This window comes from Filicampus tigris, chromosome 3 (genome assembly GCF_054856515.1).
Source record: "Filicampus tigris isolate MCC_2025a chromosome 3, RoL_Ftig_1.0, whole genome shotgun sequence".
Classification (NCBI taxonomy): Eukaryota; Metazoa; Chordata; class Actinopteri; order Syngnathiformes; family Syngnathidae; genus Filicampus; species Filicampus tigris.
The window spans coordinates 2,606,596-2,678,684 of NC_141219.1; the positions used below are offsets into that span (position 1 = coordinate 2,606,596).

Consider the following 72,089-nt stretch of genomic DNA (forward strand, 5'->3'; position numbering starts at 1 on the left):
ACTTCTGAGGTCCAAACAGTTGGTAAAGGAAAATGATGAAAACAATCGTGCCTCTGAGGCCAACCGTAATTGTCACGTCGCCCACTCTGATAATGAACTGGACACCCATGGAGCACATATTTCCACCAAGTGGTGCACTTCGGTTTGGTTCATCACGGCGCAATTCGGATGATCCAGTGATTCCAGAGCAAATCTGCAAAAGGCGGGATTGTAATAGCTGCAATCGGAGCGGACGACCTACGAGTTGCAAATGAATCAAGGACAATTAAAGCAATGCTAGATGCTGACATAATCCGTAAACATGCCACGTAATCTGCATGAACTCCTCTTCAAATCATAATCGGCAAAATTTGGCTTTCTTCGGACAGCAGCATTTTAGCTGTGTGAAAAGTACCATACTGCAAAAGTGTTGGATCGGATACTTTAGGAGGCTTAAAACAGTTAACCCAAGTTAACTCAAACATATTTTTTTCAAGAATATGTTCTTTGCAAGCCCACTAGTTGAAAGAAGGCATTCTGATAAATATTGCGTTTGTGGAATAAGAGTTAATCCACCCGTTTTTAGCCATTTTGTCACTTCTGTCGACTGAAAATGACATCACAACTGCTCTGGGCTCAGGTAACGACCAATCACGGCTGACCTGTTCTCTGAAGCTGAGCTGTCATTTTCCGTCAAAAGAAATGACAAAATGGCCAGAGATGGCTAAAAAGGGGTGGATTAACTCTTATTCCACAAATACAATATTTATCAGAATGCCGTGTCTCAAGGTAAAATACCAAGGTGTAATTACCTGACTCTTTAGCAACACGTCAACTCCATAGACAAACAAAGTGCAGTTCAGTTATTGGCTACTGGCTGAAAGAAAAAAAAAAAAGAAAAAAAAACGAGCATTGTGTAATTGCAACTTTCATCTGCATTTAAACTGCCTGTGCTGGGATTTTCAGAGGAAGCCCGAGCAATCACAAACGCCGTTGGTGTTTTTCAAGGAAGTACATCATTGGCGACCTAAACCCCACCTGGGGAAAAAGAGTCTTAGAAGGGGATTGCTGCTTTTAATAGCATAATAATTCCGGCTGATCAAACTGTTGAACGTGTGAATCCGTCATTTCCTAAATGTAAGTCAAAGTACTGATGTTGCACTTTCCTGCAAGGAAAGGAAAATGAGAAGCTACAAATAAACATTTATTTTGATATTTTATTGCATACATGAGTTTTTTTTTTTTTTCATTTGATAATATTTCATTTATTGGAGAATTTGACAGTTTGTAGTTATTTGTGATTGAATTTGTGTTCCTTTTGACACAACATTTTTTTACCGTTAAAAGCAGGGAAAGCCAAACTGGGATTTTTTTTGTTGTTGTTGATTTTTTTTTAGTAGTGTTTCACCCTGACAACAAAGTATATATTTCACAAGTTTGCCACAGACTGGTCAGTGGTCAGTCAGTTGCTGCCCTTGGTCCAAAAAACACCATCTGTAAGCCAACCAATCACACAATTGTGAACCACCCAAAGAACAGGGGGCAAGAAAATAAACCTGTTGTGCAGATAGCACTGACACACCACTGACGTTTCATGCGGACCTGCCCCGGCCGGGACTTTCACTGTTTGGACAAGCCATCACGCAGGAAACGGGGAACAATCACTTCGCTGAGAGAATAATGTAGGGAGAGAATCAACAAGGTGTCATCTGGTGCGATAAGGAAACCTAACAATGAGATCTGGAGGAACTCCCTGATGAGCCCAACCAGACAGTTTGCCAGAGACCAGGCCCTCAGGAGTCAGGGGGATTTTCATGAGGCCTGTGTTCCAAATCGGATGCAAAAAAATTAAAATCATAATAAAACACGGCACACTAACATCTGGCTTTTGTCTTTGCGGACCAAAACATTTAACTGGCATTAATTCCAGGGAGAGAAGATCCCTGGAAGTCGTGGAAATTTATTGACAAAGGGGACATGTCACAGCGTGGGATCGGTTCCCACTCAGTGGGACACGGTCTGTGTATGTGTGCCCTGCGACTGGCTGGCGACCGGTTCCGGGTGTGGTCTGCCTTTCGCCCATTGTCAGCTTGGATAGGCTCCAGCACCTACCCGCGACCCTGTACAGCGGTTTGGAAGACGATGATGATGATGATCATGATGATGATGATGTCTCCAAGCGACATAGGGCACAGTAAGCTAATGTTTCAGCCTGCTACATTAGCAACCAGTGAGGTAACAAGCTGCAAAGCCATTTTCAACACTTTAGATTGGTCAATCATGCGTAAAAATAACACCCATGCGTGTGGACTGACCAATAGTAGCCTATAGATTTTTGAAAAAATATGAAATTCACCAAAATGGGACTTTGGAGGTTTTGACCCAATGCCAGTAATAGGAAGGCCATGGGCTACTTTGCTATGACTAGATATGCTCAGTTAATGCACAGCTTTTTTACGGATTTACTCGTGTGTGTGGGCGTGCGTGCGCGTGTATACATGTGTGCACGTGCATGTTTGAGACTGCATCCTGTTGTCACAAACAGGAACGATCCATCCCAGGAAAAAAAAAGCACAAATAATAATAATAATAATTGTTCCTCTTGTTGAACATTCCAAGAAAATATCTACCCTGGTGGAATGCAATGTTTTCAGGATGATATCCTGATTTTGAATCGCAATACAGTTAAACCTCCCGACAGGAAAACTTCCAAGTTTTTGGGATTCCAACAGAAAATAATGCAAAGTGAATGAATTCCTTCTGTCACAATTATAAAACAGCTAATAGCTGAACAGGTGAGGTTTTAGTAACAATGTAACAAACAAGTTACACAATTGTAAAACAAACAAACAAATAAAGTCACCTAGTCTTCCCCATTTAAATTTTTTTTTTTATAGGGGAAGCCAACCCAAACATTTGTTTTTCAAGAATATGTTCTATGCAGGCCCACGAGTTGAAACCAGGCATTCTGCTTAACATTGTGTTAGTGGAATATGAGTCGAGTGGCAAAATGCACCCATTTTTAGCCATCCCCGGGGGTGGCCAATTTGTCACTTCTGTTGACTGAAAATGACATCACAGTGGCTCAGGGCTCAGATAACGACCAATCATGGCTCGGCTTCAGAAATCAGGTGAGCTGTGATTGATCGTATATAGAATACCGTATTTACACTAGTGTGACTAGCATCACTAAATTGAATCAAAGTACCCCTAAAATGTGATAATTTGTTCATATTTTCCCCGTATATGTCTCGAAAAATTAAGTGCAGTATAAAATATTTAATTAGAAGAACACAAAAAGGCCAACAACAAGGCACAGGAATAATTCCAAAGCAAAATGGATCAAAAGGAAACTAAACAAACACTACGACGGGACTTGAGTTGACTTCGACAACAGACTAATGACCATGGACAAATGACAATGAACCAACCGGAACTGAACGAAAGCGGGGAACTAAATACAAACAAGTCGTCGATACAATGAGGAACACCTGGACAAGACGCAGAGGGTAGGAGGGAGCTGATTGGCTAACAACACCAAGGTCCGGGATGACAAGCACAGGTGGACTCAATAAACTAACCAGAGGCAGACAAAGGAACGTAAGAAAAAACCTTAAACTAAAGTAAAAAAAAACAAAAACAAACCCAAAAGACAAACTATGGCATTGTATATTAGTATTCACTAGTGGGTTGGTTGACCCCAGAGAAAATGATGCTGTAATGCGTATGTCAAGATGTTGCTTTATCGGAATGAGTTGTCGTTGCCCCAGAAATGAGTAAGGTTACAATATGTTTGTTGTATAAATTCAATCAATTGCTCTTTTGCTGGGGCGCAACATTCATCGTCCATTACATAACCTTTATCAGCTTTGATGGTTTAGTCGCAGACGCTCCCAAAAAGTGTTCTGCTTCCCTTTCATAAACAAGGGACTGAAATTGCATTAAAATGCGTAAAGTACTGAAACTGATCTTGTCTGGCTGGGAACTCAGCTAAACCTCTAATCCTGGACTCACCGCTGCAAAAGGCAAAACAGAACACTGTGGCTAAAGTATAAACAGAAGCTAACCGGTGTATAATAATACTCAATAAAAGTAAACTATAATAGAGAAAAACTATTCACTGGATGAAGACACCCAACAGGCATGTTAAAGTGGAAGTCAACTCAAAAATATTTGTTTAAAAATATGTTCTGTGCAAGCCCACTAGTTGAGACAAGGTATTCTGATAAATATTGCGTTTGTGGAATTAGAGTTAATCCACCTGTTTTCAGCCAACTCTGGGGGCGGCCATTTTGTCACTTCTGTCGACTGAAAATGACATCACAGCTGCTCAGTGCTCAGGTAATGACCAATCGCGGCTGGCCTGTTTTCTGAAACTGAGCCGTGATTGGTTCTCTTTCTCCCCTGCAACATCCTGTCAGAGTGCCGCCACACCTGCTTGAGACGGCTCACTGAGCTGAGGTCTTACCGCGTGAGGTTTCCGCAACTTTCGAGGCCTATTTTTTTTTTTAGAACATTTGACTTAAATTCCAAATTGGACCACGCTTGAGATTCCACTCGATATTCAATGAATAAATGAATACTCCCTGAGGCAATGCGTTGGGCTACTGGTTAGCATGTCCGCCTCACATCGGCTTAATAACAAGCCCCATCCCTCCTGACCTTTCCTCCCCGGGCCGGCCCGCAGTCTTCGCCGTGCGTCCGATGTCCGTGCGCGGCTTGGCCTCCTAACCGGGGCTGCATGCTCGCTCGGCCAGGTCCTGCCACCAAATCACATTAGCGGGTGCGTATCTCCCACAATCTGCTGCGACAGGATCAGCCCCCGGGCGCTGCTGAAATGGATACAGCAATATACAATGTAAGAGGGAGGATGGGTGCGGGTGTGCGCGTGCACGTGTGTTATTGGGGGGGAAGGGGGGGGGGGGGGTATTGGTCGTGGGGGGCACGCAGGAAGAAGTCCCGGCGTCTTTAAAAGGGACAAGAGGCACGTGCCTCCGTTGATCTCATCAGCTTGGATCCAAATGAAATGAGACGCTTCGAAAAGGTTAAATCCAATTGAAAGGTGGAATTCGCAAGTTTGTTTTAGCGGCGGGGCTTTTAATAAAGCCGCCGGCCCCAAAATCATTTATCTCAACCTCATCATGATGCTTGGTTGCAATATAAATCCACTATATCAGGTGGAAGGGACGATCAAATTATGCATATTTATTTACTATTACGGATGAATAGTCGTAGAAATGAAATGAAATGAGTAACGCACACAACAATGTGAATGTGGAGCGAGCACCTGTCAGAATCGTCAGGAACGCAAATGGTCACAAGACGTGGCGTCGCATAACGTTAAGGTCAACTTTTACGATCGCAACATGCGGTAAAGGCTCCGCAGTTCAGCTTGGAGACTGTATGCAGCTGGTGCTGCTGCTTTGTTTACCAAAAGCACAAAGTCGACACACCCCTGTTCGAACGGCAGGTTTTGCCGATGTAAATAAATGAGACCAAGATCAAGCCTTTCAACACCTTCCACCATGAATGTGACCTAAAACCTGGACAACTCATTTAAACAAAATCTTCGAGATTGGAGGGGAAAATAAACAATGGCTGCTCTGTCTTGTAACTGGAGATGTGGCTGCGTTCAGAATTGTGAAATGGAAGTCAGCACAAACATGCCACCGGTTAAAGTTGCTCTGATTAACCCGAAACAAAGTTCAGATCTTCTAGTAGGCTTTTCCTGACCTTTGATTTATGATTATTATTATTATTGATTTCCTGCTTTCGAGCAGAAGCCTTAAGATTTTGTTCTAACACTAACAGCTATTTGGAAGTAAGACAACAGTAAAACTGTTTGCGCCGCATTTGCCGTAACTTTTGGAATTTTGGCCCAAAATCGGAACCGCGATTTCATCAGACCATAACACCTTTTCCCATATGCATTTGGGAGATTTCAAGAATGTTTTGGAAAAATAAAGCTGGGCTTGGATGTTTTTGTTTTTTGGGCTGAGATAAGGTATGAAGAGTCTGTTGCACAAACATATAAAGAAGATCAGACATTGCTGTCAGATCTACAAAACAGCCAGTACTTGCCAGAAATTCCTGCAATGCCTTCATTGTTGTTGTTACCATGGAAGCTCTCTGCAGAGCTTGGCTTGTGCTGTAAGATGTGACTACAAAAATGTCAGGGAACACATACTAGAACTGTTGAACTTTATTTGGGCTTAACCAAAGGCACCGTAAAGAAGAAGTCAACCCAAACATTTTCTTTACAAGAATATGTTCTATGCAGGCCCACTAGTCGAAACATGGCATTCTGATTTATATTGCGTTTGAGGATTTAAGCAGCGAAATCGATCCAGGGGGCGGCCATTTTGCCACTTGCTCTTGACTCATAGCTCAGCGTAAATGGCTTGGATAAAATAGTCAAGTTGACAAAATAGCATCAAGTGCGAATGCGGTTTAAACCAAACGAAAATGATTACTAAATAGCAAAAGACTGGGTGGAACTTAAGTCAAACATGGATGCGCACAACATTATGGAGAAACGGTCAAAAGTCTACCAGGATGTGAATTGTTGAAAAAGTCAACACCTCTCCATATCAAGATATCGTCAACATGCGGGAAAGCGCTACAGTCCATCTGCAACGTTGTTTACAGTGAGCTGCTGTCCTGCTTTGATATTTATTGATACAATTGTTTAACTGATGGGAGTTTATTTTTTGATTAGCTTTATAACTTGACGGGAAAAGGAAGGAGTCTTTCTGAGGGAGGAGTTTTTTTGTATATAGAATTGATGGGAAAGGGGAGGTGTCTATAAGAGGAATGCGTTTATCTTCCATCATCTTAAGTTGATGGGGAAAGGAGGAGCAAAAACAAAGTGTTTCTGCTCATTTTATCATTCTCAAGTCAAACAAGTCAAGTCAAACAAAAAGAAGTTAGACGAGAACACTAGAAAAACTAAAAACTAAGTAAAACTAATCAACCTTTAAAGACGCCTGCCACACACATACAGCAGAATAATGAAAAGTAAACATGTGGCAAATTTGTAGATTAGCTTCGATGTCTCAAGGTATGGGGAAAAAAATAAGGCGGCGATGTTGACGGGTGATGTCCGTAACGAAGCACAGCCTGATACTGTTCAAGCCATGCATTTAGAAGTGTTGTTAATTCTTTAGTTAATTGAATACAAACAAGGGAGGAATCACTCGTGACTCATGGTTGGCGTTTTTATTTCTAGTTCAATCACAATGACATGTCACGATTGCACATTTTCTTGTGTTCACTTTATAAACATTTGCAGTTACAATGGAATGAATTTCATGGAGTTCAGTAATAACATGCTTGAGGAGGTGGGGGACCACTTTAGAGGATAATAAACATTTTCAGATGACTGCTGCCACCAGGTGGTGGCCCAGTGAATGACACAGTGGTGGCCCATTAAGTAAAATAAACATGTTTTTTTTTTTCAGTGCAAAACAATATTAATTAAAGACATACTCTTGTTTTACTTTCAAAATTTGCAGAGTCGACAAGACAACAAACAAAACTGCTTGTTTGTGTGAACGCCCTCCGGAATACGCTGTTTGGCTTTTTGCTCACAAATTGCCCTATTTTATTTGCGCTGGAGTCGACTTAGTGCTGTCTCAGCATGTCGAACAGGGGATGCAAATAGATAGAACATGCAAAGCAAAAGCTCCGGCTAATTATACAGCTGTCTTACAAAGGTCCGTGTCCCTGAGTACACACATACGCCTACAACATCTGCTCGCTTGGAATCCTAATAAAGCTTACTGTACACTAATTACACTGGCACACTGAAACCCTTTGCCTCGATGCAAAACAAAAGGAAGAAGTTGGCGTGGTAAACTCAAAAGAAAGTCACATGAGGTGGAAAGCACACAAGGAATAATGCACACAGCAAGTCAAAGCACAATCATAGTATAGTTAAAAACACCAAACAAACACTGAATTCTTATTTGTCTTTTGGGGGTGAAACACAGCTAACTGGCATAAGAAATCGTTTGAATTTTTTTTTTTTTTAATTATCTGTGCTTGCTTATTGTAATACAGCCCATTCAATTATTTGCAAAAAGACCCCCCTTTATTGCAAAATGTTGTGAAAATGATTAAAATCACATTTTCCTCTATATATACATCATTTCCTCAATGATTCTAGTTGGATTAAAAAAAAAATTGGGAAACCAATAGACCTCATAAACCGCACAAAAACTCCCATTGTCAAGCGAGAGATGCCTGCTGAATTTCAAGTTGTGAGGCTCAATGGGGGGAAAAAAGAGCTCGTTTAAGGTAGCAATCTGGAAATATTAAAAAAAATGGTGGGATGAGATAATCTTTGAAAATGGCAACGATGACACTAAAATGGCCGCTACTAACTTTCACGTCGCCAAGTGGCTGTTGCCAGGCTTCAGTGGCTGAACCTCTCACCATAGTATCCCTCAAAACGGCCATTTGTGCTATAAGAAATTCACCAATGAACAAACAAAGCATGTAAAAAAAAAAAAAAAAAAAAAAAAAATAGGAAGTGGTGTGTGACCAATCTGTAGCTATGTCCGGTGCTCCACAACCAATGGAATTAGTGCCTGCCCCAAAAGGCACAACCAAGCCTGAAAAGAAAAACATTTTAAAAACGTCCATAAAAAAAGGCAAGCAACATGACTACGAAATGCTTCCTATGACCAAAGGGAGTGAGTGGGCCACGGATTGTGTTAGTCATCCTTCTTGTCCGAGGTGCTGTCTTCCTGATTCTGCCCCGAACCGCTCAGCTCCAGATCCCCGGGCGTCGCCTCCTGGATGGCCTGATACCTCTGCAGCTCCAGATAGGTGGTGAAGAGCTTGGCGTACTCCGGGTGGGTCGTGGCAAAGGCTTGAAACTCACCTAAGGGATCCCCAACACAAAATATTTTCAAAAGCGGACTTGTCAGGAAGGCTCCGCGCCAACTTGAAGGACAGTATTTAAAAATTGAAATTTTGACTTTGGTGGACATTGCTGCCATCTGGAGGACACAGGTGGTGTTGATAGATGGCTGGCATTTTTGTTTTGTTAACTTCAAATTCAAATGGTCCAACGGTGTAAATGCCTTTTCTCGTTTACACAATTACATTGAAAAATGTTTACATTTCTGAGTTCTTTTACTGTTTTTTCCCCCTGAAAAACAGTACAATGAACTCCACATAGTCATGGGTTCTGCATTAAAATTTTTTTGTCTAACCTGTCCTCTGTTATTCGCTGAAAAACTCATATTTTTGTGCTCAGCCCAAAGCTCAGCCCAAAGCAATAGCAGTCTTGCTTTAACAATATCTGGTGGCATCTTGTGATGCCACATTAATGAATTGACATTCATTAATTCAGACATTTGCACATAAGAGGGAGTCTGGAACGTATTAATGGCATTTGCATTGGTTACAATGGTGAACGGTGACTTGAGACAAGAGTGTTTTGAATCACGCGCATGGCCACAGAACGACTTAAACTCGTATCTCAATGCGCCACTCTACAGTCGAGAGGCAAGGAAAAGGCTGTCCAAGTGTCGATAAACATTGCATACTGACCGAAAGTGATAAAACCTGAGCCGTCGGCATCAATTTCCTTGAAAAGTTTGACCATGTTGAGGTCGGAGACGCCCAAAGCGGAGCGCAGCAGCGCCGTGAACTCCTCCCGGGTGATTCTCTCATCCTCGTCGGTGTCGAACAGCTAAAGTGAGAAGAAATATTTGGATGACACGCCTGCATTTGGTGCACGCAAACATACCGCAGAAAAGTACTGTGAGAGTTCATCCTGAAAGTGAAACTTTATAATAGGATTGTCTTTTCCTTTGTTTCTTTCAGTCCTCGTCCAAAACCACATTTGTTGTCCTGGTCGGGGGAAATTGACTGCGAGACTGTCTCCAGGGCTCCCACGGCGCTCGGCAGCAGACACAGATTATTACCGTGACATGATCCAAATGTCTCTGAATGTGGCTGTCTGCTTCCATTTCACAGCAGAGCCGCACGCCCGGCTTTCAGCCTTGTTCGGTCTTACTCAAACCCAAGAAACCACGTATTCAATAACGCTCCTCGCTGCTATTCGAATCCTTTACTCATGCTCCTCTAACGCCGGCGGAGTGGCGTTCATGAATCCTTTTAGATTGCAAAAATTAACATACCCGGAAAGCCATACGCAGCACTTCTTCGGTGTTAGCAGGTCGACACAAGATGGTCACGCCGATGACGTACTCTCTGAAATCTATGGTGCCGTCGCCATTCTGGGGAAAGAACCGAAACATTCAAGTCGGGATGAGGCAGTAACTTATTTGGACGCTTACAGGAGCACAGCTTGAATGTTACTTAAATGCGACATATTATGAAAGATTGCCTCAACTTGCTTGCGTACAAATCGTTGGCTCTCTGGAGTCAATCTGAGCTGCCCAATTCCTGTGAGCAAGCCGTTCTGAATTTCGATGTATTATTAGGTGACAATTTTTCAAATTTACACCATACCACTCCACACGGAGTTTCTTCGCCCATGACTTGGGGGGCTAGGCTGAGTGAAGATCTGCCATTTTTAAGCAGGGACGCACTATCATGTCAAAAGCCAAATGGTAAGCAGAGCTGCAGTATTGCCATTAGATTTGAAAAAGCGGCACATACTAGCGTTTGCCGAAGTTGTCAACGTCAAAGATAGGGGATATTTGTGTTTCGTTACGCCCCCGGCGCATGCCCCAGCAGTATGGATGTGCACACTGATTTACAAGTGTAATTCAACAACTTCCCTTGAACATATTGCAACTACTAAAATGTCACTCAAAGGTAATGTAAGCAGAGTTTGTGTAAGAAGTAAGCAGTGTTGGCAAAGCTTCGTATTAGCCAACGGTGTTCGCTGCTGATAAGCGTCCCATACTGGAATGTTTGGCCAAGTTGCCAACGCGGGTGAGGAGGCGCGCTAAAGACGCGTTATACCCGGTCAAAGAGCGCAAAGAGGTCCTCCAGGGCAGGGTTGACGGGGAGCTTGAGGAAGCTGGCAAATTCCTTGATGGTGATACGTCCGCCTTTACAGGATGTGGCCATGCCGGCAAAAGCGTCCAACTCCTTCCTCACGTTGTCCCATTTGATACTAAAGAAGAGACGGCACGTTCATATCGCGTCAGCTCAAAGCCAAGTTGTTATTGGTCCTACTTGAGTTTTCGACTGATTTTGGTGAATTCAACCAGTCCGGCCTCCATTGGCAGTGTCAACTCGCCGGCCGAAATCATCAGACGGCAGTCTTCGTACGTGTGGTCCGTCACGGGAACGCCCAAAGCCCTGCGGGAGCCGTTTAGCGCGTTATACACGGAAAAGGCGGGCTGGACTCTTTGCGTGTTTTTCTTTACTCACTTGGCCATGATGTCTCGCACTTTGCTGGCGAGCAAAGCGGGGCTTTTCTTCTCCTCCTCTGTGGGGACGTGAGGAGGCAAAAACTGAGGAACAGAATACGAGGAAGGTCACATGACGGACATTCAGCGGCCATTTTGACAGCGGTCAACGGAATATTGACACAAACATATTGTACAGTAATCCTCGTATTGTGGATTTTTCTATTCAACATAGTACGTGTATTTTTTTGTCTTGAAAGATGTTTGCAAACATGTCCAGATTCTATCGGAACCCTTGCATGACTTATTGACTTTTAGGCATTATCAAACACTTCAGGTACTTTTTCAAACGTTCAAAAGGCAGCATAAATTTTTTTTTAAAAGAGGGTTACCTCAATCTCCACTGTAGTGTACAGTTGACACAACGTTAGAAGTAGCAGGGTCCTCCTACACATGATTTAATCACAGCAGTTAGTCCCGTAAAACGTATTAAAATAGCAAGTTTTGCAGCAAAACAAGGGAGTCATTTCAAGTAGGTGTATGGTTGTTATTTCTGAAGGACAGACTAATTCTCATCATGAGCACACTTACGAAGTGAAACCCTGCCAAGTCCATGTCACTGTATCCTGGATGGAAGGAAATAGAGGAAAACAAATCTGATGCATATGGAATGGACGCACAGTAAACGGTATGTTCGGTGGCCACATCATTAGGCACACATGCAGACTCTAATGGGATCACATACAAGAGCTGTATTCAAGAAAGAGGTCTTCATCTTTGTTTATTGTAAACACTTACTATTTTATTTGGATATCTCAGAATCACAGGCTGCACAGGTACACCTGGAATAAAGGCACCTATAGGACAGAGTACAAACAAACAAACAAAAGTCATAATTCCTGGAGATATTGTTTCCCCCCCAGCTTTGACTTTGAACAAGTAGACGAGTGTTCCCTGCGTATTTAGAATTCTTTACTTCACCATCGTATGGCATCTTGGTGCCAAGGAACTATGTTGAAGTGAGCTGAGTAACTATCTAGTGCCTTGCTGCCATCTCGGGATACAATATAGGCAAGGAAAACCTTTTTTTTTGGGGGGGGGGGGTGTCAATTATCGACAGATTTTTACAAATTAGTCTAATCTTGGCCTTCCTGTATGGAGTTTGCGTGTTCTCTCCCTGCTTGCCTGGTTTTCGTCAAGTACTCCAGCTTCCTCCCAAATCCCAACAACATGCGTGTTAGGTTCATTGACGACTCTTTACCTTGTTTGAATGTGATGAGACACGAGCGATTTGTACACGTCCCCTCAGGAAATATCAACACCTGAAGAGCAAATCAGTAAGAAAAATAAAAATAAAAATAACATTAAAAAAAAAAAAAAAAACCTAAAAATGTAAGGAAGTGATGCAACCAGCTTCAAAATCATCTTTGAAACTTTTTTTTAGTAACAAGCTGTGGTTTATTTGTGTATTTTCCCCTTTTATACCTGTGGCCAGCGGCCTCCTGACTTGGCTCTGCCAACAATCTCTTGGATGGTGTTCTTCCTTGAGTCGGGGTCTTTTCTGGACACCAGCACTGGCTGGAGGCAGCGTACGAACCCTGCGAGAAAAGATTAAAGAATAAAAAAAGGTGAAGCACATGACAGGAATTGTCTATAAAATGAGATAAAATAATCTTGATCAGTCCCCACAATGGCGGAATTTGCAATTTATAGCATACGTACTGAAGCTAAACAGCCTAGAATTCCATCCTAATGGATAAATCAGCTGAAAGGTTTTTTTTGTTTGTTTAACTCTTAGACTTGCAGTAAAGTCAATCAGCGTTAAACGATTACCGCTTGAAAAAACACAACACATCAAAAGATGAGAGGTGTCCCGGCTCATCCGCCAACAGCATGAACACGTAATGTGAGTATTCTGTGGTTGTCACGACAACAGCAGACAACTCTCCTTTCAACCAACAATGTTATTCTCAAACGGCTGTTTGATGTGAAATCCACAACTTACGTTAATGTAGCAAACTTGTCAAAAGGGTGGACAAACACAGATGCCATGCATTTTTTCGAGTTTTTTTTTTTCTTATATGAACACAAAGACACAGCATCGCAACATGAATGTTGTCTTCATTCGCCTTCACGTCATCTTACAATGAATTTTCAAACTAACGATACATTACACGGGCTTCCATGACAACAAAGCCTACAAAACATTGGCGGGGCCCTCTACTGTTAATAATGTCATAAAATATTGACATACGGGCTTGCATATCATATTTGATAGGGCTACTTCACTCCATATGGAGGCTGTGAAATTGCGCAGCTAGATTAGGGTAAGAAGATTAAGGAGATGACGTGTGTGACATGCATACACACCTCTCCGACTTAACCTAAACGGCTTATGGGGTACTCAGTTCAAACAATGCCAAATGTCTATAGTAGAATGCAAGACTCCCCCCCCTCATCACCCCCAATTTCTAAACACAATTACGACATTGCATATAATTATATTTCCTTTCCCTCATAATGAGCTCCAGTGACCAAGTGAACAGAAAAGAAGAAGGATAAAAAGTGTCTCACTGCCAAATATGGGCGTGGCCAGGTTCTCCACACGGGACACGGTGGAGGGCAGGCCGGCCACGATGCACACGATGCCGTCGAAGAAGGTGGAGTGGGGGGCCACGGCCAGGATTGGGGCCTCGCCACTGCCCACCTGTTTGCCCTTGACCACCACCCGGAAGCCCATGCAGAAGTAGTAGGCTCTCCCCAGGGCAGCCATCACGCTCTGACACATGAGCCTGCGGATGGCATGACCTTTAGGTTTGAGATGACAACTTATTCAGCATGCAAAGGGTAATTAACACCGGCGGAGTAAGAGGAGGGGTGCAGGGGCACTGCCTGACCTCCCCGAGATATGCTTGGACCCCCCAGGTGCCAAGCCAGATAATTAACTTTGGGGTATTTTATGTTTTTTTTGTTTTTTTTACAGCAATTTCTTTCCACACATACCCTTGTCCTCCGTAGGGAACATATCATGAATGTTTATCAAAGTTTTCTGAAGAGTTTGTAAAAAAAAAAAAAATGTTTTTTTTTGTTTTGCGGAAACCCTTGAAATATGTTTGAACCCCCCCAGATGCCATGCCAGATAATTGACTTTTGGGTATTTTCACTTTTTAAAAAAAAATTTTTTTTTTAACAGAAATTTCTTCCCGCATTTCTCCCCGTCCGCCGTCGGGAACATATAATGAATGTTTATCAGCGTTTTCTGAAGAATTTTGGGGGTTTGTAAGAATGTTTTTTTTTGTTCTGTGAACCCCCTGAAATATGCTTGGACCCACCCGGTGCCAGACCAGATAACTGACTTAACTGAGTATTTTCAGATTTTTTACAGGAATTTTCTTTCCGCATTTCTCCCCGTCCCCCGTCGGGAACATATAATGAATACTTATCTGAGTTTTCTGATGAATTTTATAGGTTTGTAATTTGTTTTTGTTTTGCAGACCCCCTGAGATATCATTGGCCCCTCCATGCCCCCCCCCAACAAAAGAAATCCTAGACCCGCCACTGGTTATTAACTCCACAAGTGTATTTTGCTTGTTTTTTTTTTCATTTCTATCATTTCCGATGACGTAAAAAAGTATTGCAAACAGAACAACTTGGAAGTCAACCAGCATCACTGAACAAATTGTCAGTTGTTCTATTGCATAATATATTGTTCATATAATACCGCTCTCGCTGTCGATAAAAATGTATTAGCTAAATTGCGCAAGTGCACCTAAAGTAGTCGTGTATTTTAAATGCACTTCAACACCTTCATGGTGTCATTTGTACAGACCGTTATACTTTAAACCTTTGCAATGAGGATTGCAAAACATTCTACTTCAACTTGAGGCTGCAACCACTTTTGACTTCCGCCGTTTACTTCCTTAGTGGCGAAAGTTGTCCGCTTCTACAACTATTCTGACAGTAGGCATTCAATTTGAATATAGCAATCGGATCATCAGATAAATGAGGAATCAAAGCCAAACAGTGGAAGAACTGAAACAGTTTATTGTATTCACTGTCTGTGTTCTGGGAAGCGAGGCGAAGTAACGCTGCTGGTGCAGATACGGTCTCAAAAAAATCCACTTAATACAAACAATGTCAATATCTATTTGTTTTGACGATAAGCTGCTTTGGCTGACGGGCATTTTTGGTTCGGATCGCAAATCCGAGAACATGTTGCAACAGAGCCACGCTCACAGGACACTAAATTAAGTACATCATGAAATGATTACAGCAATGATTTTTTTTTTTTTTTCGCGACCAAAGTTTTACATTTTACGACCCTATGACTACTGCTTTTTAGATACTCCAAGGATTAACTCAACAACTGCTTCACTTTATCTTTTGCATATATTTACGTGAAGAAAAATGAAAACAAAAAACATGATAAAATACCATCAAACCGAAGACGGGGCTTATTGTCATGCGTGTCAGGAAGAGTTCAAAAATCTCTTAATCATTTGTGCTGTCACTGATGGCGTAACATTTCACTCCCCTGACTTCCCTGTAGAACACATGCATTCACTTCCCACTCAGCAACGGTGTGAATGTGAGAGCGAAAGGTTGTCTCTCTCTAGGGTACAGTCGAGTATGTCAAGTCAGCTGATAGGCTCCAGCTTCCCACAACTCTGAACAGGATGAAAAGTATAGAAAATGGATTTCTGTTTGTACTGCTTTCACCCACTACAGTGATGTCTGTTAAAAAGGGATTTCTATTATACTGAATGTAATCTGTCGACTGGCGCAATCTTCATTTTCCCCTGTGAAGTAATTGCCTTTATACAAGGATTAATGTACAGTAACCCCCAGTTTATCACGGGGGATATGTTCCAGACCCACAGGCAATAATTGGAAAATCAATCATATGGGGACCATACTTAAATAAATAACTTTTTTTGTTGTTGTAGTTTTAAACTTAAATTGAGCACCCTTAAACATCTTCATTCCTATACTGTTTAAAAGGTAAATAAAAACAGAATACAATGATTTGCAAATCCTTTTCAACTCATATTGAATTGAATACACAACGAAAAGATGACTTTAGTTGGGTTTTTTGGAAATATTTTCTCATTTAGAATTTGACGCCTGAAACACGTTCCAACAAAGCTGGGACAGGGGCATTACATCACCTTTTCTTTTGCATTTGGGAAACAAAGACAGCAATTGTTGGAGCTTTGTAGGTGGATTTCTTTCTCTGTCTTGTTTGGGGTCTCCATTGTTGTATTTTGTTCTTCATAATGTGCCACACACTTTTAAAGGAAGACAGGTCCGGACTGCAGGAAGACCAGTCTTGTATCTACATTCTTTTACTACGAAGCCACGCTGTTGTAACACGTGCCCAATGTGGCTTGGCATTGTCTAACTGAAATTCAGAAGGGATTTCCCTAAAAAAGAAATTGCTCCAAAACCTGAATGCATCTTCCAGAATTAGCGTGGAAATTTCATCCCAGTATGTCCCTGTTAACTTTTATTATGTTCTTCAAACTACACTTGTAATTTAAAATCTTCTTCTTTTTTCTTTTTCAGACAGGTTACCTTCTCCATCCTGTCATTGGTGCCACGGCTCCCTTGAGAGGATGCTTGAAGGTGATGATAACAGCCACTGGCCAGGTCACCATGAGGACCAATGAGATGAGGATGGCTCGAAGAGGAACCAGGATGATTCCCTGGAGGACACACTGCATACACGCGCAATTATAGTTTTGTCAGGCAACACACATTCCATGTTTACATTCCATGCGTCAAATCCAGATCAGTGGGCAGCAGCACATAAGGGCTCTTATTGTTCTTGCCGTACACATCAACGCTGCAAAGCAGATTACATTACAGAGAGGGTGAGGCGCGTGCACGTAATCGCACGCACGCATGTCGACGCGCATTTATTCCTTCTATGCACTGATATGAACGCGCCATTGTCACTCACTTTGATTATGGTGGCCTTGGAGAGTTCGGTGTCCTGCACAAACGGGTTGATGACGGCAGGCAGGAGCAGCGATTGCTGCCTCGGCAGGGCGAAGACGCGTTGAGATGGCATCGTGAGGCAGGAAAACGACGCAGGGTGCGGTTACAGGAGCAGCTCCATGTTATCATTTCACTTCCTCTACCCCTTTCTCATTTCTTCCTTAGCTTTTTGCCTATTTCACGCGGCAAACCACAGCGTTCATGCTAGCAAAACAGACAGCAGAAGCCATCCCGGAAGTGACCCAACTCAAGCTCCGCCTCCCTTGCTTCACCGTTTACGTGATTTCGGAAAGATTTTACAGGTACTTTAATTCATGTAATTGTGAGTTTAACAGATTGTTAAATAAAGAATAAATAAATAAATAACCATTTCATTATTCTACATTATTTGTGTTGCTAACAAATTTTCCATTTTAAAATAACGATAGTAAATAAATAAGGCGAACGATGTTTTGTTAGAATGTTTTGCAGGTCTAAAGGGAATAATTCAAAAGTTCATCGATGTTATCCTGAACCGTCTTTGTTGATTCTAATCTTGATCCAAATTTGAGCGGGCCCTTCTGTGACTCCCATGCTAACTCTATTTTGGAAATGTACATAGTCAGTACTTTGTACATCTACAGATTTGTTTTGGATAATATCTTGTAACTTTGAGTTTACCTTGCATAATACTTTTGGGCTTTTTAAAGTATGGCATTTTACTTATAAACAATACTATCTATTAATCTCATCAGATTTCTTGAAAGTTTCATATTCCATCCAACCAATTTTTTGTGTCTTTATGAACTGGAACTTTAAAACAAGAAAAAAAGAAGAAAACTATTTATTAAAAATTGAATTGCCATTTCAATGTCCTACTGAGAATTTCACGGCCCCATGTTTTCGTTTTGTGTTTTGCCGCCTTATTTTCACTTGTTTGCTTATTTTTTTTAACTGTAGATTTAAAATAGTTAAAATAGTAATAATAAAGTTTGACAGATTGTTAAATAAAGATTGGTAAAGAAAGAAACAACAACTTTACTTTAAAGGGCCCCAATGGTCTGACATTGGCACTTATTTTGTAGAACTGGACTTAAGTGATGTCCGCATGATGTCTGTACGTATTTATTTATTTTTTTTAAGGAAAGTTTGAAGAATTACGCAAAATGAAACAAAATAGGATGAACGAACTGAAATGAAGTGAAAATGAAGGGTTTGTTTGGAGTTTGGAATGGCTTTGAACTTGCATCCATACGGCAGTGCCACTTCGGAGCAACAGCATCTTTCCGGTTTAGATTGTGTTGCAGTCTTTTAACATCCATGGGCTCGGCTATTGAACACTTCCACCCGAAGACATCACTATTTCGCGACGAGGGCTATGGACTTCATCCCTGTCCCTCTGAAGCAATTAGGGCTCCCGCAGGTTATAAAATATTTGGATTTTGTTCGCATTGAGACTTTTCTCTGTAGTGAGCATTGGCCATATATATATTTTTTAACATCACACACACCCAAACAAATCAGATTCCAAACACAATAATGCAATAACATAGTACAATAACTAAGAAATGATTACAGTGTTTTTTTTTTTAAATCGTTTAGTGTACTGCACAAGGAATTCCACAAGGTGGCGCAGTTTTAAGTAAGTATATTAAAACGAAAGAAAAAAACAGTTTAGAGCAGAATGGTCTGGTCAAAAGTATTGAGACAGGTTTTCACTTTGTGAACCTCGCTTTGTGCACTTGGACAAAGCCCTGTTGGTGGCCTATGGACTTCAAATCACATTTACGATCCAATTTAATTGAATTAAATCACACTCATCTCACATTATTACCATATAATGACAATCTTTATTGATGACAGTAACAAAGTGCACAAGCATGACAACCAAGACAATAAAAAACTACAACTGTATCGACACGTTGAGGGTAAAATAAACAAAAGTTTTTTGTTTTTTTTAGCAATACTACTGCGGTACAATTGTCATGATTTCATCATGCAGCAAGGCTAGACGACCCAAAGAGGCAACCTGTGCCTCCAATCGCTCCGTACCAAACTAAAACAACAAAGCTCTTACAAAGTGCTAACCAAGAGGAAAATAATGTGTGCCTAAACAACTCCTGGAAATTCCACCACGTCAGACATTACACAGAATATAAAAATGCATGTATATACAAATGAGTGTCAAATTAAAAGATCACGCCTACATTTGAGGAAGACCTTCCTTTAGTTTGACACTCCATTGTGTGCATTTTTTGGAGAAAGTTTCTAAAGCACCATATTCGGTCACAGAGATTGTGCAAAAGTCATTTTTTTTTCAAATGTATTGCACAACCATGAGAAAATCAACTACAGTTAAAACAGATACATTTCTTATGAAACTACTTTACACACTTTGGCGTCATCCAAGCCAAACGTGGAATCCTCATGCCGTTCACAACAAACTCATCTCACAGCACGCTGAAAGCACTGCCTTCAATGCAGTGTGGACATACCTGCTGTCTCTGTTAAAAAGTCGACTAAAACAAAGGACAATACAAAAGAAAGAGTACGCATATAGTAAATGTGCATAGGCGTGACATGGAACGTCACACATTAACAAAGCTGTGTTTCGCTGTGCGGAAAGTCCAAATGGAGGCTTCCAATGCATTATTAAAAAGTAGCGCGCACGGCAGCGGCGGCCTCAGGTCGAGTATGAGAGTGTGTGGCATTGTCCTCGTCGCAGGGAATGTAGCCTGATGTGCTCAACAGCCGAGCCAGTCCTTTGTGATTTCACCCAACTTGACAATCTTCAAGCTGCTGTCCTCCAGTTTGAAATAGTGGTCGCCTTTGAAGAAGTAGCTGTAATCTGGTGGAGATGAACACAGCGCAGAAAATGAGGATTTCGTACAGAAGACGACAACAGGTTGGAGAAATTATCATGTTCCCATGCTCAGTGGGTTTTCTCGCTCACCAACAAAATCTGCATAATTGCTTCGTTGAAAATTCAATTGTCATACAAAGCTTATCTCTCGGTCGAGGTGTAGACTATCACGTCAACATACTGTACTTCCTCGACACACAATACTGTAACACTCTCTCATTTGAACAGAGCTTCGGTGGCATCTTGTGACATCTTAGGGCGGGCATTTCACCGAGAGCACAAAAAACACAAATAGGGGAGCTCGTGTGAATATGCAGGAGATTAAACGGAATACATCGGTCATATCCATTAAGCGGTGGCACACTTAAAGGGAGTAAACCCAAAAATGTTCTTTACAAGAATATGTTCCATGCAGGCCCACTAGTTGAAACACAGCATTCTGATTAATATTGTGTTTGTGGAATATGAGTTATGCAGCAAAAGTCACCCGTTTTTGTCCATCTCAGGGGGCGGCCGTATTTCCACTTGCTGTCGACTAAAGATGACATCACAGTTGCTCAGGGCTCAGATAACGACCAATAATGGCTCAGCTTCAGAAAACAGGTGAGCCGTGATTGGTCCTGAGCCCTGAGCATCTGTGATGTCATTCCCAGTTGACAGAAGTGACAAAATGTCCGTCCCCTGCGATGTCTAAAACGGGTGGATTTTGTTGCCTAACTCATATTCCACAAACGCAATATTAATAAGAAGGCTTCTTTTGACTAGTGAAGGCACAGAGAACATATTATTGCAAAGAAGATTTTGGGGGGGTGGACTTGCTGTGTAAGGAAATGAATAAAAAAAAAAAAAACACGAGACAGACTTGTTTACTCACATCAGTTCAGAAACTGCTTTGCATTATATCGTCGTTGTCCTGTGAAAAACAATTATGTCCAATTTGGGATTTAAAAAAAAAAAGCGATGTCTGTAACGCGGAAAGACCATTCACGTAAAAATAAGAAAATTGAAAAAAACGGACATAAGTGGTTTTCACAGGGCAGCGATGATATGTAAAATACAATTTAGAGTAACGGCGCCTTCCTTATGGCACTTTTATGACACCGCCTCATTCTGCCCATTCAGGTAGAGGCCCCTTATGCATCAGTTAAGTCTTCTCCGAATGTTGCAAACAGAGGCTCTTCTGTCCAGCTGCACACATTCACTTTATATAAACACATTGACTCTGAGATGCTGAAGCTGCCGCGCATGTTAACAGAGCCGCAATGGAGAAAAAAAACCTTGGTCACAAGGCGCTGCCAAAATATTCCCATTCAGAAGGAGGCCAAGGGCAAACAGGAGGGCAGCGGCGTGCATTCCTGAAATTCACCCCCCGGGACTGTTCTTTTGTTCTTTCCTTAACAAAGTTCATATTATATGTAGACTTAACTTCTACAATTGTCTACTGCTTAGTGTAGTCAACATTACACATACCCACAAATAACTTGACTCAATAGGTCAATGTGATCGCTCAGTCATGAGAATTCACCAACTCATCCCTGCTTCTAAAATAGAATGCTTCTCAGATGCAGACATTAGTCGTTTTGTCACCTTAAAGCGGAAGTCGACCCAAACATATGTTTTCAAGAATATGTTCTGTGCAAGCCCACTAGTTGAGACAAGGTATCACAGCATTCTGATAAATATTGCATTTGTGTAATAAGAGTTAATCCACCCGTTTTTAGCCATCTCTGTGGGCGGCCATTTTGTCACTTCTGTCGACTGAAAATGACATCACAGACCCTCAGAGCTCAGATAACAACCAATCATAGCTCAGCTTCCGAAAACAGGTGCGCCGTGATTGGTCGTTAACTGAGCCCTGAGTGTCTGTGATGTCATTTTCAGTTGACAGAAGTGACAAAATGGCCGCCCCAGAGATTGCTAAAATGGGTAGACTTTGCTGCTTAACTCATTTAATATTAATCATATTGCCTTGTTTCAAATAATGGGACTGCATAGAACATATTCTTGAAAAAAATATGTTTGGGTTGATTTCCCCTTTAAGGCCACCATACATCCGGCAATTGTATTGATATCAGCAAGTTGTATCATTTACCTTATTAAAGGGGAAAGGGGAAAAAATAGGATCTGGGAGGATTTTTTTTATGTGCATGTATCCTAGTGAACATGTACTGTACGTATTTTAGGGGTAGCAAACATAAACACCTCAAAACTCATTCAGCAGACTTAAGGTTCGAAAAACAAAAAAAGAAAAAGTCCCCAACACTGCTGTAGTTTCTCCGATCAACACAGAATTTGGTGGACATGTTTACCAGGTTGCTCCCAAAAAGTCTTGAGGACACATGGAACAAATTGAGCAGGAAAACTGTCTATTTTAGTTTGAAGCCACGGCAGCCATTAAAGGGCCTGTACCTTAGCTATTTAACCCAAATGAGCCCCGATCAGAAGCAGGTAGATTTCTAATGAAATTACCAATTCCGCTGAGACTGAAGGCAGCATCAACACCATCTGGGATGCCGTTCCAGGCTTCAGCTATGAGTTTGGGGAATCCGTCATCCATTGTCTTTGTATTTTCATCGTATCTGCAAGTCACATATACAGAAGTTGAATTAGCAAAATAATTACACAGTCAACATACTTTGACAGGTAAAAACATTGTTCCTCACCTCCAGAATTGCTCCCCGGCAAAGAGGTAAGTCTTCCTGTTCTTCCTAAAGCTGAAGGCGGCGTCAATCTGTTCCAGATCGCTGGGCAGGCCGAGGCTGTCGAGACTCTTGGGGTAGCCTCTCTCCAATTCGTCGGCCTTGTACACCCACATCTCCTTGCCTGTACGACATAAGGCCAATGATAGATAAAAGTAACCACCATGTACGCTCCTGGTCGTCTGATTTTCTCATGCATTCCTCTACACAAGTGGATGAAAACACAACAAGCTGCTCTACTGTGTGGAATTATGGTGTGTGCCACCCCTATGACAGAAATGCATTTGTCCGAAGTGAAGAAGTGATACAATTTTTAGTGCGTGTTGTGATCTTAAATACTGATAAATTCCAATGATGTGTGGCATGATTTGAACAGAGAACTATTATTAACAAAAACGTTTTGAGTGGAGATACCACCAGCTTACACACTGATATCACAAATACTGACATAAATTCTCAAAAATAATTGCAACCTGTTATCTCTAAATGAATGAATACTTTCAGAAAAACACTGTGGGCGAAGAACTATGAATCAAATAACCCCAATGTTCAACGTTTTTCCCATCATCTATGACAGACCATGATTCAATATCATGGAATCAATACCATTGGTCAGCTCCAATGGGGAGGTTCAGTCATCCAAAAAATTAACGGAATATTGTTGACCAAGGACATTTAGTCAAAAGTCTATCACTTGTTGACATCTATTGCACAATATAAACCTAATTATGTATATGTTAGTTGATTGCTATCTATAGCCAACCTAGACATGCTTTTGTAGCTGGCACAAATTATGTAAAGCTCATCCTAGTGCAGGAACATTAATATTTCATTTCGTTTAGTCAAGCCCAAAGAATGTTTGAAGAACCACTAATAAGTGCATATTGGACTACGGGATATCCCCACCATCAGTTCCAGAAAATAGAAATGGCTGACCATTAAAAGTAAAGTCATCCAAGTGGTTTCGCAGCAAAGGCAACTATTTGTTTCTGATGGAAAAAAAAAAAAAATCCCAGCAATCAGCACTTTTACTGATCCAACCTGAGAAGAAGACTGTTTTCTCCTCCACTGGGTTTTCATAGACGGCGTCCATCTTGCTGGGCAGGTCAGGCCAGTAGGTGGCCACCAGCATGGGTCCATTGGGCTTGCTTCTGAAGTTTACTGACCTGAACAGGAACCTGGCACAGAGACAGAGGAGAGGTAAAAAGGGGACGGGAGGTGGGAGGTGGGCTAATAGTACGGAGTTGAAGGTGGGGGGCAGGGGACGGCCGGTACAACTTCTCCACGGGCCGAGTCAGCCCACAAAGGCGTGATTCATGAGCATCTGGTTCTCGTTAAGACCCGAGGCTGCGCCAGTGGAACAAGACCCTTCTTGCCTGGATTCGCAATACGGCTACGCAATAACAACGACGACTGCTTCCTAAAACCTTTTCCACTGACCCAGTTTCCAAAAGGCAAATGATACGCAGGTCTTAAAGTAGAGCAAGGATCGTGTCAAGTCAAAGTGAGAAATACAACCATCAGCCCTGATTTAATTTTGTTCTTTATGAATCCATCTGCAAGTTTTGAAAGATCTCCATTGCGTTTGCAGAAAGTAGCCGTTTCCAAATGTATGATCATTTTATACTGAGATCCCGTAAAATAGCCACATTTGCCATCTACGCAGAGCTTGGCAAAATTGGGACATTGACACAACTGTGTCCACTTTCACACAGCAACCCAGCATACCACAATCTGACAATTAAATGCAAGACAATGTGATACCAAACTGTAAATTGACAAGAAACAGCATTCAATGACGACTTACACAGAACGCAGCAAAGACGGGAATTCAACTAATGCTCGGCATTCGGCTTGAATTTTTTGTTCAATAATATGATTTCGGCTGGGCAAATTTCAAGTGTCGTTCTCAAAGTGCAGTAGTATAGAAGTAGCCATATAGCATAACTTTTCAACTTCACTCCTATACAGTTCTTGTTTTTTTTTTTCTCATAATAGTATAACTTTCTTTTGTTTTCAGTGTAGCAGTAATACTTGGTACTTTCCAGACCTTTAAAAGCCCAAAATAAAACCCAGCAATTATTTCAAACGGTACCCCTAAGGACCTCTGCACGAAACAAGTGCAAATTACCCCAATAACAGCAAGGAATGACCATAAAATGAGTGACACCAGAGAACGTGTAAACATGCAGGTTGAGTGGCCGGCTAAAAATAATTTCACTCCACTTTGAATGAACATGTTGAAACTGCAATAGATAAAGTCTTTATATGTCTAATGACCGACATTGTCACTTGGTATGAGAGAAAATTGCATGAACGGAATACTTGAGACCAGAAACACGGTTAGGCTATCAGACTGTTCAAACTTAAATATCTGCTTGGACTCCTCCAGCATTATGAGTCACAAGGAATCATGTTGCAGCACAGCTTGATTTCCAAACAACGAGCCAAACCTTTTGAGGGCGCCAAAGAATTTGATGCCTGCAAATGTAGTGAAATAAAAGAATATTCTGCGAGTTGGATTCTGGTTTGATTCAAATGCAAGCTTGTCCAGGAGAAACACTTAATTCCTTGGTCAGGCTGTCCTATTTCCTTTGGATGCGCTGCTAAAGAGTTCTAAGTCTCATAGCTTGTATTTACTTTTACATTACTTTTACAAAAATCGTAGTCAGCAAAATGCTCAACCACTTGCACAATTTTCAAGAAGACTGATGCACAAACGCAGCATTTCACTGCTGCATGAGTAATTGCTTACACGCCGGTGCGTGTGAAGCAAAGCACACAGCGTTTAAGGCTAATAACTATTTGTATTGAAGGCTGGTTTTAGTTTGAAAAAAACGCAAGCTAGAAACGGTTGGACATTCCATTTCTGGTAAACAAGGAATAGAAGAAAACAAAATGTTAGCATTAGTAGCAGATCTTCATAAGGTTTTAAAGTAGCAACGAGGATAGTAGCAGTGGACAAGAATCACAATGTACAACAATCGGACCCCCCACCCCCAAAATATCGATGTATGTATTATCAGATAGAGCATAATGAGAGGAAGCAGGTATGTGGCAATTGTACGTGAATAAATAGATCCGTCATACCGTCGTCGTACCGTCATTTAATGGAGCAAATACTATGACGTGTGATTACGGGGATGCCATTGGTCCAAAACAACGTTACACCTTTCATTTCATTTACCTGTCCTTAAAGAAGAAGGTCTCTCCTCTAATTTGGGCAACAGCATCAAAAGTAACAGGCTCCTTGCAGATGTCCATTGGGGTAACGGGTCCCTGGGTTGGGGGAAGAGGCTTGTCTGTGGGAACGCCTAAAAGTACAGTATAAGGGTCGATTGTCATTCCCTGGGCTTTAATTGAACCAATCTGTGATGGTATGGTAATTCCTTCCTACCGTAGAGCTCCTGGATTCCCGCGATATCATCGCTGGAGAGTCTGAAGTCCTTGGTGAAGGTGTAGATGGGGGCCATCAGTGCGCCAGGGTCTTCAGAGTGCTCCAATCCAAGAGCATGGCCAAACTCATGAGCAGCCACCAGGAATAAACTGTAGCCTGAAAACAATCCATGTGTTGAAATATGCGGTATTTCCTTTGCAGATAGAATTCAGTGATAGGATATGAATCCGTTGGTCACTACCTTGGTCGGGGCAGAAACCCCACTTGCGGTCATCGTCGTAACTTTTGGTCGTACCGCACCACCTCTTGCCATCACTACGTCCGGCCGTGGTGCAGGAGTCGTAGGTGTCTCCCAGGAAGGTGAAGGGGAAGACACAGGGGCCGCCTTCACTGTTGCCTCCCACGGTTGTCATGGCTGCAGAGGAATGACTATTTCAATGACTCTTATAACTGTGACGGTACTCCCTGGACTGGTCTCTTATCATTTGCGCATGGACAAATGACCATTAACACTCACATTCCCACCAATGGGCAATTTAGAGTTCTTTATTAATGTAATATGCTAACATAACATGTTCTTCAAATGTAGGCATAATAACCAATGTAGATAACCCACACAAGCAGGAGAACACACAAAAGAAACACAGGAGGGTCCAGAGCCGGGTTCAAACCCGAATTTAGTGACTCTAAATTCACTTATTTAGAGTCTTCAATGAACCTAACAATGATCTTGTGGAGACAAGCTTGGAATCCAGAAGCTTCCTTACTATGAGGCAAAAGTGCTAACCACACGGAAACCCCAGTGGTCATACTTCTTGTCTAACACCGTGATTCTCTCACAACCTTAAAACCAGGCCGACTTGACCGAGCGGGTAATGAGCACATTAAAATACTTTCACATGCCTTCGGCAAACCATGACCAAGACCGGAAAACCACAAATGAAACTTCCCTGGAGAGAAAAACACCCATCAGGGTAGTCAAGGCTTCACAGTCCTGTAAACAAAGATGATAAAATCCAAAAGAAGTCACCACCGACCGGTTTCGGGGCAGAAGCCGTAGCTTTTGTCCTGGTCATAGTTCTCAGTTGTGGCACACCAGCGATAGCCGTCATCTCTGCCCGTGGTGGTGCAGCTGTCGTACTTCTCGTCCTGGAAGGTGAAGGGGAATTTACATGGAGCGCCATCGCCGTTTCCACCCAGGGTGAAGAGCACTACAATGCAAAGGTTGAAACGAACAGAGTATTAAATTGGGTGCATACATACCGACAATCAGGCCAAATTTGGGCATTTCTCCGCCCCGAGGATAGGTTCCACAGGAGAAAAAACATTTCAAAGATGTTCAAAATACCCATTTTTGACTACAAAGCAAAAGTCCAAAACAGCCCAATCCCAAAGAATGTTGACAGAAAGCTCCAGAACCAATTGCACCCCTAAAGTTTACGGCATATTGAAAGGGGTAACACAGATAAACAAAATGTTTAACAAAGACCAATTTCCTAAAGTAGGGCAATAACTTTGGAAATAAATCCACAATGATTCCCTTACAAAACCAACAGAAAAAAATGTTTTCCTGGCAAAGCCTCACCGCCTACTTTCTGTCAGTACAACACAACAGAAATAATTCAATACGATTAGGTCTCTCAGGCCAAACAAGGCTGTGACTTACACTCGTGAGGACAGAAGCCATATTTGCCATCGTCGTCAAAGTTGTAGCTGGTAGAGCACCACAGGAAACCGTCGTCGCGGCCCTGAGACGTGCAGCTGTTGTACTCGGTACCCTGGAACAGGAAGGGGAATTTGCAGAACTCTCCGTCCGCGTTGCCGAATTTCACCTTCACCACTGTTTGAAAGAGAACCAATAGGATTCAACTGTTTGAAACTCATCTGGATCAACTGTTGCAAAAGGGAATTTTTGTCTTCTGTTCACCTTCCAGATTGGCGAAGGATTTATCCAAGCAGCAGTGCCAGAAAGTTCGTACAATTACATTTGTTGGCGTTGAATGGATGCTGTTGTAATATGTGTGTCAGTTGTACTTTGCTGAAAATGAGACGCAGCACTTTGGAAAAGTTTTACCTTGGCCCTCTCCCAGCGTCCACTGCTCATCGTCATCAAAGTGGGAGTCGCCGCCTATTCCTGGACCGGGAGCAAAGGCGTGAGCCAAGAGGCCGTCTTTGCCATCAAATGGGTACCCATCGCCATGCTCTGTTGATGACACAGTTTATCATACAATACTGCAGGCAGCTGTTTGAGGTAACGTATTTATCTATTTCGGCGGACAATTAATTAAGTGGGGCGCGATATCTATTAAAGCGAGGGTCACTTATGTAATGATAAGCAACTGCCGCCAGTACAAAGCATCTATAAGAGGTAAGGCATTTATTTTTACAAACATGGTGGTATCAGTCAGAGTAAAATTAACTATAGTCGTGGCATTTCATTATCTGTTTCACTGAAAGTGAAAAGGTGTTGTTTGAACGTGTGGCAAATATTTATTTGAAGTGATGATGCTCCTGGCAATTTAATTGAGAACCAGTGGCTATTAAAAGACGTAGTGATATTTAAGTGGGCGAAGCACTCTGAGATTTACAGTATTGAGGACATTTGTTCTTTTTTTATTATTATTGTCACTACTGTGAAAGTGATACGGCCCAAGAAAACACTGGACTGCGTGTATTATTGGCATACCATTGCGACCAAAATTGATCATAATGTCCGCCTCTCCGTCCATGAGGCGATTGAATGAGAGCGGCGTGACATCACTCCACACTTTGAAGGCTCTGAAGAAAGCGTCATTAATGACTTCCTCGTCCAGGTCCGGAGAGTATCCGAGGATTCTGTGGAGCGAGAATGAGGTGCTTTCAAGAAGAAGCAACGACAACTTCACAGCAACGGAGATTGTTGAAGAATTTGGCTGCAGGAGGGAGTGTGCGTGGGGGTGCTGACTAACAACATGGCCATGAATCATGTGGCGAAAAATGCAGCAGGCAGCAGAAAATCTGGGATCATAGAAGCACTCATCTGGATAAACCAACTAAACATCTTTGTAAACCTCGAAACACAACATCTGACAGTAGGCTACTTTGTTTTTAGTAAGAAAAACATGTGTCATGACCCAGAGGATAGTGGTGATGGGAGGGGGTGTTTGGGAATGCAGGATTAGGGGCTGTTAAAGGAGGGTTGGAGAGTGGTGTGAGGTGGCTCAAATTGTGGGGTGGCCAAGTTGAGGTCCATTTGAATATGTGAAGAAAATTTGGACCAGACATTTTTTGATGTTAAAGAACTTCTTCAGGGGCTGCTCACATGTGAGCGTGGTTTTGATTTAGTGGTCATCGCCTTTCTAAATGTTTGCAACGGCTAGTGTGTTAGCATTTCCTCTGAACATAGAAGAAGCGCTTTTGTGACTCAGGTTGCTATCTTACCTAATGCTTTACATCTTAGCCTGATAACAATCCTGATCATTTGAATCAGGTGTGTTGCAGGAGGAAACCTCAAAAACATGCAGGAAAGCGACCCTCGAGGACCGGAGTTTGAGACCCCTGCTTTACAGTATCTTTGAATCTCAACGGTTAACATTTGATCCATTGTCTTGTTAAATGACACTCAACTACAGTCCCGTTATCTCAGTCTACTCAATGGCTGTCTTACGAAACTTGTATGTTAGCATAGGAACTGTTAGCATACCAGCATTTCATAAATTCTCTTTGAAATAGAACTTCAATATATGACAAGATGATAAATTCTTGTCAATCTCTTGTCTCTTTCTTTACTAAGACTGTTTTCTGTATGTTAGTATCCGAACTGTTAGCGTTTTATCAATTCACATTTGAAATGACACCCAGCTATATGGAAGGGTGTAAAATCATTATCAATGAGATCAGTCTTATCACTTTATTTACTAAGCTCGTCTAAGTACTGTAGATAGTTTTCCCGTGATGTCATGCTGGGAGTCTATCCATAGTTTTATTGTGGTGCTTATCGAGTGTTTTAATAGGTAAGTTTGACAGCAAATGTAAAAATAAAAGAACAAAGTGAATTATTGTGGAGTGTTTGGCTGCAACAATATAAGTGGGTGGGACGTCTCATTTCATCGTTAACCGACACCAGTTTTGAATCAAGGTGAGAAAAGCGAACATTTTTCAAGAGAAAGACGGAGGTTGTGGCTTTCACGACTCAACAGAGCGGATCTCTCTTTGTTCTGAACACTTCATTGACGGTAGGTTTTAGCGCTTCACAACATTAGAACGGGGACGGACCGTTCCGTCCCTGGGACGGAATGCCCAGCTCTGTTTTTAGCCCTCCTCTCAGAACATCTAAGATTGAAAAATGTATAACACATCTTATGTTTACCTATTAATACAGAAAAAAATAATGAAATATAAAAACAGCACACGTTGGTCTACTAGTCTTTCTGTTTCAGGGCTATCTTATCCTGCCCATCTGGACCTCCAACATAGTGGACAAACAAATACAGATTACATGATGAATTCTACAATATTTACATGTTAACAGAGAAAGCATTAGTAGCCTATTTCAGAATTTTAGCAATTCTTATCATGTTAGTAGTATAATCAATTTGAAACTTTTTCAAGTCCCTCATTCTACATTTAGAAATATTTTTAAATATACAGAAGTCCATGGTCTGACCTATAGGTGACGTCTTTCTTCTGCCACAATGGTTTCCTGTGGAAGAAGTTGTAGTTGGCCACATCTGGCACGCCGCAGCGGGGCTTCTTCATGATCTCCACAGTCTTGGCGTCAATCTCGCCAGTCTCTTGCAGGGAGAAGAACTTTTGCATTTTCTTCAAGGTGTCCTTGAGCACCATCAGGTTACATCTGTCTTGTGGGCACCCATAGAACTTGTTCAGGTAGCGCTACAAAAAGTGGGAAAAATATGTGGAAAATGGGTACAAATTGGTGAGGGAAAAAGCCATTTGTACTGTAAAAGAAGACTAAAATAATCTTACCAGTGCAACTTCTTTGTCTGTTCTGGGAGTGTCATCTCCGGGAAATTTGATGATAGGAGAAGGGGCAGCAGATGTTGCTTTAAAGTAGATAAAATAGAGAAAAAACACACTCACAAAAATGGACACTAAACCCATTTTGAAAGCCTTTGGGTTTCCTTAAAAGTTGCTCAAAGTTTCTCAAAGGTCCTCCTGTTTGTGTCGCTTCTGCTCGTCTGCAGTTTTTTTCTTTCTTTCTTTTTCCTTTTACCTCAAGCTCTCACAACTTTCTCGTTTTTTGCTTACACAAGCACTTTTTTTCTTCCTTCTTTGTGCGCAGCCATGAAGAAAGCAGAGCTGAAAGTGGGAGGCATGATGATCTTAGGGGTGAACAAAGTATGCCCCGAGGGCTACATCTGGTCCTTTGCATTCTTTGAGCCCATGAGCATTCATCTAGAGTCTTAGAATACTTCTCATCTAAAGTTGTTGCATTGCTTTTGTTTAGTTTGTGCAATAGGTTAATTCATTAATAAAATAGGAAAACATTTTGAATAATAAATTAAGAACAAATGCATTGTATTTAAAAAATGCGGTTCTGGGCTCTGTCCAAATAGGATTGAACCATGAAACTATATATATATATATATATATATATATATAATTTTTACTCATCATCTGTTCTCAGAAGAAAAGCATAACTGACAAATTCCTGACAAATATGACCATTTTGCATAATCACAGAACAGATAATATACTGTATGTCATTATGACTCACTCGTACACTTTTGTGTAGTTAATGTCCTTTTGTGTAGTTAATGTCCTTTTTAGAAGTAAATGTTTTTTTTAACAGTCCTGATAATGACATGAGCCAAAATACAAATTTTATACTCTATCAAATCGGCTATTAGAATCCCTTGTTTAAACTTTTGGCATTATTGCACGAAAAGTTGAGTGGATGCTTTGTTTGAACCCCAAATTCAGCGCTGTACGTTTTTTAAGCAACAGTTCTATCTGGCGGCGTAAACGAGGAACTACGTTTAATGTTCAAATAGGGACATCTGGTGGAGTGAAGTGGGAAAAGCCCGAGTGAAAACTCTAATCTTGAAATGTCCACTGATAATGAACATAATTAAATCAATTAATTCTTCTTCTTCTTCTTATTATTATTATCATTATACTTATTATTATTATTATTATAATTATTATAATTATAATTATTATTAGTTGTAGTAGTACACTGTACCATTGTTCAAACTGAAAAAATGCATCTAGAATTAAATATTAAATTTTCATACTACATTGAAAATACTGGAACTCTGTTTTGACTAGTCCCAACAAAGATACATGCACTTATATACTATGAACTGTTACTCATTCAATAGCTTGAAAAGTGTCCAAAAATTGGTGGTGTACTATTTGATTTAAATCATTCTCAAGCAAATGCAATTAAGTGACAACTCTGCGTTAAACCAGAGTGACAATAAGATTGAGTGCATCTTGGAATCAGTCTCACATGTTATAAGATTCACTATTAATGAATAATTCTAACCTAATCATATGCAATTATCAAAATACACACAATACATTACGAATAAAAAAACTGTAATTCTAGTGTGATGTCAGAAACACTTACTAAAAAATGCTTTATGTTTAAATGATCTTATCAAGGAGATTTACTGCGTAGCAATTTCTAACGGGATTTCACTGGCCTCTGGTGGCCAAAGTGTGCCTTACATCATGCCGTCCATCTCCGTTTGACATTTTTCCGCTCTTGGGGCGGATTATTGTCAACGCACCACAGCATGCTTGGCTTGTCTAAATAGAGGAAGCTGCAACATTTTTTGAAAGTTTAGATATTAAATTTCATTTTTATTTCCTTGCTGCTCAGATGGCAGACGTTAAACTCAAGTGGAGCCGATCTGTACTTAATATTAACACCAAATGTCATGTCGCTGTTCTGTATGAATGGTACCTATACCGACACTGAATGAGGTTGACTTCAATGTCACAGGCCCAGCAATTTTGCGGGATCTCTCTATAAAAGCAATAATAATACAGTGGTGGGCAAATGATGTCCTGTGAACTGCTTATGACCGCTTTTGCTTATGAAAAATAAACTAACTCAAAATTTGAAAATTATTGAGGTACTATAATTTGTCCTGCATATATTCCAAATCCACTCAAAAAAATATTATGCCTATTCACGTTGTAGTAGAGGGCAGTATAAGACCCAGTGTAAGCACAAATAAGACATGTCTGTCTTCTAGTGGTGATTGGTTATATTACAATTTAAAACTACAGTTGGCCCCCATATATTAGCAGTTTGGCACCCGCGGATTTGTTGTATGCAGATTTTTTTTTCTCTTTTTTTCCCAATAATTTTTAGCATTTTCGATTGTTCCCAGTTATTCCAGGACCCTCCATTTCCTCCACTTTTTTGGTGGAAAACATATACTGAATGTGTCTCAGCATTTTGGAATATTTTATATAACATATGAATAATTGATTTGTAATGAAATGCAAAATATTTGCAAAATCATTTTATAATATTTTCAATGAATTATCGTAAGTAAATAATACCATGAAAAAATCTGAATGAATTGTTTCTATTAAAATTTCAAATACACATTTTTCACAGTCATTAGGACTGTTTGAATGAATGTTTTCACTTGAGCACAAAAGTTTTCCCACCCCTGGTTAATCGTTAACCACATGCACGTTTCATATTTGTTAATCCGCCATATGGACTGATCATCACTGGTTTGATGGACCATCACAGAATGTGTCCCAGTCCTTGCAGAAGCCAAAGGGCTGTCGTGAGCCAGGGACAAGGGTAGTGGGGTGGGGGTCTGACATCCAGGGCTCCCGAGGTCTGTTCAGATGAACGGGGGTCAAACAGGCGGGCCTGAAGATACCCAGCCAGCTGGAGCCCAATGACTTGACCCGGCATTACTTCCAGGATGTCCCATTTGTGGCCACCCCACTGGCATTCTTGGAAGAAGCCACCCCTTCCTCATTATTAATGACAGGGGGGTGATGATGTGCTGGATGACCCTGAACGAGCATATGGCATCATACACTCAGGACAGGACAGGACGCCCTTCTACATTCCGTGTCGGGGCCATTTATTCTGCAAATTATAAAGACATCTCAGAATTGACCTGGTCAATGTTTAAACAGGAATGGGAAGATGTACGACCAAAACAAATAGAAACACTCTTTGTGGCGCGTCGACTTTGTCATCCCCTTCCAAGTCAGTGGTGTTGCTACACGGAAAAATACTGGAAATTTGTTGTCCAGAAATCGTCCTGCGTCATCCTGCATCCCAGCCATTTGTGCAGAGCAATAACAATTACAGAAAATTCCTCGGTCAACTACGTATCCCCATTTCATATCAATCTCATTCAAAGGACACTGAAAAATGTTCCAACATTTCTGGGCCGACTTCGTCCATAAAATTGCTCAGCCAACTTCATGCCGCCGTTCAATGTCAGAGCCGTTCATATGGAGCGGTGATGTGAAAAGAAGGCAGATTATTACTTGCTTGACTACTGAGTGCCCTTTTCATGTTGTTGCCACTTATTTTCACGTTTACAACAAATAGTGACTGAAAAAACAAAAGCAAAACAAATGTTTAGTCATCTCCCCATTCATACGCAGGACAACCACACTAAAAAATGGAGGAAAATTGCCGGGTGGATTTTGTCCCCACATCAAGTGTGTCCAGGTGTAATTTATACATAACAGAGGCTGCCCAACATTCAGTTTTGTATCAGTGTAGTTTGAACATAACAATAAGATGAAGAAATGGTGTGAACGCGTCAGGTTGACCTAGCCAAGCTCTTTTTCTGTGCCAATGTCTTTAATACGACAACAAAATGCAAAAATTGCAATCCGTGTCGATGATACACAGACAAAGCGAGACAGAAAATAAAGTCAGAAAAATGCCGTCTTTTCGAGGGTCTCATGACAGCAGTTTAGAATCTGTCTGTCGGCCTTGTTTGTTTCTGCATTTGCGGGCGTAATTAAGCAATGGCTGCTGAGTAAATGAACTCTGCAACGAGCTGTCAATAAATCTGTTTCATGATAACTTAATTTGGCTAAGCGCTGTGTTACAGAACCCGGCGACACACACTATATCACTGGGTGATGAATTATTGAGTATAAATCCATTATCTCGGGCATATTTTATTTATGATGGCGGCAAGACACAGGAGGAGTTTAACACTGCGGGGTAATCATTGTTGCGCGCTGTGTCGCCGAATCAAAGAACGGCGCCATTTGACTGACAATTTGTTTTTTTGTTTTTTTGGTGCGCCAGGCCCGCAGCGACATTAGCCCGATTGCCTCGTTTAACGGCAGCGTTCTGTTTCCCCTCAAGCGCGCCTTGTAAACACCGATGCATCTAACGTACACCATTCTACAGAAAAGAGGGGGTGCCGGGCGTCTCTGGTGGTATCGCTATAATAGGTCAACAGCTGTATTTAAAAAATGCATCGCATCCTTGGCATCGGCGGAGATTCGTAGAGAAGCGCTCAGGGACGTTGATTTGGAAGCTCGACGTCAGGCCTCAGCGGCGACGGGGGGGAAAGTTGCCTTTGATGAGTACAGCGTGTAAATGATTTGTGTGTGTTTGTAGGACACAGAGGCGGGCCCGCACTCACTGCCAGGAAGTCGAGGAGCTTCAACTTTATCAGAATGGCAAGTTTGTAGAGCACTGCGATAACAGCAATCCGGCACTATTTGGAGAAGTGGAAGATTCATTATCACGTTATTTTCTATAGCACTAATCCTCATAAGGGTGAGCTGGGGAGTATCCGAGTTGAAGACTTTCTATGTTCCGTACAAACAAACAACCAGTCACGCTCACACCGATGGACAATCTGAGTTTTCAGTGAACCCATCTTGCATGTTTTTGAAACGTGGGAGGAAGCTGGAGTGACAAATTTACCACCCACATATTTACCATGCTACTTTATGATTAAGATTACAGTGGACCCCCACTATATGTGGGGATAAGGATCCGCCCAGCCCATGACATTTTTTTTAACCCCCCCAAATTCTTTAATAAGCAGGGATAAACAAGAACTGAAAGAGGCTGCAGAAAAGGCCTGGAAAATCACTTCAAATGAAGGATGCAACAGTCCGGTGAAGTCAATGGTGTCACAGGCTTGATGAAGTTACTGCAAGTAAGGGTTACGGCACCAAATACTAAATATTACTAATACTTTTGCTCACTTGAAAAGTGGGCGACTTCAAACAAAAGGTGCTCTGTACTAAGCTGTTTAACACATCTCGATGTAAATACCACAAAATCAAATCTGGATTTATGAACTTTTGTCCCATATTCTTCATGTCTTTTAATCTGAAACCCAAATGTCTTTAGTGTACATCAACAACAAAGGAATTGACCTTGCTGTTCCAGTACTTCCGGAGGGGACTTGTATTCGGGAAAGTAAGTCAAAATCTGAACAAAGCAAAAGCCAGTATTGAAAAAAGGTCAAAAGACATCAATGGTGAGAGCAGCTTGTGTGAAAAAAAGGAAAAGCGTTTCAAATCTGGTTGGATCCTGCTCAACTACTTCCTGTCCACTTCCCACTTGCATTGTCACCTATACTTCTTCCGAGATTTATTTGGATTGTGAAAAGAGGATTGACCCTTTCAACCCATGTAAACAGTCTGTTTGTATGTCGGTTTCCCTTGGCAAGACATCATGGGCTTTTGCTTGTGCAATCTTTAAAGAAATTCAAATATTGATGTCTCACATCGGAGATAAATTAGCCTTGGTGGCGAGGACGCAGTCATGAAATATGAATTGCTACCTGGGATTGCTTTTAGTAATTGTGAAATATTCAAAATGTTTCAGCATATCATTTCCGCCGGATGCCTCGGATACATTTTGAGCAATTCAATTTGGTCGTCACGTGGAAAGTTTCGACAAAGGCGGAAATGGAACGCTGCGTGACGCAAGGCGCTGACAGCAGTTCGTCGGGGAGCTCCTGTTTGTTGTTGTGAGGCTTTAATAGTTGCGCCTTCTTAATTCTTAATTGAGGAAATGTATTTGGGGGGCATACATAGACAGATGGATGGATGAGACATTTCCGAAATGATACCCGTACATCCGCAGGGGAAATCTTTTTCTGTCACTCATGAAAGACGATGAGCAGGCCCGAGAATATCATCCGAGCCTCCCTGGGCTCGGAAAATGTTTTTGAGAGCTAGTCCTCAACTTCCGAGACAACAATAACAAAAACAACAGCTGGATCCACTTTGTTGTCGTCTTCCCACTTTCATTGAAAGCATCACAAACAATCGGCACTTTCTTGGAGATAAAGGTGATGCCTTTGAGGGCTGAGTGGGCCAACGGTACACTTTAGGACAATTCCGGGAATTTCCGTGTCCACCTCAACAAGTTTTGTGTCACCTCTGGACCCGAGAGCACACGATTCAGTCAAAGTTCGTGCAAAGGCCGATTTGGAGTCACATCATTGTTGTTTGAAGGACCATGTTGGTGGCCACAATTTTTCATCAGGGTTACTGGGTGCTTCAAATACGAGTACACACTCCCTGACACAATGTATGACAAAAATGCCATTTTAGCTGTGGACAAAATACAAGCTGGCTTGCGTTTAGAGAAAATATGAGCATAATTGACGGCCACTGAAATGCTTTATGGAAATTGGGAGAAAAACAAAAAAAATTGTAAGCCTAAAAAAAAAAAACCCAACACACAAGAACTGGAAGTATTCAAAACATTTATTTAAAAAAAACAAAAAACAAAAAGGTCAAAGTAACCTAACAGATTCACCACAATAGGAAATGGGATGAATGATGACAATGCAAAGACACTGAAATAAAGAAGAGAACCACTTACAAATTGACGAGACAATGAGGCACAACTGGACAGGACACGGGTGGCTGGAGGGGGTTGATTGGGCTGATGAAAACCGGTGGAGACGAAACCCTAACAACTAGACAGTGATGTGTGGCGTCTTTAAAGTGGAAGTCAACCCCCAAAAAATCTTTACTATATGTTATATGGGCAGCACCAGTCTAACCTAGATATTTTGATTGGTATTGTCTGTGGAATATGAGTTAAGTAGTCAAAGCCACCTGTTTTTGCCAATCTCAGTTCTGTCACTTGCTGTCGACTGAAAATGACATCATAGTTGCTCAGGGCTCAGGTGAAGCTTCAGAAAACAGGTGAGCCGTGATTGGTTGTTACCTGAGTGCTGAGCAACTGTGATCTCATTTTCAGTCGACAGCAATTGACAAAATGGCCACCACCTGAGATGGGTAAAACGGGTGGAATTTGCTTCTTAACTCGTATTCCACAAATGCAATTATAATCCAAATTCCGTGTTTGGACTGGTGGGGGCGCATACAACATATTGCCAAGAAAATTTGGGGGTTGACTTTTAAACGTTGGGTAGGGTAGGATGTAAATGATGAAACGCATACAGATATGCAGTGCACACAGAAACACACGTACACATGCACGCAATTTCCTTCCCTCCTTTTCTGGCACCCATCCTGTTAATAGTCGTCTCTTATTGAACCCTAAAGCCAACTGCGTGTCAATAACCCTGTAGTTGAGTTACTATGGAAGCCTTCCTGCTTCCTCCGATCGCCGCTCCTTGTCAAATGTTGTTGTGCCAGATGGCATAGCCGTAGACATCTCGCAGGAAAACAGGGGCCCCCACCGGCCATTGGGGAATGCCTGTGGCCTCGATTAGAATTTCACCTTTCACACACAGTGAAGTCTGACGACAACACTGCATGCTCTTTGATTTGGTTGCGCATTATGGGGAAGTAGGGCAGTGCCCCACCAGATACAGCAGAGGGCTCTGTAGGGTAAAAATAAAACAGTACTGTCGCGATCGAGTGATCCATTTTCTATTGTGCCGGTCCTCATTAAGGATACGGGTGTGCTGGAGCCTATCCCAGCTGACTTTGGCTGAGAGGCGAGGTACAAGGATCAAACTGTGCATAATGGCTTCAACTTTAAATCTGGTACAGTACTTTTGTTTTGTTAAATTCGGTTAAGTTTTACTTAATTCAGTGCTTGTTTTCAAATATTTATGGACATACAATTTTCATTTAACTTTAATGTGGAATACATTTTTATTGAGTCATTGTGTGTGTATATAGATATATACTGTATATACACTTGTAAATTAATCAAGGACTCTTGAGTTAAGAATATTAAACAACGTGAAGTGCCCATGTGGCACATACACACGGTGCTGTGTATGAACTGCTGCATCCACGAGTTGAAACGGCCACATGGGAAAGGTTTTAAATTGTTTGAAAAAACATTTTTTTAAATGTCTCATTTAAGCCTACTACCGCTCAAGTAATTAATAAAAACAACACTGTTGCAGAATAAAAGCCAAAATGAATTGATGCAAGGTCCTGTTCTTGACTTTGCACTAATGCAAATGTACAATATGTATTCCTGTATGAAACAATATATAACGTGTCAAGTGCTCCCCGAGTGCTGCACACAAATGAATTAATGCACAAGGCTGCTTTGCTCACTAGATAGATGGCCTTCATTTAATTTACGTAATATTCCCAGAAGAATCATTTATACTGCAGCGCGCAATATCAGTGGGAATGTTTGGCCTATAAAGAAATTAACTTTGTCTCTCTGCTAAGTACACCAATGCATCAAGCCATTACATCCCCATGATAGATGAATCACACTTGGTATTACGTGGGACAAATGTATTCATTCATATTGCATATTTTTCTAATTTTGCCTGTCTGACCATCTGTGTGTGTTTCACTGTGATTAATCCACTGATCCTGTTGATATCAAGGGCGGGTGCTTTTTTTGCACACACAAGCGCTGATATGGAGCCATAATCCAACATATTATTATTATTATTATATTTCAGATATTCTTCAGTATCTGGGGCACAATGAGACCTGATTTCATTATCTCCCTGTGTGCAAGTGTGTGTGTGTGTGTGTGCGCATGCGTGTGTGTGTGTGTGTTGCTGCCTTTGTTTACTTACAGTTCACCAAAAAAAAAGTGGGGCCGCCAATCTCGGTTTAAAAATATTGCAATTTTTAGATTCATCTAATGTCACCGAATAAATTATTGCAAGGCATATTTCAATTGGAATTGGTTCAAAATCACACTACTTAACAATTTATATAAATCCCTCATGAGGTAACAGGGCCAAAGTAAAAAAAACTCACACCAACAGGTAAGGACAGTAAAGTAATAAATCAAATGTAACAAAGGTGTAAAAATGTAAACCACAACCACAGGCCCCTGTACCTCACAGAGAAACAATTAAATAAATATACCCAGTGGACTTGTTCGTAAACCATGAGGGACCCCAAATGCTACGGCAGCTACTATAGGTTTTTTTTTTTTTTTTTTTTTTAAATAAGATGATACAATGAAACACATGCACTTTGACATACTAACTTTAAATGAACAAAATAGCAATTTATTTTTTTTTCCCTTTATGAAACCGTACAACTACTACCACTATTACCATTATTACTACTTATCATTATAAATAAAAATAATAGTAATAGGCTTCAGCATACCCGCGATCCTGGTGAGGATAAGTAGCACAGATAAAGGATGGATGAATGGATAATATCATAATTGCATGTTATTTCCCATGCTTGTGTGGGTTTTTGTGAGTTGATGTTAGTCTGTACTGTATATGCCCTGCAATTTTATGGCGACCAGTCCAGTGTGTAATTTGCCTTTCGCTCGAAAACAGCAGAGATAAGACTCCACAACACTAATGAGGTGTAAAAAATGGATGGATAAAAAAACATCACCCTGAAATAATGAATATAAAACCTTTCACCCCATAAGGGTGTTGCTTTTTCGAAAAGTCATTAAACATGACTCTCGATATAACAACAATGCAGTACATAGCCACATGATATACTGTTTTGTTTCATTCCATTCAAGGATGATTGAGTTTATTGAAATGTAAAATTTGGTGTGGTCATCCTCATTCATTTGACGTTTAATCGATACACATCATTTTAGGTGGTCTATCTAAATTTAATCTTTTTTTATGACTCTCCAAGTCAGAGTAGCAAAGGTCACTGAAACATCAAACATCTTCAAGTTTTAAAAAAGTATTAAAATACATTTATGGACTTCTGTATATGTCCAATTTCGCTGGCGAGGAGAAATCAAATGGTTCCGCTGCTAATAATGAGACATGTGGTTCCTCACCATATAAAGGCCGACTGTTAGGGTCGTGGTCGGATTCAACCCGTTTGTGATTAAAGCAATTCTTCCACAAAAGACGAAATTAAATGTAATGGGTTAGGGGTGAGGTAAGGAGCAAAATTGTATGTGTGTGAGGTCATGGTTAAACACTGAATAACACTGTACGGCGTGGCCTTTTGTATCTAAAGCGGTCAATGTGCTAAATCAAGGGCAAAGGTTGTCCCCCGACATGCTCACCGCTGACCCAAATTCCATCAATCCTGCCCTTACACAAAGCCCATGATTACTTCTCTGGCTAAATGAAGTGAGGTTCCGATTGTACTCCTTTCATGATTTCTCCGCCATATGCAAGCAAAAACTCACAGTGATAAACCTTCAGCGGGACTTCATTTCTGCTAACCTTAACAATCGTAATAGAAATTAAAACTACGAGCAGTGATGAATGGGCACCCGCGCCCCCTTGTTCATGGCAAATGCTAAAAATGATTGTCAGACTTTGACGCTACATCCCGCCGACATAAAATGGCATGGCCCAAAATGTTTCGCGAGTCGCAAATACCATTTACCTGGTTTCCGATTGAAGCTCATCTAGATATTCTCAAGGGGAGTTTGCAAAGTACGACCCAAAATGACTTCCTCCAATTTCTTGTGGTAGTGTGCACTTTGCTGCGATCATCTAATGCAATGTTTCCTAGTTGTTTGTAATCCACTTGAGTCTGTCCATGCTTTGAAAAAAATTCTTTAATCATTAACGGAAAAAATAACATACATTATCACATGGTAAGAGGACCGTGTGTCTCCACAGCTGTTGGTGTTAGCGTTAGTTGTAAACCAATATCGTAATGTCTTTCTAGTAACTTGATGGACTGTGACACGCTCCATGAACTGAAAGTCTTCACTTGGCATCTCCAGCTGTAGCTTCATGAAAATCGCCTTTTCATTTCTCCTGGCAGAACTTGCTCATGTGTCCTTGTTTCAAGCAGCTGAAGCAGAGTCGCTTGCGATGCCTCCTTTCCGACATCAGGTTTTACTGCAGGCTTGGATTGTACCTTGATGTCCCCAAAGTGAGGATGTAGCACGACCTTAGCCTGTATATGGATGATCTCGACAAGATTGGCTCTTCTAGCTTGTTTCTCCTGAGCATCAACAGCGACCTTCCACCACTTTTCTCTCAATTTGTAAGGACGTGTATTTATGATGGCTTGCATGTTAGCAATATCATCCAACTCCTTCATTTAATAAGTATCTGCCATTGCATTGATACAGGTGGTGAGAAACAGGTCAAGTAAACAGAGAGCTTTGCCATTCTCTGCCTTGATTGAAGACCAGTTCAAACCTTTATTGATGTATGCAACAGCGATAGTATAAACATTTTGGAAATGTTCCTCCAAGTGCCTTTTTGCTTCACAGTATCCTTGGTCAGGTCCCATGATTAGACACATCCTTATTATCTCTCTAGGCTGTCCGCATGTGTATTGCATCATGGAGTACAGACGGTCCTTGTTGCTCAGTTTTTCTCTCCACACAACAAACGGCATCATAAAGCTTGTATATTCCAAGGGATCTCCTTTGAAGACAGAAATGTTACCTGGTGGCACAGTGGAAAGCCTTTGTTGTTTTGGCAAGAACTCTTAATTATTTTGACGTAGCATGATTGTGCACAAAGTCTCTGACGTACCATGACTTCCTGCTTCATGGGTAGCTGAGCAGTTTAGCTGCACGTGACATTGTCCTGAGTCTTAGTATCCTTGCTTTGGATTGCACTTAATGGAGCAGCTCCTCTAGGACTGTTTAGCTCATCCTCATCATTTGGCTCGCTCTCATGTGATACATCTTTGTCATCAATTTGTGAAACATTGGATTCTCCATGAAAATGCAACACATTGAGCCTTGTGTCAGCAGCGGCTAAAGCGGCCTGAATATCAAGCTCTTCCTTCTCTGCTTTTATCTTAGCTTCCTGTTCCAGTGCTACAACTTCCAGTGCTATTGCTTTAAGCTTAGCTTCCTGTTCCAGTGTTGCCGCTTTAGCTGCTTCAAGATTAGCTTCCCATTCCAACGTTGCTGCTTCAAGCCTAGCTTCCTGTTCCATTGCTGCTGCTTTAGCTGCTTCAATCTTAGCTTCCAATTTCAGTGCTGCAGCTCTAATCTTAGCTTCTTGTTCCATTGCTTCTGCTTTAGCTACTTCAATCTTAGCTTCCCATTCCAGTGCTGCGGCTTTAAACTTAGCTTCCTGGTTGTGTGCTGCTGCTTGTGCCGACAGCGCAGCTTTTTCCAGTTCTGCTTTCAAGCGTGCAATTACAGTAGAGGATGCTGACGAGCTTGAAGGATGACCAAAAACTTGCCTTAGAACTTTGAGACTTCTTCAATGTTGCCACTGGTACGCTATCCGAAGGAAAGGCAATTTTCCTCTGTCGTTTGTAATCCAACAGTGCTTCCGCACCTTCCTTTGTAGGTTCCACTGTAACTGCATCTTTATCCGTCTTTATGATGAGAGATGAAAGCCTTTCCACTTATCGCCTTTCCATTATTAGCGCCACAGCAAAACATTACAGTGCCTCTTGTGGTGATGTCCAAATTATTTGCTTATTCTGTAAATTTTGGGCACCAAAATATATTTTCAATTCCAATGAGTCTGTCAGGAGAAAGGTTCTCTTACTAATGTCAGTGCAGTGTTCTGTGAGTTACCGCTTACGTGCATCTACTGTAATTTCTCCTGACACTTGAGTCTGTCAGTGCTTTGAAACAACTGCTTTAAGCAGTAACAGTAAAAATAAACATACGGTAAGCGAACTGTGTGTCTCTGCAGCTCAAACCAACTGAACTGAGCCTCTTTTCCACAGTAACCAAGATGAAAATCCCCCTGCTGGACACATATGCAATTACATAAGCAAAATAAAACAATGACGCTTCTTCCCCCGTACATCCTGTTTTGGGTCCTTTAGATTTTTTAATGTCCCTGTTATGACAGACATGTCCACCGAATTTGGTGATACAAATTTGGTAAAACTGTGGTCAGGACTTTTATATCTTACTTATTTTTTACTTTTCAGGGAGCCCCACTGTGTAAATATAAATGTTTTTGCCTTCGTGTTCAATTCCCCTAAAATACAAACATAATACTAGAAAAGAACATGCAAGCCTTGTTGAGTTTCCCAACATTTTGATGCTCCCGAAAAGGGGATTAATTCATCAGAAATTCTAAAAATGAACAATGATTCTAATAAGACCTTATGCCGCCTAGTGCTCTTTCCCTAACTGTACTGCCAGCAATTATAACTGGCTGTTGTAATGTGTTTGAGAACAGCAGGTCCTAAGGCCTTTACTGAATATCATAAGAACATTTAGTGGGCTCGGCATTAAACCCTGAGGGACACCAAATACCATCCATTGGGAGTTATGTATGTTTCTTTTCTTCCTTCTTTCTACTTTTTGACTTTTGCGTCACCTTGCACGATGTTCATCCTGTGGCTAACACGCTCCTACAAGGCGTCCTCCTAAATAGGCCAATGTAGAACACTTGTCTTTCCTAAGGCATTAGACGAGTGGGAGTGCTGGCGGCTCATGGACGATTGTTAACGATCAACCCGTCAGTAGTAATCTTAATCTGTGGCTCTTCTCGTGCACCATCAAAGCCATGCACATGTAATAAAGTATTGATTTCTGCCACATTCTTCTACTCCATTCCCAGAACTCGAATTAATAGTGTAGTCGTCTCTATGTCCTCCAAATGAAGGCATGCGATGCTTTTCTCCTTGTCAATCCCAATAAAACAACATGAGAAATGTTTTTTTTTTTTTTTTCCTAATGCTTTGTTTCAAATGTGTATATCTCATTGCAGATCTAAACTTGTCAATGGCAGATCAGGGGATTCGAAAGGGTTTAGAGCTGTAACAGATGGTTTTTCTATCATGTGTCCTAAATGCTAATCCTGTCAATGCCAAAGCAGCTGTGATTGATGCATTATAACATAGGCTATTGGGAGGTGGGGCTGAGGGTGTTCGTGGAATGACAGAGCATCTCTCACATTTTGGAATAGTGATTGGCTGTCCTCTAAAGCGTCATTTAAAGAAAACCATAATTCTATGTTTAGTTGTTTTTGTTTAATTTGTGAGGAGCCACCCTTGAAGGAAGAAAAATCACATTTCTTGGATACCAAGCACAAGCACATACTGTACATTAATTAAATCTTTGGTGGTTCAATTTTTTGGTTAGTCAACCTCAAAACAACCACAATATTAGATAAGACTCAAAGTAATAAAAAACAAAACAAATTTACAAGCAAATTATTAATGTTGCTGTTCAATGAAAAAACATGCAGACCTACGTTTAATTTTTTCCCCCTGTCAATACAAGGTGACACATAAAACTAATAATCCCAAAACACCAAGACTGGTGGAAGAAAAATATTTTCTTCATTTAATTGAAAACTTAAAACATGCCGTTTAAGAAAAAAATGATGGAATTTTCATTTTTTTTAAATTACATCGTGTAGATGGCGTCGTCCTGTACAAACTCATTCAAAAATTCCTGATTTTTTGGGTCACCCTGTATATTGGTTGGATGACTTTACTCAATTATATATAAATCTGGATCCAAATGCATTTAAGTAGATGTAAAGTCTACTTAAAAATGTATCTGGATTCAGATGATTATATTTCGTGCAACTACTGGAAGAAATAAAATTAAGTAAATGATGCACATTTTTTTTCAGTGTATATAACACACTACATTGCAACATTAATAAATGGATATTTTTTCATCTAATAAATACAATGAAAAAATACCATTTTATTTTTATGTAATATACTTTATATATGAAATATGAAATAGTACTTAATAAAATATGTACTTTAAATCATTTCATTTTGGTCACTCTAAATGAAGGCTTTAATTAATTTTTTTAATTAATACCTAATGTAATTTATATTAAATGTTGTAGTTTAGTTTATTTGTACATTTAAAATAATAATATAACATGCATGGTTAAAAAAACATAAAAAATGTAAATAAAGTAAAAAATAAAAATATATATTATAAAAAGCCCGTGGCTTCTAAAATTGCTGTTTTACTGTCCAGTCCTGCATGATTGTTTTTCCGCCACTCCCCATCCATCCAAATGCTGCATGTGTTTGTACGTGAGTGGATGGCACCCTTCTGCGCTCTAATTGATGCCTACTGGGCTCAGTCCGACAGAAGCCGTCTCCTGGCAGCCACATGGGAGGAAACCACTGCCAAGGCAGCTTTCCTATCAGATTGCTCTTTGAACTGGAGGCTTATGAGCTTCTGACGAGCTCAGACTCCGCGTGGTGGCACACAGCATTGCCTCTTTGCCTTCCTTCCTCCACTCGATCCTACAGACCGAGCAGGAGTCTACAAAGTCAACACGGTTGGCTAAAGACGGGAAATGCCCCACCGCTTATCTGTCACAAACGTGTGCGATCTCTGGCGCGCGGTGATTCTGACTTAACTCTAAATGGAAACAGTGTTGTTTCTTTTCTTTTCACACAGCAGAACAGCGTGTCAGAGCGTTTCCCCGCGGATAATTTCAGACACGAGAGGCCCCGCTCTTAGGCCCCCTCTTGCCCTCTTTCGCCCTCGGCGCCTGGCATTCATTAGGCCTGACTTATTGCTCGCACATGGTCCACAGTGGGCCGAGTGTTATCCTCACACGAAAGGTGCCGCGGAAATTGCTGAGTCTCGTGTCAAAAAGACAACTCCCGAGGGGGATTTCCTCAACCCGCTTCGCACGCGTGGCTTGGCGTCAGGCTGGTGGCAAGGAGGTATAATGAGGCTTAAGGCGAGCCGAGCAACAAAAAAACCTGGCAGGTCCTCCTTGCGCCTCGTTGAAAACTAATATCCAGAGTGGGCCGGACACCCAGCCCTGAGGGATCCCTAATGCAGCCCTATGGGAGATTACCGGTGTATGCTTCCTTTTTTGATAGGCTAATCATAAACACACATCGGAGAGAAACACAGACCCAAGCTCATGAAATGGTTTACTCAAAGTTTGTCCATACACTGGACATTTAGGCGTTACATTTAGGAAGTATCTTGGTGCCTTTTATTGACAAGTCGACAGGAAAAAAAAACTAATTCTTCGTGCGAGTGCGTGTATAGTAAGTACCAGCACAATGGCAGATGTTAGGTTTACTGTCACTGCTCAATTCAGTTTTATAGTGATTTGTTTTATAAAAACATACCACATATGATAATGATGATGATGAGGAGGATTTGGCCCAATTATCTTAGTGTGTACCTCACTTTAGTATCCTCTTATACTAAATCATTGAACAATTATGTCCTTTTGGTTACTTGTTTGGATACATCAAACCGACTAGTCAGTGGAAGTGCTGCCTTCATGAGTGACATTAATATCAATACTTTTATTGTCTTTATGGAGTGCATCACAGTTTTCTTTTTAGCTTGGCAAGGAAGGAGAACATGCTCAGATTTGGCCTGATTGTGTGGACCCAGCTTGAACGTATCGAATGTGAAATATTAACCCTGGCCTTAAAACCATGTTACATATTAAATTGTGATGTATTTTGCTCAGCGACTCTTGACCTATATTGGATTGATATCACCAGGTGAATGATATAAAAGTGACTCCCACATATTTCAAGTATTTAGTACTCTGTGCACTAATAAATTGGTCTTAAAGCAGCAATGCGGGATATTGGCTTTCACTGTGGTATAAAGAAGATCACAAAAGGTGAAAAGTGCTGTACTTGTCTAAAAATATGTAGCGTATTAATAAAGCCGGCAAGCGCGCATGCTATTGCTAATACTGTTATATGTCTCTCCATGCATGCGCTCTTGTGCCAAAAGGGTGAAGATGAAAAGTTTTTTTGGACTTGTAACCCTTCTTCCCCCTGCCGGTAATCGCGCCGGAGCCCTGTAATCCGCCGCACATGCAGATGCCACGGGGGGAATATTACTGTTCATAATATTAATCTGCTCTCAAATTCCTTTCTGTTACCAAAGATGAGGAGCGTCGTGCGCCATGTTCTTACGGGTATTAAGTGTGCTACATGAGATTCGTCGAGGGGTCGGGTCTGACTTGGCGGTGGGGGCGGTTGGGCGGCGCGGGAGATCAGGCCCGAAGCCCCGGGTCGAGAACGCCATCTCCATATTCTCATAAACAGCACGACATGAAAGGAGGGTGCTGCGTCTGGGACTCAAATCCACTCCGAGGCTCCGGCGTGAATCAATGTCAGACCGATGAGGCGGGAAGGTTAAAGCCTCTTTAAGGTCCCCGGCTGTGATACCTGACTTAGCAGCAGGTAAAGCCGGCGGTACGCGAGGGGTTGAGAGACTGGGGGTGGGGTGTTGAATTGTCTCCACTGGGTTGATCAAAGGCCCTGACGGTGCGCCACCGCCGCACGAAAACCACAGGATGCTGGATGAATAGAATCTTTTTGCTATTCATCACTACAGTACCTGGAATTTTGCTATCGGAGAGTCTGTGCAGCACAGCCTCCGCAAAGCAACATTATTATGCTAAACCTCAGGGAATGTATTATTTAAAAAAAAAAAATGTGGAAAAATGAACAGGCTAATGATTGCAATTATCACAAAGCAGCACAGAGTGCCGGCAGAATTTAGCTAATGCACACGATTAAGAGTTCTCATGACCCTTTTAATGGCTTGCTTATGTTCTAATGTTGGCTATGCACGGAAGATATTCCAAAAAATGGATTATTCATGAATTGTGATCATCGTTTCCTTAGTATAAGAACAATGCTGAATGGAATCAAGTCCATTCCATTCCATCCATTTAAAATGTTTAGGTAATTTACAAATGTAGGTGTCATTAAATGTTGCCCTCTGCTGTTTACTGCCAAGTACTGGAGTTTATCATTCCTCCACAACTCATATCGATGTTATGCCATCATCTCCCAAATTTGAACAATGAAAGGTCAGCGAATTCAACTATGCCCATCTGTTCTTCATGTCTTAAAAGAGCTAACTTTGCAAATTGAACTGGTCCTTTAGCAACTCTTTGGGTTTGTGGGTTGATATATACATATACATAATATTCCCCCCATATCACTGGTGCATGTCACCGTGGATGTTATGAGTGGGTGTGGAATTGGATGCAGCCCGTTGTGTCACAATGAAATCAGGATATGTGCTGTGCGGGCTGAGGGGTGGTGGCGTGTGAAGGGATTGACACCAAAATGACGGATACCTGGAAATAACCCCCACACCTTTTGCCAAGGAAGGGGGTTGTTTGTCACTGCATGAAGTTAGGTCGGACCTAAAAAAATTATGAACATCCGATTTTGATGTTGTGGAGACGCGCTTTCAGTTGTAAAGGTGGCGCTGCGTGTAAAGCTGTTTGAACGTGTAATGGAAAGTCGCTCTGTTGAAACTGAGTTTTTATGCCCTTTCCCTTTGTCGAATTTCAAATCTACATTATTTCAACATTACGTGTCAGAGGACAAAGAAAAATGGAAGTAATGCGGCGCATTGATTACTGGTGTTGTTACATTTCTGCGTATAGGGTGTATTACTCACCATTAGCTGTTCTTGGGGTCACCTTGCAATTGGGGACGCCATCGCATAGCATCACTCGGCATACTAAGCCTTGTAACATAACCTTGTACCAAAGAAATCATAGCTTACAATCACCATGGCCTGGCTATTTTCCCTCTGCTTATCCAATGCTCCTATCAGTATGAGTGCAGACCGCCAGTCGGGTATTAATTACTCCATTCCCAAGATAAATCTGCCATACGGTGTCGTATCCATCATGGGTGCCACCCCCTACATTGAGACTAAACCATTTTGCACATACGCATTTCTATATAGTCATCCATTTTGTTCAGTCTGTTCATTGTTTGCTTTGACAGATGAGGTGAACTTAATAATGGACGACCAAGCAGCAAAGCAGCCCTTAAAACAAGAATGGTTCTCATAAATTTTGGGGTATCAATATCGTTATGTAGCATCTCTCATGCATCTCTCACGATACATTATTAATGTACAGGGCCGTTCAACGTCACAATTTTGGCGTTTTACCATGTTATGGATATTCAAACACCCTAATTACATGAGAAAAACCCACAATGATTGGATAGGAGGTATGTTCAGGATACTTTCTTATTTGTCAGTTATTTATCAAGCACATCCTACATAATCTGTTTGCAAATTCCTGCCTGGTTTTTCTTGCTATTTCCTGGTTCATTAGTTCATCTAGCAGGTTACTTCCTGGTTTGTGAGAAAGCTAGTAGGCTACTTCCTGGTTTGTGAGTTAGCAAGTAGGCTACTTCCTGGTTTGTGAGTTGGATAGTAGGCTGCGTACTGGTTTGTTAGTCAGCAGGTTACCTACTCGTTTATCAGCAAGCAGACTAGACCGGGTTCATCTTTTATCAAGCAACTTCCTGGTGTATTAGCGAACACATTACTTCCCATCTACCAGTTTGTTGGTTTTAAGAAACAAAAATGCCATCCTTTATTTTTATGCTAAAAATGTATTTTCCCCTGCAATTTTCTTTTTAATTCTTTTGAATGTTTATTTTTCTCAAATAAGATATTTTACAAAGCTTTTTCCTCTATTACAACATTTATCATGCAACCACTCTATTGTTATCCAGTCCTATCAGTAACGTTGACATTTTTTTTTGACCGTATCATGAGTTCCTCTGTGGTTCCCACCCCTAATGAGCACTGTCAACCATCAATCTTTCTCTTAATACTACTCATTTTGCCAAGTTTGTTGTTGTGGTGATAAGGACAATGCCGAAACACGTGTAGCGATCAATATTTGCGAGTGTGTCTGGTCGAGAGAAGGCCCAATAAACAAGTGTTAACAAAGGCCTCAGGCCCTAGCAACGTTGGTTTACAGCTTGTATACACCGGATATGATGTGAAAACAGCGGTTCTATCCATAGGAAGTCCTTAGCCAGGGCTCTGATCCGTGTTCCCTGCCTTGTTCCCAAATAAGTAACATGGCTTGTCCACTCAGGAATAACACGAAAAAAGAGATTTGGGACTCGGGGACTTGGGATGACGTTTTATTTTTGTGTCCTTTTTCGTGATGTGTTATTCAGGCGAACACGGGATTACGCATGTCCCCACCAATATGAAGCTCAAGCGCGGCTCCAGGGATGATTAGAAGCAGAGCAGGTTATGTGATGTACATAAGAAGAATATTTAGGCAATATTGGGGTTATTTTGAAAGGCTTAGATTAGGACTTTAACCGGAGGGAACAAATGGTCACAGTCCCATCTGGATTCTTTCGTATATGATTTAGTTTCCAAAGTTTAAGTCTATGTATTAAAATCTTTCCTTCCTCCCTTCTAATTATATTAATCTTGTATCATCAATCACGCTCATACTGATTTTTAACATCAGCATGTGTCTGCTTGCAGTTTTTATAGACTGTCCTAGTGGTCCTATATATGGGTTGCGGGACTGGAGACTTTTTTTTAGTCAATGGTATTGTGATAAAAGTCGAGTCAACTAGTCACTTTTTAAGTACAGTACTTATAAAAAAATATTTTAAAAAAGTGTGGGCCAAAATATTGGTCAAAATCCCGCTACACAGTCAGTAAAAGAAAACATTTTTAATGAATTCAGGTGACTGACTTTTTTCATTCAGTGCATTCATCAATTTGCTGCAAGCGGCTTGCCGTTCCTCACGCCCAAAACGTGGTTATCGACTAGTACACGTGGTGCGCTCAACTAGTCAATGGGTCTGTACAATCTGTAAAGCGTGCCCTGCTTTGGTACCCTGCCAAAGTTCATCTTCGGAAAACTGTGTTCTGTTGGCCACTCATTTGAATGCGCCACCTAATAATTCGACAATACATCAATGTAATGTGATGAAGTGCTGCCACCAAGAGTGAAAACACTTACTGTGCTTTTACTGCCTTTATGGTGGCTCACATGCACTTGGCGTGAAGTGCCGAGTGCACTCACAGTTTTGTTTAGGTCCAGGACCAGTTGTCGTGGTAACGAAAGCTGTTCTTCCGATGGCGGGGTGAGCAGTGGCATTTAGATTTACATGAACCAACACCGCCCCCTCAAAATGGGCTCATTTCAGCAAAGTTAGAAGTGTGCTATAATTCCTAATCCTTCGTGTATTCTGACAAAAGCGTCTCACAGACACCTGCCTACAGCGCTACTTTTTCATGCCGTTACTTGTCTGTTTTAATATTGAAATGTTTAATTCATTACTTTCAATTGAACCTTTGATCGGGTTGCGATTAAAGCGAAGCGGAAAATACTGCTACCGATTCTCATTTTCTATCTCATGTGAGTAAACATGATACACTTATTTAACAAAGAAGCTTTTGCTAATGTATCCGGTCTGGATGAAGGGATGTATGAGACACGTATTAACTTTGAATAATGTCCGCTCTAGCTACTCGGTGTGACAAAAGATAGTGCAAATGGGCGCTTTCGACTCTGCAAAGTGCAACGTGCTGATATGTCGCGTGTTACACGCTTGGCTGCCTCTGTTGCATCGATAATTGATTCTTTGCAATGATTTAAAAAAAAAAAAAAAAAAAAAAGCACTGAAGGTTCTGCTGGCATTATTGCATGTTTGAAAGGGACTACTGGCGTGTCACACATGGCTCACCTCCACTGATAGGCTATGCTTTTTTTTTTTTTTTTTTTGTAATTCAATATGGCTTTTTCTGCATCCGACCGAGCTGATTAACTTCCACCAGCGTCTCCTCCTCTCACTGCGTTTGTTTTTTTCCAACATTCTAGTCAACACCTCACATTCTAAACACACACGCACACACACAAAGTCATATATATAGTCCCATTTCTCACCTGACTTAGCTTTGGGTACCTGTATATGTTTAGATGTTTGCCTTACGTTAACAGTAGCCGTGAAAAGGTAGGTTTTGTTTTTGGGTTGGGGTTGGGTTGCGTTTGGAAGCCAGTGTAATGTTAACAAAGGAGTATAGAGCTACACAAGAAAAAAAATCAATACAAGAGAAAATTTCTATACAATATTTAGAAGAAAATGCTAAAACTATGACAAAACATTCTGGATATCACAGGTGAAAAAAATTACAATAATATTACAAGAACAGCGTTGTATGTTAAAAATACTCTAATTTGTGTGAGGATAAAAAAGTCAATTCGTGATAAAGTACTGTAGTATTTTACCGTTAAGCAGTTATATGAAGAAAAAGGTCTCATCAAGTGAAGGCAACGTCATTTAATTTTATCACAGTAATAAAGTTACAATATTACATGAAATAAATGCAGTTATAACTTGATTCCAGAAATATTACAACTGTGTTCCGATAGTTTAGTCACAAGTTTATACTTATACTTTATAAGACTGAAAATTGAAATAATATTTGGGCAATTGATATGACTTTATTCTGGTAATATTGAGATTTTATTCCCATAACATTATTTATTTTTGTTTTCTTGCTGTAAAAATACACATTGTCGTGATCTGTGTTTTTTTTGTTTTGTTTTTGATCAGATTTAGTTTTATCATGTTCTCCCTGTGTCACTTTTTTCATATCCGTCTCATTCGGTTTTTGGGTCGGCTTGAGTTGAGTCAAGTTATGTTAAGTGGAGTCTTATCCGAGTGTTTATTTATGACTTTCAATCTAGTTTGGGGACTTTCAAAATGTAGTCATTTGAATCCTCCCTGTACCTTGGTTGTCTTTTTGTTCTTTTGAAATTAAATTATTCTTTTTTGAGAGCACTCCTGCCTTGACTCCCAGCATTGGGGTCCCAACCATGCGCAAAAAAACATAAATACTTTTCATAATATTCAAAGTCTTGTAATTTGCATGCCCATGTCCTCATTTTCTTTTTTTTTTAATAATAATAATAATAAGTAATTTATTATAATGCAACTTAGTGCTGGTATTATTTAAATTTATTCTGGTAAAATCACTTTTTTCGCTCTGTCATAAAAATGTGACTAATTTATTGCAGAAATAAACACTTTTTCATTTTTGGCCATGAAAATACAACTTTATTATATCTAGTAAAAATGCAAACCTTTTAGTTTTTGGGGTGTTTTTTACTTGTTAAAAATCAAATATTTTCATCACATTATTTTGGGGTAAAATTTAGTTTTCGTTTCAATGTGGCCCAAATACTCCTGGTTATAATTTGTGAATGCTCTCGAAAAAAAACAAAAAAAACCCCATCCCTGCATATTAAATGGTGAATATCATTCTATGCACAATCTCATGAGTGGCAGCTAGTGGTATAATACAAACAATAAAAAAAAATAAAGAGAATAAAATTGATGCATCAAATGCAGTGCAGCTTCCGTGTTCCCGTTCGCTAGCGCCAGTAAACAAGCGTCGAGTTATTTTAGAAATGAAGCAATTAAGCAGATCCAAAATGAACACAACCCCCTTGTAAAGCAGCACACGGTTGTGTCATTTGCATGCCTTTGAATAACTCATATCCAAGGGGACTTCCTTCAGATACAATTCTCAGTGCCATGCACTCTTTGTTTTAAACAAACAAAAGCATCATCAGCACCACCCCAAAAAAATATGAAAAAAAAAAAAAAAAAAAAAAACCTCATCCCCATCCCACTGTCTCCTGTCAGATGACCTGCAGCTGACTGACAGTAACTACGACACCTCTTATGTTGGATAAACAGACGACTGGAGCTTTTGTTTTCATCTTAATTAGAATCTTCATCCATCACGGCCGTTGCGTTTTCATTCATCCGGCTGATTGGGGACATGACAAATGAATGTGGGAATAAACGGAGTGTCTGCCTCGACGAGGGAGATGGATGTTGTCTCAGCGGGAAGTGGAGCGACAGTACAGTTAGTGCTGGCGAGTGGCCAGAGCTTCTGCTCTCTGCCTGCCTCCGGGGACCTGAAATCAGAACTCCACTTTCTCCCTTGAAGCCTGCTTACGAAAACGAGTCACTCAAAAAAGGCAGACAAATGGTAGACAACCACGACATATGCCAGTGGACTTGCTGGTAGGTTTGATTGTTAGGTTTGTTTGTTTCCACTCCCATTCAGAAAATCATATCAAATGAAACATACAAGTGAAAAGACAAAATAAAATCACCTGTAAAAAAAAAAAATTATAACAATGTAATTGGAAACCAAATGTGGTGCCCCAACTCCAACAAATCTAAAAAAAAAATTGAAACACATTTTACAATCGATTTGCCCCAGAATGAATAATGGCGCAATAATCCGTGGTTTTAGTGTCAAATTTTGACCATCAAAATGATTCTACGTTCTGTTCATGACGGTTCAGCAGTTTAGCACCTTTAACTGTAGCTAATGCTCATTCTAAAAATTTTAAACAAATAAAACGTGAAGGCTTTTTTTTTAAAAACTTTATTCTGGTAATATTACAACACTTTCAGTAACTTCAGGTACTTTCCTGAAACGTAAAGAAAAAACTCTTTACCAGGTTGTTGGGTGTAATATAGCCAACATATCCCATTGGTGGGATCAACCTAATAACATATCAGGGATAGCATTTTCCACCTCCTCCTTCAAATTCACCTCCGTGAAGTGTGAAAATAGAAAAGAAACCTTGTGTTTTGGCACACAAAAGGTGTTTCAAGCGAATCGTCGTTACAAATCAAGCGCTGTAGCGAGAATGTAAGATGAGTGTTAAAAGTGGAAGAGGATGTAATCATGAAACACTTCAACATTAACGGTGAAGAATAGATTAAAGACAGTTTTGTGCTGTCGGCGGGTGCTGGAGGGGCACCGGGCGCCATTGATGTTGGGGGTGGGGGGAGAAACAGAGCGAGATGGAATTAGATGCCATTTCAAAGCATTTGACTGACATACTGTAAAAGCCTCCTTCCCGACTCCTCCTCGCCCATTATTAGCCCACTCGCTTTGATCTTATTATACGCCGCGCTATTGTTATGCTGGAAATGAAGAACTAAATCATAAAAAGATTATTAATGCCAGCCTGCACCGGGAAGCGTTGAATTATTGGCTTTTCAATTATCACCAAGCCTCCTCTCAAAGAACGAATCTCCAAGTTATGTGTTGCCGAAATACTGTGTCTAATTTAATAAATCAGATTCCAGCACCAAAAGACGTATAAGGGGGTGAGACAAGAACTGCTGAATGAATAAATTAATTACACGTTAACAAAAGAAAGCTGTCGCTTTGCTGCTTTTTACTATTAATCACACTGAATTTGTGGTTTGCTGAACAGGAGGCTGCTAGCATCACATTTATCTCGCATACGAAGCATAACAATAATTCTACCACCAAAATCTAATATGTCCCACTGCATTTTATTGGCTTACAAGATGTGTCATTCTTATTCAAGTTCAAACTAGTATATCTGAAAAAAATGAAGATTGATTAAAAAGAAAAAAAAAAAGGTAAAAGTGGGTGCCACACATTGAGGATGTTATGTGAAGAACATGAAGATAATTTGGGTCAAAACAATCTTTACTTTTAAGCTCAGCTTTGTGTTGTCATAACAACCAGACACCTGCAACATTGTATGTCTTGGAAGGACACGAAAAACTTCCTGAAAGGAAAATGTGTCCAGTAGTGAATGAAGTAAACAATACACTTCCCCTAACAAAATGATATGTATCGTATGTTAAGCAAACACGCGCCATACGTTGAAGTCATCCAACATGATTAAAAAATGTGGAAAAAGTCATCAAAACGTTGACTTCCACAATCTTGATTTTACGTCCCAGAAACCACCATTGCACATCTTTCACACCCCCTAGAGGGCACTCGTGCCACTGTTTGGTCAAGAATCCTCAATATGTCGATTATTCTTAAAAAGCATACAGTTGACTTCAATGGGCACTTCCACCACTAAACTTGCCTAAAAGGGAGCATGACAGCGATGTCATTTCCTATTTGACGGCTTCAAGTGATGGAAGCGCATAAACAAAACCTGCAGAGGAAGTCGGATTTACTGTCACATCCCGTATCACTTTCACTTTTGGGAAACAAAAAGGAGCCTGGAAAAAAAGGGATTTGTGATCGCAGCTCTGCGGCATCGTGGATCAAAAGCTGAATGATTTATCTCATTTTTCTTTTTTCTTTTTCGCCTCCGCTCTTTGAAGCAGAGAACAGCTGTCTCCTCACCGCCTCACTACCTGGGGAGGGCCGCACCACGGCAGGAAGCACTTGTCCTCATATTTAGAGGAGTGCACACGGAAGGGTAACATGGCAGGGTGGGTTGGGGGTGCGGCGGTTGTGGCCTGAGGCGATCTGGCGCAGTCTTCCCCGAGCTTGACAAAAGTGCGTGAGACGTTTCTCGAAAACACACGAGCATTTTGTCGGAGGAGAGAAGACAAGAGAAGTAATGGCAAACTCATTAAAATTGAAAATGAGCTCAAAGCTTTTATGCAATTGGACCACGCTGGGTGAGTTCCTTTTTTTTTGGCAAGAACTGACACTGCTGTCATCATGAAAGCCAAGAGGGGGCGCTAAAGAAGGCGATTCTATACAAATCTGTCGCAATTCTGTTTTGTGAAACGATCGTCCATGTTTCTTTTTTTTCAAGTGTATGTATAATCACCAACAGAGGGGGCGCCATTGCAGAATCCTGCATACAATGTGAAATACACTAAACATTCAAATCTCAGACACAACTTGACGGTGCTCCTCCAGTGTCTCGTGTCATTTCAAGTCATAAAAAATTCCCATTCGGTCAAAATGTCTAATTTTGGACTTAAGCTTCGCTGAGTTTGGTCGATGACCCCAAAAAAAGCATTTTTTTAAAGTGTAAATTTATCATTGCATGACTGCGCCCACAACTTCATTAACATTGGCGAGACGTCTGACTCCTTTTGTTCACCGCATTGTTCATCGCAAGCGCTCAGGGTTACAACCAACGGCATGCAAAGGCTTCCTACGGCGAAGTGAGGACCTTCCTCCTGAGGTTTAGCCTACTTCTCTCCTCCACTGACAGAAATGGGTTGTCTCCGATCTGCCACTTCATTAAAGAAATCGGCGATAAGTAAAACCTAACAAACAAACAAACAAGCCCGTTCCGACCCCACCCTTCTGAAATGTGTCACACATCCCGAGCAATCTGTACTGTCGGACTCCGGGGAGGTTAATTGTCTGTCGTGGCTTCAAAGAGGAGTTTTGATGTGTGTCTTTAGCCAAGCCGGGGAGTGCAAGGAGCTGGAAGAGGGATGCTGCGAGAAAGAGGGAAAGGAGGAGGGGAGGGGCTTGTGCCTCCTCAGGTAATCCTTCCTCTAAAAGGCATTATTGAATTTTCCTGTTTTTCCTTTATTCTGTGTGAAGGCAGAGGGAGGAAGAAAAAAGTAGAAGACGGAGAGCTTGTGGACTTCTGAAGGGTCTGCAGATGCTCCTCGTTCACCTCTAAATTCTAAAACACAGCCGGGCCTTTTAAGGAGCTCTCAAGTGAGCCTCAAACAAGCTACAGTCCAGATACAAGGTTAGAAAAAAAAATGATTAGGCCCCCTAAGATCCCACGGACCACTCTTTGCACTCGCCATGTTACTATTGAAAAGTCTGAGGTTCTAACAACTTCACGCTCAGATAAAGGCGAAGGATTGCGCTGGAAAAAGGTGCATTAATCCTATCCTAAATTGGACTCGATCGGATCCTATCCAGTTTCACAAATATATCGTCGCTGTCCTGTGAAAAACACTTGAGTTAATTTTTTTCAATTTTCTTATTTTTACATGCATTGTGTTTCCGCGTTAAAGACATCGCATTAACGTGAAATTATTCGAGAGAACAAAACACAACACCAGGAGAAACAAAAAAAAAACATGACAGCGACAACGATCTGACAAGGACTGAAAGAAAACTAGGAACTTAAATGCAGGCATACTGATGATACAAAGAGAAACACCTGGACGAGACGCACAAGGTAGGAGGGAGCTGATTGGCTAACACAAGGGGGTGGAACGCACACAGGTGGACACAATAATCATTGACGAGACAGACTGAGAAAACAAAACAAAAACAACCTAAACATGACAAAATTGAGCTATATTTCTTTCTTTTTTGTCTTTCTTTGTTTTCTTTAACTTTAATAAGGATTCAGTGTTATGCAGTATTGTACTTGTAATAATTTCATAGACAAATGATACTATTTAAAGTCATGGAGAGTTATAGGGGCTGTGAATTGTTTTCTTTTTCCTGTAGGGGACCAAGCAGAAAATAATTGAGAAGCACTTCATTACATTCATAATTTCATGATTTCATGGTTGTGGCGTTGAGCAGCTATGGTTATGGTTTGGGTTAAGGTTGAGATCAAGGGTCAAGGTGAGGAGTTGGGGATTATTCCGTCAAATGGCACATCCCTACATTCATTCAGTTTCACATTTCGCTGACTACAAAAGACTCTTCAACTTTGCTTTTATTGTTGCAAATATCTTCTAAGCATGACCGGCGTGTCACCATAATTAGAGAATGCAATCACATCAGCAAATAAGCAATCAGCTTTTGTCTCTCAAAACCAACAAAAGAGCAAGGTTGGAGACGATTGGAGATTGACTGTAGGCCTTTTTGGTCAATGTTGTCCTGCATACAAATATGTCATTTGGCAAAGAATGTCAAGTGAATTAAGTACTTGAACAGATTGGACACTTTTTGCCTATATTGTAGAACAAATTTGCATATTTTGGACATAACATTGGGGTACCCGCCAACAGAGTAGAATTAACCTCACAATGTATCGAAGCTGCTTATTCTATTGTGATCTGACCTGATTGGAAAGAGGGCCACGCGCCTCCTAATCCTCACCCAGCGTCAATCTAAAGCCCTCTGTTTTACCTCCCCAAAAGAAACATCGTCCCCCCCCCACTCCCGCACCCACCTCTTCGCCAAGACAGACGGTAGAGAGAGCTTCCCCAAAGCTTGTCTTGTCCCTTTCTCCTCTTATCCTCATCAATGCACATTTGTCATTTGGGGAGAAGGCTAAGGGGGGTTGACTGCTATTTTGGTTGCTAGAAAGTGAAAATAGCCCGGAGGGGCCGTGTAAACATTGTAGCTTAGCATCAACAAGAGAGGCTGGGAGACTAGGAAAAAGTCAAACAAATCCATGTTGCTACGCGCTTAGCTTGTCGTCAGAGGGTTTGTCTAAGCAGGTATCACAGGTGCGAGCTGTCGTATCAGCACGCATCGTCACCGTCGTCTGAACTTCCTGTCAGCGTGTCGTTCTGCCCCCGTAGCGAGGAAATGTCGTTTTAGGATCACGCTGACGTGGGGAATAACTTCTGCGGCGAGTCGAACCTCAAACAATCGTTTGCGTTTAGGCGGGCGCTAGCGAGCATCTTCGGGGTGCGCGCGTGTCACCCTGGTCTTTAAATCCACACGCTTGGCGTCTGACTACAATGAGGGGAAGTTGTCAGGAGGCGGCAACGTGTTTTGAGAGGGGAAGGGATCACCTTCCTGTCACTGTCAGTCTCAGATGACTTCCTGTCGGTGCAACTCAAAGGGGTTACTTTGAAAGGATGTAGTTTGCAGTTTGGATTTGAACGGCATCTTTCGTGGCGATAGTCCTGGAACATCTCTGAAGCACGTCATACGAGGCGCAGTATGTTGTGTTGTTTTTACTATTAGCAGCAATGAACTTAACGTTACAACGAATTATGAACGTTAGAGTGACAGAGGTCAAGCCGCATCCCAGGACACTGTTTTGTTATTTGGTATCATTAACATATTGTACTTGTAATCATCTCGTCTTACGTGTTCACACGAGTTCAAGCTCTCGCTTTTTGATGCTTTTTAAATTTGATCCAGGACTCTTCCTCTAAGCCCCCCCCCGATCCATCAGCGCCACAGTTCTAGCCTTTTATTGCTTAACCACGATGACAAATGGCCCTTTGTCCACTTTGCAAGCTATCGTGACAAAGTTGTCATTGAATCCGGCCCTTCTTTCAGGCTGGCAAGCCCACCCATGATGGGGGGCTTCCACGAAGGAGCTTATTTCTAATTACCACTCATTAAGAAGAGGTCCCTGAAAAGCGTTTTCGCTTTAATGAAGTTTACTGGCACCACTCGGTCGGTTTGAGGCCAAATGTATTCTTTGGTTACACATTAATATGATTTGTCTTGGCGCGTGAAGACAAATATTGGCACACAAAGTCGCCGTGAGCTGCAATGCCAAATTTTATCTTCCTTGTTTTTACTTGGAGGTTAGCAGGGGAAAAAAATGGAATTAAGGCCATTGTTGCTGTACTCGGCGGGGGAGCTTTTAGCTCGTAATTATGAACAATATCCTATTTGGCCTGCTTTACGTTGCAATAAATTGGATTTGTTCTGCGTAACCTTGCAAAAGGAAGATTATTCTTTGACCCGCATCGTCATCGCCTATGTCTCGTACCCACCTCTTGAAAAGCCATTGTTTTCTAAAAAAGTATTTTCTAAAAAAAGCTAAAACTCGCCTAACAGTACATTAAGAGTCCATAAGGACATTGAAAACAGCAGATCAAACCCAAATACAATGTAAAACTTAACATATAAAACACAGATACTCTAATATACTCTACTTTTTGGCCACAAATTATGGCAGTTAGCAAGTCAGTAGCGAGTGGGAGAAGCTAACACAGCAGTCTCACATGAGTCACCAAAAATCCAATTCAAAGTACAAGCCAGCGGGAATGGAATAAAACAGGAAGCAGAAAGCTGCAAAAATAAAACCTGATCTCCATCTATCGTGACACAAAGTACAGTAAATTGAAGTTGCATTGACACGTTGAAATGTAGCCTTCATTTAAGAGTTTGGCTGAACTTGAGTTCCTACTTTTACGCATAATCCTGCAGACACAATTAAAAAAACAAAAACATTTTAAATAATAAATACAATGCAACACAAAAACCATCACCTTTTTTTAAAGGGCGGAATTTAAATGCAAATAAAATACATAAAAAATAAAACAGAACATTTTGAGGAATCAACCACAACAAAAATTTGACGTAATGACAAGCGTTTCAGATAATGGATGAATGGATGGGTAGATTTAATATCTAAAAATATTTTGTCTTTGTTTTTTAACAGATTCAATTTAGTGGATGTTAAAGTGAATGCATAAAATAATGATAATAAAAAAAGATAAAGTAGAAAAATATTAACTTAATAAATTTGAATATATTGTGACAAAAATCAATAAAAGGCATTATGAAATATGAAAGAAAACAGTTTTCAATTGAGTTACAAAATATGAACCAAAAAAAGACATTAAAAATGTCAATATATGGCTAAATAAAACAAAAAAGTGATAAAAAAAAAATCTCAACATTCTCAACATTTTATAACATGGTTGACCTATATGGCATATAAATATGACTATATCTATCTATATACATTTGTATGTAAATATCTATCTATCTATCTATCTATCTATCTATCTATCTATCTATCTATCTATCTATCTATCTATCTATCTATCTATCTATCTATCTAATTAAAATAAGTAACCATGCCAACGCGATAATGAAGAAAAAAAAGTGCCATGTCTCCTCCGCCACCATGTCTGCGGCGAGTGATTCCTCCCATCGGTGTTGGGTTACCTGGCTGCTGTACCTGCTGAGAAATTGCAAGGTGGGGGAAAGCAGGAGGCGGGTGGACGTGAGAGCGAGAGGGGGGGGGATGTTTGACCCCTGACAGTGTGAAGGCTCCTCCAGGCCTGATTGCTCCCTCTCAGCGGGTGTCTCGCCTGACTTAAGCGCCGCCACAGAGCTCGCTTTCATTCCACCCGGCGCGGCGTCCTCGTGAAGGGAGCATTTGATCCCCTTGATTTGCTAAATCGCACCCCCCCCCCACCTCTTTGATTCCCTACCCTCTTAACTGGGCCTGTGTCGTCGTCACTTTGTTGTGAATGGAGGTTAAGGTTTCGCCACTCAGTGCGATGGAGTGTTTGGAGAGTTGTGTAGAGCTCTGTGTGTATATGTTTGGCAGCCCGTCTACATATATCACGCCTCATTGCTGTGATCATTTCTGGCAACTTATAACTTGTATCACTACTAATCACATTCTTTTAGGCTTTCAATTTTTTCCACCCATGACATGCCTATGGTCTGAACACTGCAGCTAACTAAAAAGCTCTACATGTGCAAATGTGAGACAAAGTTGGGCATGTAAATGACTGCAGTTCCTCAAATTAGTTGCCCCGACTCAAACAGATGATGCATTATCTATATGCATTTTAATGAACACCTCCCTCAAATGAACATCTCTTTGTTTATGTCACAAATAAACAAAGCTGGCCAAAGGCTACTTGTAGTTTCATTATTGTATATAAAAGTAAACTGAGCCCATTGGAAGTCCGTTGCGAACCAAAACAGCAGCACAGAAGCATGTACTGTAAACCAGGGGTCACTGAGCTTTTTGAAACAGACAGCTTTTTTTGCGGTACTGATTGATGCGAAGGGCTGACAGTTTCATGTACACTTCTGAAATAACCAATTTGCTCAAATTACCTTTATGCTATTAATAAAAAAATTATGATACTATTGAAGACACTGATCATATTATGTTGACGAAAAAGTATATCGTCATATTCATAGCTTTCAGCATGTATGCTATGTAACATTTAAGCCGTTATACTCCAGGTAGCAGCCACTAGCTCCTACTTACAATATTTTTCTGAGTTAATTAGTGTTTTAATCCAATATATGAATTAAAACATCACTCAAGTGAGAACAGTATTCAATCAGACACGTTTGACCTAGCTCGTATGCCTTTCATTGCCATGCATTCCTTTCCGTGCCCGCCTTCGTGTCAATTCTATTGTTAGAGGCGTTCATTTATTGATGTTTTTCCAATTAAACTTGGTGCAGGTTGTCTCGCCATCAATGAATGTTTAATGAATGTTTAATGGTCGACCATTAAGGGAAGAAAGAGAGACTTGTGTTTTACGTGTGTTAATGCGTGTTAACACGTATGCACGCCGTGTTAGCTAGTTCGGCTGCACTGTCTTGCATTTTTTATCATTAGGTACAGTAATAGTATCCAATACATTGAAGTCGGAATGCATGGTTGGAGACAACCACAATGTATCCGACCAGACAATCCTTCGGATTTTCTTATGAATTCCCATTCGAACTTTAATAGTGGCTGAAATGACATCTGGAGTGTTATTGTTCTACCCAGTGGCCAAGGCCGCCCTTACCAACGGGCTTACCTGGGCTTGAGCCCAGGGGCCTATGTAAATCGGGGGCCTATCAAAATTAAAAAAAAAAAAGCTGTTCAGTTTTCATCACGTTACATTCTTGCCATGAGTTGACCAAGCCGCCAATGCCCATGTAGAGGAAGTTCTCGATAAATGAATTACTAACACTTGAATTGAATGAATTGAATCATAAAATTTGAATTATTGTTTTGCACATGAATATATATTGTCTTATTACATTATGTAATAATATAGATTTTCTGGTGGCTGAAAATTGTCTAGCGGTGCCTACAGAATTTCCAAAATTCAATTTTGAATTCTCAACAGCTTCCATGTTGTCTCTGTTTAAAGTATCACGAGAGCATCAACTCAGCTCAGATCACACAGAAAGTATTTCCTGACATGTGTTGTGGTGCCTCGGCTTGTATGGCTGCCCATTGCACTGTGTGTGTGTTTGGGGAAATGAAATGAAAAGCGCTCTTATGCCGGTGCCAGTCACAGATGCCCAGCACCAACCACCCGCCCTGGTCGCCGCCTGTGCTGTCTGCGTCCCCACCAACCCTCCCCTCATGACACGGGCTTGACGGGACCCTTGCGAGGACCCACAGGAGCCCCCATTAACTGGCAAAGTATGTCAGGAGGAGCGTGAATGGTGCAGGCTGTTCCTCAAATCTGGATTGTAAGGAATGACAATCATGAGAGAGAGGTTGCTCATCACTAGTATCACTAGTACATTATTTCTAAAATATTGCGCTACAGTGATTAAGCGATGACATATATATAGGTTTTGCAGTGCAAGTTCGCATTGCGGTGTCCTCTTAAGCGCCTCTTTCTTGTGGAGTACCCCAAGGGTCAATTCTTGGTAGTTAACATTTTTCATTGTATCGTTTTTTGGGTCCGTCCTGACTAAATCTAATGTTTCTTTACATTGTTATGCAGATGTCAGTCAAACATTGTAGTAGAGTTTTTGGACGAGGACAAAGCATGGATGGCTTTTATGTATTTTTTTTCAATGAAAAAATACAACGTTGAAAAAAAAAAAAAAAATTCTCCAAATGGTGCAATGGAGCTCTCGTTGTAAGAAAGCTTGGAGTGAATCTGGATTTCGCTCTGAGGCTGGATGTGCAGATCAGTGCCCCTGTGAAGTCTAGTGCTTTATGAATAAAGTTGGCTTGGATTAGACTGGATTGGGTAATAGCAGTGTCCCACCAGGTCCAGCAGATGGAACTGTGGTGAAATAAACTTGATGTGTGTGGCAGTTGGCGCTCTGTAATGGGCATTACTGACATAAATTCCTGGAGTATAAATGATTTTCACTGCGGCACGGTAGTCGACTTGTTACCACGTCTGCCTCACGGTTCAGAGGTCGTGGGTTCGATCCCGGCTCCGGCCTCCCTGTGTGGAGTTTGCATGTTCAACCCGTGCCTGCGTGGGTTTTCTCCGGGTACTCCGGTTTCCTCCCAAAAACATGCATGGTAAGTTGAGTGGACACTCTAAATTGCCCCTAGGTGTGATTGTGAGTGCGGATATTTGTTTGTCTCTGTGTGCCCTGCGATTGGCTGGCAACCAGTTCGGGGTGTCCCCCGCCTACTGCCCGAAGACAGCTGGGATAGGCTCCAGCGCGCCCGCGACCCTTGTGAGGATAAGCGCTATGGATAATGGATGGATGGATGGATAAGTGATTTTCTGAGCTACAGTGGGTGACATGTTTACCTCACAGTCAGGAGATATGGGTTAGAATCTTCATTGGAACGTATCTGTTTGGAGTTGACATGGGTTTTCTCATTTCTAAAAGCATGCCTGCTAGGTTCCAGTTCAACCATGACCCTAATGAGCACAAACATGATAGAAAACATGATAGATGGATGCATGACTGGAGTTAGATGAATGTGTTTAGGGTATTTTTAATGGTTTTTTTTTTTTTTTTACCTTGGGTGGAGCTCCATGCTCTAATAGCATATTGTATCAGAGTCTATCTGTGGCGCCACCAAACCACACTTCAACATTTAAACTGGTCTCCAATGGTGACTCATGAGAGTCATCAATCACGCAGTTAGCTAATGTCACATCCAGCCCCATGAATCTTTCAGCTGCCTCCCAGCCGACCACCATCCACGTGCTCAGCAGATGCCTTTGAGAGCGTGCAGAGTCGGACATGCCAGCACCACAACTTTGATGTGAGCTTGCGGAGCAGATCGGCGTGAGGCCCGGCCGCAGATCTGTCCAGGATGTCTGGCGGCGGCACGGCATGGTGGCACCAAAGAACGCTCCCCCGCCCTCCCGCTTCCGTGCTTGTGGCTGCCGTTTCATTAGGCACACCTACACTTTGTAAAGAGATCCAGTAAAATAGCTGAAGCATAAAAATCTACACTTATAAAAGATAATGCGTTGTCTGATAAGTACAAAAAATATAGTATATTTTTACATAATCCTGCACACAAAGAAGCAGATAATAGATTAAATCAGACTGTAAGCAACTAAATTAAAGTTCAAATGCAAGTATAATGAATACAATTAATCAAAAATAACATTTTTATTTCACTATGTAAGTAAAATTTCAATTGAAAATTAATATGATTAAAATAAAGCAAAGGTTATATAGTTAAATGTAAACAAATCAAATAAATATCACAAATCTAAGTAAACACTGTACATTTAATACTAAGTTTTTCTCCCAAAAAACATTGAACACATTAAATTACAATTATGTGTTGTACATAAAATTCAGATTAAATGCATGCATACAATCTAATTTAATGACTACATATATAGAATTTTAATAAATTCATACTATTGTAATCAAATGACCAATTGGGTTATGTTGGTTCAAAACTAAAACAATTTTGATACATAGTCGGATGGATGGGTAGATAGATAGATATGAACAATTTAGTAAATAAAAAAATAATAGTAATAAATACATATACAAATTATATATTCTTGACCTACTCCAAAACAATTAAAATTTGAATAGATAACATTTTTTTTCCTCACATTTCTCAACACTATGACCTTGACACAAGCCAGTGACCTGTCAGTTCTGTTATTCTGTGTCATGCTACAATGCGGTGTTCTGAGTGGTGTTGTGAAAAACAGATGCAACTTGAGACAAGTTGGTCAATTCCAACATACAACACTGCCTAATATTGTGACCAGCTTGTTTGATATTCCAGGCCCCCCCCCGGCCCCCAAAGTACAAACATGTGCCATTTCCCGCTGTTGTCTGGCACATCGTGTCCAGTTGCGCTCTCATTTATTCACCTTTTCAATAACAGGGCCTCCTGAGGCAAGTTGGTGCACCCCCTTGGCCGTCTGTGAGGGTGCGCTCGTTAATTAGGCTTGGGAATTCCACTGTTTTTCTTTTTTTGAAAGGAGGAGCAAAAGTAGCAGATGGACTCGGGCTGGGGTGTCGAGGTAAAAATGGAAAATGAAAATGGACAGAAGAGGGACGGCTAGACGGGGCAGCACACCCCCTCACCGTCCCTTGAAAAACAGACAAAGCAAACAAACAGTTACAGAGCTGTAAAAATTGTCAGGAAAGCGCAGCTGATCCTGTATGACCAGATACAATTTTTTCTCTGAAACACTGTAAAATGTTATCAAACTCACAATGGAACTGATGTAAAAAAAAAAAAAAAGTGATATAATCTCCCATGTCTGACCCATAAATACGCTGTTTGCATTTCAAAGCAGTAAATCCTCTGCACTCTTCCTGTAAAACGTCCAAAAGGAGCTTAAAGACAAACCAGCGCGATGAATTTGCTGCTCATGAATAATGTACAATAAATGTTGTTTTTAACATCTCATATGTTACTTGATTCAATTTCCTGTTGTTGTTATTTCAATTTCATAATCTGGCTGGATTGGTGGTCTCCAGGGTGGAGTGACAACTCAAACGGAATGACCACCGTCCGCCTTGGATGTTGCTAAAAGACACTTCTGGGATGTTTGTGATTTTTTTTTTTTTTTTTTTCCCAGAGAAGACAACAACAAAATAACTTGTTTCATGATGCTGATCAACAGCAGACCTCTGCCAAGGCCCAACAATAACATTTAGTTCCAGAGGCGGCGTGGACATGGGTAATTACGGGAAAATATGCGAATTTTCCCGAACAGCTGATGTATTTCAATGGCTGGTCCTGGTCATCCTGGCCGCCAGTAAATCCGCCCACCCCCCGACAACTATTCCGTTTTAGCGCTTGAAGGCCACACAACCCGTCGCGACTACGTTTTAGCGCATGGCGGCCGGTCTACGACAAATTTTAAGCAAATGATGGCTGCATGCGGGGTAGCCCTCACACACACTCACGCACACCGTCAACATATTCTCCCTGTGCTTGCTCACGGATTTTATATACAATAAGACATATTTCTTAGGTTGGTTGAAGAAACTAAATTGTCAATAAATGTGAACGTAAGCGTGAATAGTTATTTCCTTGTACGTGCCTAGCTAAGGGTGTACTTGAATTGTTCTTAAAAGAAATCAATGTGTTTTTTTAGAAAGTACATTTAAATTATATAAATAACTCAAAATAGCTATTATTAAATATGAAGTCTTAAATTAATTCATAAAAATGAATACATTCGTTTTTACCAATTAATGGTTAAAAAAAAATCAAATGACAGTAAATTAAAACATGACATTAAATCGAGTCTCCTACTCCATTCTGGAGTTTGATGGAAATAAACATTAAGAACGGCATAACAGCTTCCTGTCAGAGAACCCCAACCCCATTCAAGTCGCTCACTTCACTTTCCGCATTTTGCAATTGATTTCACAGAAAGGACCAAGAAAAGCTAAAGATGCTACAGTGATTCAAAAGAAGGAGGTTAAAAAAATGAGGGCCACTCAAGGAAAAGCGATTTAAAACAAACATTGCTCATTTCCATTCTTGCAGAGGGAAACAGATAAAGAAGAGCAGATTGATTTAGTGGAAGAACCATACAAACAAGCAGCCTTTGAAGTATTCTGGAGAGGGAAAATTGGTCATGACGGATGAGTGGAGTGGATAAGAAGCGGAGATTGCTGGATGGATAAAGAGCAAGGCGAGAGGAGGCGCTCAGTGACTGCCAGACTGGAGCACTTTTGACAGCATGCTGGTGCTGCAACCATAAGGCCTGTCTCCTCTGCTAACATGCCAGCTGCACATACACGGGTGGGAGGAGTTTCAGGGGGGTGATGTCCCTGGGCACGACATTTTGACACGGGCGCCACGTTGACAAATAGCTGCAGTTTTCACCTCCTGCTACGCTGTCTGCTTTCTGCTACAGCGGCCCTCGTCGACTGGATGAAATGACGGGGGGCTTTTGCGCGTGGACGCGGGCCTTGACAGATTTGCTGTCGGGACGTGAGGGTGGGTAGCTAGGTGAGTGGGTGGGTGGCAGACTCAAATCCCGAAGGAGGACCTGGTGGCACCGGCCTTTGTCGCGACACAACTGGGTCATCACAACACAGCGTTGAATTGTGATCTCAGATTTGAAGCTAATCCGTGTGGGAAGGAGGCAATAGAAACTGTTGGGAAAAGAGCAAAGCGGCGGCTGGACTGGTTTTGTGTGACACGCAACCAATCAGGAGCCAGTCGGATCAACAAGTAGGAGAGTGAAGTACATATAACAGTCATGCCAGTCAAAGGAAGACGGAAAGTCTCCTTTTTATGAAGCTGTATCCCGCTCTGATAAACTCGCTGCTACGGCACATTAGCATGCAAGCTAATTTAGAAGGCAAATTTTACAGCCTTTATGGCCCAATCTGACCAATCTGTGTTTTACACGACACTGCATTGCTTCAATTTTTCCAGTCATTCTCTTGATTTCTATTTCTAAGTTGGGGGTGATGATTGATACTCATACATGTCAAGTTGTACACTTTCAGCATAATTTGTACAGGTGGAAACACTTTTTCTATCATTTACACTGTACATCGCTGATTTCCGGTCACAAGACAGCAGCCATTCGAAAATAATGTGTGATGTGCAAGATTATGTACAGATAAGTAAGGGCAAATTCCAACTTTTGTAAGATTTAGTACAGCCCAGGGTTGACAGGAATGGATACCAATCAATCAATCAATCACATTTTATTTATATAGCACTTTTCATACATAAAAATGCAACTCAAAGTGCTTTAAAACATTCAAAGCAAAACATAGAATTATCTTCAATCAAAAGAAAAGATAAATTATTTAAAAGTTGTTGAAAGCCAAACTAAAAAGGTGTGTCTTGAGCTTCCTCTTAAAAATATCAACAGTCTCTGCAGACCTGACATCCTCTGGCAGGCTATTCCAAAGGTGAGGACCAAAATGGCTGAATGCAGCCTCGCCATGCATTTTGGTCCTCACCCTTGGAATAAATAAAAGGCCGGCGCCAGAGGACCTCAGGATCCGCGAGGGCTGGTATGATAAAAGCAAATCAGATAAATAAGATGGCCCAAGACCATTAACACATTTATAAACTAATAAAAGTACTTTAAAATCGATCCTGAAACACACAGGGAGCCAATGCAGCAATTTCAAAACTGGCGTAATGTGCTCCCGCCCTCTGGTTCTCGTCAGCACCCGAGCGGCTGAATTCTGCAGTAGTTGCAGTGGTGAAATGCTCTTTTTCGGGAGGCCAGAGAGCAGGGCATTACAGTAATCTAAACGACAGGAAATAAAGGCATGCATCAGCACTTCCGTGTTAGCCTGAGAGAGAAACGGGCGGACTCTGGCGATATTCTTAAGGTGATAAAAACCAATCTTGGTTACATTTTTAATATGAGGAATAAAACTGAGCTCAGAGTCAAAAATGACGCCAAGGTTCTTCACACAGTGTGAGGGATTAAAAATGTGTAGTTTTGGTAAAAGCTTCTCTCTCTGACCTTCGGGACCGATAACTAAGACCTCAGTCTTGTCCTCATTGAGCTGTAGGAAATTATCTGCCATCCATGACTTGATATCTAAAATGCAATTTAAAAGGGTATCAATGGGTCCTGTGTCATCAGGAGACACGGCAATATACAGCTGCGTGTCATCAGCATAGCTGTGAAAGCTGATGCCGTGTCCCCTGATGACATCCCCGAGGGGAAGCATATAAAGATTAAAAAGTAAGGGGCCTAAAATCGAACCTTGAGGAACCCCACATTTAATTTCATGAGTTTTAGAGGAACAAGTATCCATACTTACAAAGAAATATCGGTCTGTGAGATAGGAATAAAACCAGTCAAAAACAGTACCAGAGATGCCCACTAGATTTTTAAGTCTATTTAATAAAATTTGGTGATCTACTGTATCAAAAGCAGCGCTTAGATCCAGTAGCACCAAGACTGTGAGTTTTCTCACGTCTGCAGTGCACCTAATATCATTTAAGATCCTTAAAAGAGCAGTCTCCGTACTGTGGTTCATCCTAAAACCAGATTGATATTTCTCCAAAATATTATTTGTATTTAAAAAATGATTCAACTGGATGAAAACCAGTTTTTCTAAAATCTTACTTAAAAACGGTAAGTTGGATACGGGTCTGTAGTTATTAAAAACGCTCGGGTCAGAACCGCTCTTCTTCAGAAGGGGCTTCACCACCGCCGTTTTAAAGGCAGCTGGGAAGACGCCTGTCTGAAGAGAGCAATTG

At 41.1% G+C, this 72,089-nt stretch overlaps 2 protein-coding genes and 1 long non-coding RNA gene across 4 annotated transcripts; all 3 read right to left on the reverse strand.

Annotated features, from left to right (window-relative positions):
* Positions 1-7,182: 7,182 nt before the first annotated feature.
* On the reverse strand, positions 7,183-17,574 carry lpcat2 (lysophosphatidylcholine acyltransferase 2). 2 transcript variants are annotated; one of them, XM_086026360.1, is made up of 15 exons: positions 17,281-17,574; positions 16,893-17,035; positions 13,893-14,110; positions 12,804-12,916; positions 12,580-12,640; positions 12,117-12,175; positions 11,910-11,944; positions 11,711-11,765; positions 11,341-11,423; positions 11,143-11,268; positions 10,927-11,080; positions 10,134-10,232; positions 9,541-9,682; positions 8,668-8,866; positions 7,183-8,594 (listed from the first exon to the last, which is right to left on the reverse strand). In XM_086026360.1, exons 1-14 carry the CDS (start codon positions 17,389-17,391, stop codon positions 8,697-8,699), a joined length of 1,569 nt encoding a protein of 522 aa, XP_085882486.1. In that variant the 5' UTR covers positions 17,392-17,574; the 3' UTR covers positions 7,183-8,594; positions 8,668-8,696. The 2 variants fall into 2 exon arrangements, with proteins under 2 accessions (XP_085882486.1, XP_085882485.1); XM_086026359.1 differs by having other exon boundaries at positions 7,183-8,866.
* Positions 17,575-19,124: 1,550 nt separating this feature from the next.
* mmp2 (matrix metallopeptidase 2) lies at positions 19,125-31,526 on the reverse strand. Its single transcript, XM_086026104.1, has 13 exons — positions 31,222-31,526; positions 30,902-31,128; positions 28,943-29,091; positions 28,331-28,459; positions 27,923-28,096; positions 27,294-27,467; positions 26,498-26,671; positions 26,257-26,412; positions 26,047-26,173; positions 23,901-24,037; positions 22,824-22,983; positions 22,630-22,739; positions 19,125-20,145 (listed from the first exon to the last, which is right to left on the reverse strand). Exons 1-13 carry the CDS (start codon positions 31,354-31,356, stop codon positions 20,042-20,044), a joined length of 1,956 nt encoding a protein of 651 aa, XP_085882230.1. The 5' UTR covers positions 31,357-31,526; the 3' UTR covers positions 19,125-20,041.
* Positions 31,527-42,147: 10,621 nt separating this feature from the next.
* On the reverse strand, positions 42,148-44,204 carry LOC147149578 (uncharacterized). Its single transcript, XR_015086191.1, has 2 exons — positions 43,095-44,204; positions 42,148-43,004 (listed from the first exon to the last, which is right to left on the reverse strand). It is a non-coding gene; the product is annotated as an uncharacterized LOC147149578 (long non-coding RNA).
* Between the last annotated feature and the right edge of the window lie 27,885 nt (positions 44,205-72,089).

Bases quoted from the DNA above. Each gene is read 5' to 3' on its own strand.
- lpcat2 (XM_086026360.1), bottom strand. From the start codon at position 17,391: ATGCCATCTCAACGCGTCTTCGCCCTGCCGAGGCAGCAATCGCTGCTC. The intron at 12,641-12,803 runs GTATAAAAGGGG...TTTGCTCTTCAG, and splicing joins CAGGAGGCCGCTGGCCACAG to GTGTTGATATTTCCTGAGGG. The intron at 11,269-11,340 runs GTGAGTAAAGAA...CGGCTCCCGCAG, and splicing joins GTGCGAGACATCATGGCCAA to GGCTTTGGGCGTTCCCGTGA.
- mmp2 (XM_086026104.1), bottom strand. From the start codon at position 31,356: ATGGGTTTAGTGTCCATTTTTGTGAGTGTGTTTTTTCTCTATTTTATC. The intron at 29,092-30,901 runs GTCAGACCATGG...CTCGCTCCACAG, and splicing joins AAGAAAGACGTCACCTATAG to AATCCTCGGATACTCTCCGG. The intron at 22,740-22,823 runs GTGAGGAACAAT...TGTGACTTGCAG, and splicing joins GCCGGGGAGCAATTCTGGAG to ATACGATGAAAATACAAAGA.